This window comes from Schistocerca cancellata, chromosome 1, assembly GCF_023864275.1.
Source record: "Schistocerca cancellata isolate TAMUIC-IGC-003103 chromosome 1, iqSchCanc2.1, whole genome shotgun sequence".
NCBI lineage: Eukaryota > Metazoa > Arthropoda > Insecta > Orthoptera > Acrididae > Schistocerca > Schistocerca cancellata.
In genome coordinates this window covers 409933927-410006015 of record NC_064626.1, presented here as the reverse complement: position 1 = coordinate 410006015, position 72089 = coordinate 409933927, and the positions used below count along the sequence as shown (strand labels likewise).

The 72089-nt window shown below is 40.8% G+C and overlaps 1 protein-coding gene across 1 annotated transcript; it reads right to left on the bottom strand.

The window, feature by feature from the left end:
- Positions 1-12059: 12059 nt before the first annotated feature.
- Positions 12060-66992, bottom strand: LOC126161560 (scaffold protein salvador). The gene is made up of 11 exons (XM_049917501.1): positions 66884-66992; positions 65503-65689; positions 65350-65423; positions 49307-49425; positions 31622-31781; positions 30765-30920; positions 29174-29309; positions 17616-17802; positions 14832-15004; positions 12470-12635; positions 12060-12376 (listed from the first exon to the last, which is right to left on the bottom strand). The coding sequence occupies exons 2-11, from the start codon at positions 65591-65593 to the stop codon at positions 12259-12261; spliced, it is 1380 nt and encodes a 459-aa protein (XP_049773458.1). The 5' UTR covers positions 65594-65689; positions 66884-66992; the 3' UTR covers positions 12060-12258.
- Between the last annotated feature and the right edge of the window lie 5097 nt (positions 66993-72089).

Below are 72089 nucleotides of genomic sequence, written 5' to 3'. Positions count from 1 at the left end.
ATCTAATACCCTCAGCATCACCTGATTTAATTTGACTACATTCCATTATCCTTGTTTTTCTTTTGTTTATGTTCATCTTATATCCTCCTTTCAGGACACTGTCCATTCCATTCAGCTGCTCTTCCAGGTCCTTTGCTGTCTGATAGAATTACAATGTCATCAGCAAAAGTTTTTATTTCTTCACCATGGATTTTAATCCCTACTGCAATTTTTTCTTGCTCAATATACAGATTGAATGACATTAGGGACAGGCTACAACCGTGTCTCACTCCCTTATCAACCACTGCTTCCTTTTCGTGCCCCTCAAGTCTTACAAGTGCCATCAGGTTTCTGTACAAATTGTAAATAGCCTTTCGCTCCCTGTATTTTACCCCTGCCACCTTCAGAACGTGAAAGATTATTCCAGTCAACATTGTCAAAAGCTTTCTCTACAAACACTAGAAACGTAGGTTTGCCTTTCCTTAATCTATCTTCTAATGTAAGTCATACAGTCAGTACTGCCTTGGGTGTTCCAACATTTCTACGGAATCCAAACTGATCTTCCCAAGGTCAGCATCTACCAGTTTTTCCATTCGTCTGTAAAGAATTCGTGTTAGAATTTTGCAAACACGACTTATTACACTGATAATTCAGTAATTTTCACACCTGTCAGTACCTGCTTTCTTTGGGATTGGAATTATTATATTCTTTTTGTACAAGGGTATTTCACCTGTCTCGTACATCTTGCTCACCAAATGGAAGAGTTTTGTCATAATTGGCTCTCCCAAGGCTATCAGTGGTTCTGACAATGTTTTCTGTTCCCTGGGTCTTGTTTTGATTTAGGTCTTTCAGTGCTCTGTCAAATTCTTCATGCAGTATCATATCTCCCATTTCTTCTTCATCTACGTCCTCTTCCATTTCCACAATATTGCCCTCTAGTACATTGCCCTTGCAGAGACCCTTTACACACTCCTTCCACCTTTTTGCTTTCCCTTCTTTGCTTAGGATGGGGTTTCCATACATACAGATGTTTCTCTTTTCCCCAAAGGTTTCTCTTAATTTTCCTGTAGGCAGTATCTATCTTACCCTAGTGGTACATGCTTTTACATCCTTACATTTGTCCTTTAGCCATCCCTGCTTAGCCATTTTGCACTTCCTTTTGATCTCATTTTTAAGACGTTTGTATTCCTTTTCGCCTTCTTCATTTACTCATTGTTATATTTTCTCCTTTCATCAATTAAATTAAATATCTCTTCTGTTACCCCAGGATTTCTACTAGCCCTCTTTTTTTTTTACCTACTTGATCCTCTGCTGCCTACTATATATCTTATTCCAGTCAGGGTCAAGTAAATGGTTCCCGTTGGAAAATTAATTCAAAACAGTACATTCAGGTACAAGCAGTGTATTTACTACAAAGAGAGCATGTATACAAGCACCACAGCTACAAAAATAATACATCACTTTAATATATGAAATCTTTACACAACTTGTGTGACTAAGGAACTCTCAGTAGGAAAAGATTTTCACAGCCATTAAATAAGCACTAATATGCCAGTTCTTGTCTGGAGATACTGTACAAATCAAATTATTTTATATTGTTTGTAAAAAATTACTGCTAAACAAAAAGTAAAATAAATCCTTACTGTTTGAGGTACCAAATATACATAATTTCAACTTCTTCATATTAAGGCACTCAATCTTGCACCGATTCACGCAAAAACACATCACATCAATGATATTTCTCACACTCAAATTTTCACATTTTAGATGGCTTAATTTTTTCTCTTTACAATCTAGGTTCAAAAATTTCACAAATTTTTCTCTGATCTGAAAAATGCCATAGAAACACTTTAATGTGGCTTACAAATCTCCAGAGAGGGCATGAGATTGAAATACATCTCAGAACATCTACTAAGTTTAATGTCAAGTGTATAAATTTCTTTTGACCTCAGAAATTTACCAGTAAATGGAATAAAAAACGTATATGCACATTACAGTTTTTCTTTGAGAATGTCTCAGGAAACAGATGAAATAACTGCATACAGTAACATAAGACAAAGAAACAGAGACAGTTACATTGAAAAGGCTATTGGTCTTTGAAGGACCATTCCAACAGTAACAAGTCAACTAGAATAAAATGGAGTTTCTGATGATGAAATAAGTTTGGGATTGCTGAATTCTTTCATTTCACATTTGACTATCAGTGACTTAACACAGGGCACTACTGAGTATGCTTTTTGTATCTACTCTGTCTCTGTGCAAAATATCTGAGAGTTTGAATGTTTAATGTGTCCATAACATAATCCAACTTTCAAATTTTCCACTAAAGCTAACAATTTTATGTTTGTGCCTTTTTTTTTTAACAAAGCAGGAGCTACTAATGACACAAAGGCAGCAGTAAAATTGGATCCTCATGTAAGTATTACAAATATTACATTTTAAGTCACTTCTGTTTTAAGGAAAATTGAAGAATTAAATTAATGGAATGATGATGACAAAAACAAGCAATCTGTTTTCACATATCAAAATAAATTGAAGATGCCAACATTTCTCAACCTAATATGACACAGAGTATAATCCTTGCATATAATCTTTCTTTCTCCATTGAATCATCATACAGTAAAAACTCGATCAACCGTCACTCTTTAAACTTCAGTTTCTGTTAACCGTCACTGCTGTAACAGCATAATAATACTGTGATAACAGAATGCTCTAAGGTGCAGTGACGCGTTTGCTTTGTTTATTTACTCTATTTTAGTGGGAAGTGAATGTACCCGCCCACCGTAGAATGGTACATAAAATATGACCTTCAGTTGACGTGCTAACACATCTCCCTCTTTTCTTGTTTTTGCCTCACTTGTGAGTCAACAATCACCACTGGATCGGTTTCCAGTTGTGGCGAGAAGACTGTAATTGTCACAGTGCATCTAGTGGGCTGTGCCGTGTTACGTGTTTTCCACTTGAATAAGCTTTATTGACTAATATTTTACACTACCGTATTTAGTGCAGGTGTGTGAGATACAGTGACTTGATAAAATGTCTGAAAAACGTAAACGTGTTGTTTTAGGACTTAATCAAAAACTTGAAGTTATAAAACGCTTAAGAAAGGGCGAAACTGCGACAAGTGTAGCGCTGATTTACGGTATTGGAAGAACAACAGTTAACAATATAAAATGTGATGCTGGTAAAATAGAACAACATGTGTCAACAATGCAGAGCATGGATGGAGATGTGCGAACAAGAAAGACAATGAAACCTGCAAAATATGATGAATTGGACACTGCAATGTACCGATGGTTTATACAAGCAAGAAGTGAGGGGATTCCACTTTCAGGGCCTATAATAATGGCCATGGCTGTTGAAATGAATAACAAACTGATGGTGACTCTTCTTTTAAAGCAAGTATCGGATGGCTCGACAAGTTTAAATTTCGTCATGGCATTCGCCAACTTGATATCAGTGAAGAAAAACTCAGTGCAGATAGCTCTGTAATTGCTGAGTTCCGGGAACAATTTAAAGAAAAAATGGCTGAATTGAATCTTGTTAGGGAGCAAGTTTACAACTGTGATGAAACTGGGCTTCATTGGAAGGCTTTACCACAAAAGACATTAGCATCACTCTCTGAAAAAGCTGCTCCAGGTTTCAAAGTACAAAAAGATCGCACCACTGCTATGGTTTGCGCAAATGCGACCGGCAATCATAGCCTACCCCTACTTGCGATTTGGTAATCAAGAAAACCTTGTGCATTCAAGAATTTGAATTTGAATGCTCTCCCTGCACAATACTACGCCCAGAAGAGTGCTTGGATGGATCAATCAATTTTTTCCGACTGATTTCACAAACAATTTGTACTTCGAGTTAGAGCACATTTGGCTGCAAAAAAGTTGCCACAGAAAGCGCTATTGCTATTAGACAATGCCCCAACGCACCCAACTTGTGAAATGAAAAGTGATGACAGCAATATAACATGTCTCTTCCTTCCAGCAAACACAACTTCACTTATACAGCCCATGGATCAGGAAATCATTGAAAACATGAAACGTCGTTATAGAAAAATATTTATTAAAAGTTTGCTGTCATCTGATGAATCAACATCTGTAAAACAGTTTTGGAGGTCTTACAGTATTAAAGATGCCTTTTCAATGCTGCCAGTGCATGGAGTGATTTGTCAGTGTCAAATCTCAAGAACGGCTGGAATAAACTTTGGCCTCAACCTAGAGGTGAAGAATCGGAGGAACCTGAGTGTGTGACAGTTGACGAGATGGTCAATTTGTGCAATAATTTACAAATCAGCACAAAGTGGACGGGGGTTTTCAAATTTTGAGGGATGACGAAATTGTTGCCAGCGTAAGTGCCACCAAAGAAGAAGAAGAAGAAGAAGAAGAAGAAGAAGGGGCTGATGAAGACGAGTGTTCAAACCATGAAGAAAAGCAAACTATTAGCCATTCAGACGCTGAAACAATGCTGTCCAAGTGTATAGAATGGTTTGAAAGTCAAGAAGAGGCTAATGCAATGCAGGCACTAATGCTCCGAAAAATACGAAATATTGCCGCGGTGAAAGCTCGAACATCAAAAAGGCAGAAGAAATTGACTGACTATTTCCAAGCTAGATAAACTATTTCACCTGAAAGTTTATAGTACAGTACAGTACTGTACATTACGTATTTTGCAACTTCTGTAGCTACTGTATGGATGTTATTATCATGTAATAAATAGTTTTATTTGCTATTACGATCGTGTTTAATTTGTTTTCGCTCCAAAATATTATTATATTACTGTGAGAGTGATATGTGTCTATACATAAAATAATTGATTGAGGTTATGTTTTGGGGAATAAAGAGTTTCTGTTATCCGTCTATTCACTCAACCATCACGACCACGGTCCCGAAGATGACGGTTAATCGAGTTTCCACTGTACTAGAAATTTACTTTGTGCAGACATACAAAACTTCATTGTATAATACAATGTTTTACTTTCTGACATAAGTTCTGAAGTAAATTCTAAACTTATAACATATTAACCACACATCATTCATTCTCCCACTCAGTATGAAGTAGTCTTTAGTTCTCAGAAATTGATGGCCACTTTGACAATAAAATACTGCAATTAGCAAGATACATACCAGTCTCAAAAAATTATTTATGTTACAATGTCTGTGTATTGGTACATGGTATGTCCAACCCTCCCCCCTGCTCCCCCCCCCCCCCCCCTCATCCTTTGAATATTTCACCATACATTAATAACGCAAAAATAAATAGTTACAGAAATGCCTAACACAGTACTGATCTTAGTGAAGTATTCTATGAACTGATTTGATATTGGAGTTAGTATAAATATCGCAGGATACATTATTATTTGTTACAGTGATACATTAATTTTTCCAAATTTCTCAGTGTGGCATACACAATTTAGACTAACTGAAAACTATCAGCCGAGAGTGGTCCTCATGACAACATTAACAAAAATCTCTGCTCACTTTAACTTTTCTGGAACAGAGGGCAGTGGTGGTGGGGGTTGAAGGACTAAAGAAAAAGTATTTGTACTTCCTGTCCAGAGTGTTTGGTGTTGTTAATAAAGTAAATAGTTCTTTCATCCTTGTAGCAAGTATTACATATTTATCTGTTCTTGTTCAACGTGTAAAATTCTCCAAATGGGAAACATTTTCATTCCTATTCTGAGGGTGTCTATGTACAAAGTGGGGACAGAACTTTACACCCTTCACAAGAAGGCTGTGGAGAGGACAATAAATAAGATGCAACTTCTTCAGACAGATCTACTAATGAAAGGGGGCCTACTTATGATGTTGCAAATCAAGCACCCAGTTAAAACCGACATGAAGAGGAGTAAAACCTGCAAATGTCTTAGGCTGGATCTGGTCTCAAGTTCTGGCATGGCACACCTTTGCTAAAAAGTGCCAACATTTCATCTCATTTAAATGTTTCATGCCATCAAAGTCAAAACTTTTTTCCTAGGACTATAACGGATGATGCCTGTCGCACAAAAGCATTCATCAATGGCATTTTGCCTGCTATTAAACTACATTGTTATTTGGTAGCCCATGTACACAAATGAGCTGCCAAAAAGCTTCTGAGTTTTATTGATCAGGAGTAGAAAGAAAAAGTTACAACAAATGCACACAAACTTTAAATTTTATTGCCCCAATATAACCATCTAAGTTGAATGGCAGCTTTGTTTGTTATGACCTTTACTTACTTACAAACATTACAACAAACAAACAAACAAACAAAAATTACTCAACGAGTTGGCAGGTACTACAAGAGGGGTAGCAAGAGACCTTACAAATTGTCTGAATTTTCGGAACTTCTAGTATGTTGTGTGTACATTTGAAGTGTAAAGTCCAAGTTTTTTACCAAAAGAACCCTGTCTTATAGCAGTGTCCATGTAAGAAAGCAGTTGGTGTTGGGTAATGCACAGCAGGAAGGAGCAGAGCACCACACGGTGCACTAGCCAATGGCGTGATTCACCCAGATGGGTAATTTGGACACAGACATAATCTTAATTAACATAAAATACAACCAAAAGCAGGAGGATCTTATGAACCCCCTTCAAATGGCAATAAGAGGACACCAAACAGCTACAGTATTGTTGAAGCAAAGGACATCACATTCACCCTTCTTGTAGACAATAGTGATGATGCCAGTTTTCCCTAGGGTATTTACTTGATCAGGTAGATGAAGACAATCGTCTACATGTGAGAACTCCAAAAAGTCTTCTCAATGGGAGAGAATATAATTATCTCAGATTCACCCAAAGGGTGTACCATCTGTTTCAAGAACACACTCCCAAAATTCTGTATGACTGGTGCCTGAATGAAAACTCAAGAGATCCCTTAGAAGAAATGCTTTCATTTGGTAAAACTGCTGGCAAGATAACTCTGGAGTATATTCACTCACAAATTTTCACCACAAATGGTTACACATCCACTGATAAGTTTTTGGATGGTTCAGTGTGTTTTGCCTCAAATACTGCTGTTCCTATTTTACGCTATGATTTTGACGAACAAACTGGCTACACTTCTGTGAAAGAATAGCTGCCTTGGTCTAGTGACTCCAGCTGAATCTTCTAGCACCTTTAGGATTTGCTGCTACTTACGTGGAAGCTGCAAGGTTTGAAGGAGTCTATGTTCTGCAGACTGAGAAGACCAAATTCAAAGAGTCAACCAGTCCATTCGTCCAGTTTACCTTTGACAATGCTGACTTTACATATGCCATGGAAGGAGTAATGACAGTGATCCCTGAACAAGCAGGAATTTGCAAAAAAGAAAGGGGTCATTTTAAAGTGAGCTTAGAATTGGACTTAATCAATAAAGCTGGCAGTGTGCAAGTAAACCAATATCAATGCTGTACCAAAGCAGAATTAAAATGAATGGTTTTCTTGAGCAAGGAACACCTTATGAGCATCATGATGATCCAAAATAGTACACCTTCCTTTCAAGAACACACCTCGTAGTAAATACAACACAGTATTTATATCATCCACACCTGCCGCAAATTACTGAATCAGAAAACAAGTATTGTCACTTTCAACGAGCTATTGTACTGGAAGGCTTGTGGTATGATAGCAAATTATTCACTTCTGGAACTATTCAATGTTATCGTTAGGCTAGGTGGTTTCCACCTGTTTAGGTCTTAAGGATGAGGTGTGAACAATTACAGTGGGATTGTGTTGAATGAACTGTTCCCCATGAAAAATGCTGGAAACAGTGTTTATGAGATATTATGGTTGTGCATATGCCTCGTCCTCATTTGTGAGGCTTTGGCTGGTTTAATTATTGAATGACACGATTTTTCTTCATGGAAAAGATTTACTCATTCTCGTGGCAAATCCACATCCAAATAAAAATTAAATGGAAATAATGAACATCCAACACAGAAAAATTATTTATTTCAAGAAATTTTGGGGGCAAATGCAGCATTCAATGTTATGAAAACCAAATTCTCAGAAATGCTAAAAAAAAATTTTAAGTTGTGGTCCTATTGCTACATTAGTGATACAGTGCTGCCACATGTGCACTATGATGAAAAACTACTTCTAAATTGAGTGGATGGAGGATGGGAACCAGCACATCAAATGTGTCAAAGAAATGATTACCTATTTCCTGCAACAGGTCATTTGATATATGCAAGTGTGCACATCTGTACTATCTGAACATGATCAACAAAAAGACATAATAAATACGCAGGAATTTTAAAAGTTCACAGCTCTTTGGTACTTCACTATTTATCTTCCTCAAATATACTCATCAGGCATCTGGTCAGACAATCATAATTAATCATAAACACATCCTGATGAAGGCAGTGAAGAGTATGGCTGTGGCATAACTAGTAGTAAGCCCAAAACACATCTGAAGAAATTGATAGGTTCACTGAGCTATGTTCAGAAACATCTGAACAACATGCAGCTATGAAGTCTTCCTGTGTAACCAAAGACAATCTTGATACTGCGGAGGAGATATGAGGTCTTCCTGTGTTGCCAGGAATCATCTTGATATTGAGAAGCTGGGCTCGGGATGTTATGCTTTGACAATTAGAGGCATTATTTGACACTTTTACTCAGCCTCAGCAGGAATCAGGATCCCAGAGCTTCTCGAACAATTAAGTTCAGCTACTTTTGCTCTTTGTATAATTGATAAATATGGTTACATCCATACCTACAACACAAGAGGTAAAAAGTAGGTAATAACCCCCTTTTCGTGACATCTAGGCATTTGCAGCCCCTGCAGGAAGTTGAAGGGAATGTGTTGTCAACACTGGAGGTCACGAGAGCCCAGAGGGCCAATGTAAATATGTTTCAGCGAGTTGTTGAGTGGCTGGTGTAGTGGCTGCGGCCTAGCTGTTTCAAGGTAAGGTAAAATGTTGTTTTTCCTATAATGCTATGGGCCATTTCAGCCCAACTGTCACATGGAAGGGTTAAAGGCATCAGTGCCTCAGAAAATAGTTCAATTTTTTTACCATTTGCCTAATAACATAACATGTCTGAGAGGTAACAAAGTAAGTTTTCAATTTAACCTAAAATCATTTCTCCTGGACAACTCGTATCCTGTACACTGGCTCATTCTATGCCATCCTTTTGAAAGGATCATTCAAACGATCTATGGAAAATGTAACTCACTAACTAAGAGGATAAAATTCAATAATGGATTATATCCAGGAGAAGATTGGGCTTATTCATTTCAGATATGACAAGCAGATGCTCAGCCCTAGACTCGTCAAAAATATAACAATGGAACGAAAGCCTGTGGGGCCAAAGGATATTAGATGTTATTCTGGTAACCTGAAGGAAGCAACTGCAGATGTCCATCCTTCAAACTTGTGGAATTATGAGAAAACAAACCTTGTGGATGATTCTGGTGTCAAAGCTGTTTTAATAAAATACGGTATCAAATATCCAGAATGAATATGAAGTGCATGTGAGGCATGCACAACTATTATGCACTGCAGGAAAACTAATGGCTCCACTGTTCATTAACTAGAAAGAAATTATTTACAAATAATGGCAAAGAGGTGGATCGCCTAAGGCTTGTTATAACTGAACCAAATCTGGCTGGGTAGATTTAAGAACATTTGAAGAATTGTTTGTGGAAACAGCATTACTACTGCTCCAGAAACTCCCTGGGAAAAAGGTGTTCATTGGGCACAATTTAAGTTGCCATGTGAGTTATTAAGTTATTATTAAATGCAGAGACAATATCATCATTTTCGTGTGCCTACCTCCTAATTCTACCCATCTGATGCAATTCTTAGACATGGCTGTGTTTTGGTCAATGAAGGGCTCATGATACTAACAAACTGAAAAAGACAGAAATGGAAGAACAATGTGCAACGGCTATTAAAGTGGCCTTCCCCAAGTTAGTGAACCAGTTATTTGAGAGGGTGAGCACCACAATTGAAGCAGATATAAAATTTGGGTTCAGATCTTGCAAAATATATACCTTCAATCTGAACAATAAGTTAAGCAGTAGCTTCTTGGAAGCTGAAACAGAGAGAACTTGAAAAACCATATGTTCATTTCTGCAGCATTTATAAGAAACCCAAGAAGACACTCTGGGCATAACTGAAAAGAGGGGTGAGAAAATAAATGTTCCTCCAGGTCAAGGCTTTACAACCGATAACTTTCCTCAGGAAGACCCAACTCCCCCAGTTATCAGTACTGGTAGCTCTTCAGGGAAAAGGCAGAACATTTCTCACAGGAAGAAGAAAATCATCAGTGATGACAACAGCTCCTTTGGAGATGGAGATCCCTGTATCAGCTACACAGAAAGTGAAGATGAAATGCCAACAACTGAACAGCATTGCATAGGAAGTGCTAGAGGGGATGACAAAAATTAACTCGGTGAAAACATTTATACTGCCAGCCTGTCTTCTCACAACAGTCCAAATCTTCACACAGAAGTTGCTGATCACACTGTTGTAAGCTACAAGGGACCATACTACCCAGACCATGTTGTTTTAAGTGAAGGACTTTAACATGTCATGTACAGAAAAATGTAGCAAATACTGGAAGCGGCCAACTGCAGTTGAAATTTGCTACTCTCAAGAGCAAATAGTACACAAGCTTCCAATTTCCAGACAAATATGTAGAAGGGAGATATTTCTTGTTGACATGAAACTTTGAAAGTGTATTCCTCAGATGCTGTGACTTTAGATTTATTTTCTAACACTATTAGTGAGTTAAGTACATTAGTAGTAGCTGATTTAGTGTTATTTCAGCATAATTTTCAGTAATTTTATCTAAAGCAAAAGCAACTAACGGACTCAAGAAAAAATATTTTTCTGTTGACACGATTTAGCCAGCTGTCTTAGATCTTAACACACACATCTTGATGGGATGGGAACGGTACACTGGATCTCTGCTATGATTTTCAGAGGTTTCGCAACTAACACTAAAATGACCCCACTTTAGGGGTAGCATTAGTACAAAAAGAAAACTATTTCAAAACATACGTAATACACATAATGGTAATAACAACAGCTGAATAACTTGAGGAAGTGGGATACTTAATCTGAGAGAGAGAGCAGGTGTTTCTAAGAAAAACAGCGTCACATGCTCAAAAATATGTCAAAACTGTACTAAACTAACCCCATCTTATAGTATGTAATTGAGAAATGTGTTTGACAAATGAAAATTGTAGGAAGTGTTAACACTTACAAGAAATGTCTAAGTGCTTTTTGCTGTAGGATGTAAACGGAAAAGTTAGAGCAATTGTAAAAATTGCCAAAATTTCATTGGTTTTTGAATCCCGAAAATTTAGCACAGGGTTCTTGAGGTGGAAAACTTTGATTCTACACTAGAAACAACCTACATACGACATACCAGAACCTCAGCCCTTCGGAACAATTCAGTGAATCTGCCAACTGAACTATATAATCAGATCAGACTATTGCAAGACACAGTCATGATCATGTATGAAATTTCATGGTGCTGAACAAACCAATATTTATCAACACCAAAATATTTAACTTCTACTGGTTCTGCATTTCAAAGCCAAAACTGCAGAACCAATAGCTCCAGATATGAAACACTGCAGAAGTGAATCTGTTTATCACAACAGGAAGTACATTACACTCATTGAAGTGACGTGTTCTGATGACTTAGTAAACAACATATGTATCTAAGGAATTACTTTCACATCAATTTGGTAAAATACTTTCATTCTTTTCCACTATTGTACAGGATATCTGATCTCTGCAATTGAGTTTGTAGCAAATAAAATTTTCATTATCCAGCAGCTTATCTTGGTGAGTATGACAAATTTCATTTATTTATAAGCTATTGGACAGCCCCTGCTTAAAATTTACTAAAATATGTATCAGCTGCCTGAACCAACAGCATTAAGTAACAAACCTTTTTAATGTACAAAGGTTTATATATGTTCACCCCTTCTCCTCCTCTTCAATTCTCCGTTCACACTTGCATAATTTCTTCCCATCATAAAAAGTTTTATCTTCAATTAAACCATTTCAACTGTTTCATCAAAGTTTTAAACAATGCTATTTATAAAAATAGTGGTTACATCAAAGAGTTCCCATTTTATACCAGAGTAATGCTTTTTCCTCTCTACTTTATATCAACCCTTCAAGTCCACATACTTAATATAATATACTCATATATACATACCACATACACAAATAATCACTAATAGAAACCTAACAAGTGGTCCTGCATTTTAAAATATACAAAATGTTTCAATACTTTCTTCAAAATATAAAGGTGACTAGTTCTCTCACTGAAAAATGTCACAAAATAACTTTTTAATGTTATACTTTGGTCTCTACATGCTGAGACAAAGCTGCTTCTTTCAATAGCTCTGTGGTAGCTCCCGACTGTTCAGCAGCAGCCGTCAAACGTCGCTCAATTTCAAGCACCAAGGAAGCCCTGCAAGCAGATATACATTATCCTTCCTATTACAATATATGGCTCAATTTAACCCACAACAGTTATACCAAGAATAAAATTTACTATACAAACCTGTATGCTTCATACCGCATTACTATTTCCTCCAGTTCTTGTTTATATAAACGTGTTAACATGGCACTAAAACAATCCAATTCAGGTAATCTGAACATTTCCCATCTCAACTTGTGATCCAATTCTTTTGATGCTCTGGAGTACACAACTAACCACTGCGGTATTTCTGCCAATGAGAATTAGAATAAATTTATTAAGTAATTTTATGCAAACATGTATAACACAAAACACACCCATTTAATTATGAGGGTTATTTCTACATGACAAACATCAAATGCAAAACACTATGGATAATTTCGCATACCAAAAATTAATACAACAGCAAGCAAATGTTTACTGAAATTGAGTAAATTTTAGTTCCAGTCCTCTAAATATAGGAACTTGTCATAAAGAAGGAAAAGTGCTGTTTGTTGGGATGGCCACACACAGGGTTGACTTCCTTCCTGGTCGTAATGGAAGATGGTTTTTCTCCTGGAGTTTGTTGTTCTGGTGACATACCATCACCACCTAAGGTATGTTCCTCTTAATTTATTAGTGATTATACATTCCCTTGCATGTTCATTTTTCACACTCACAAAGCACCACATTTTCATTTCCACCCCATGCAGTGCTTGTTCATATCCTGTTTTGGTTGCTAAGTATTATGAGCTGCATACATCCACCAGGCAAATGACTGATCTATGAACACCCATAAGTGGTTTGGCATTTTCCTCTTACACAGCACTCCAGTGACTTGGCACTATTCTAGCCACAAGTAACTAGTGCTCAAGGCTCTGTTCAAAGTTGTAAGATAGCTGAAGTATTGAAACTGTGTACTTTTGCTGAGTGGTTAGTTCTATACAACAATGGTGCCAGTAGTTAAATGCCTACATCCCAGGGAAAAAAAAAAAAAAAAAGGTTCAAATGGCTCTGGGCACTATGGAACTTAACTTCTGAGGTCATCAGTTGCCTAGAACTTCGAACTACTTAAACCTAACTAACCTAAGGACATCACACACATCCATGCCTGAGGCAGGATTCGAACCTGCGATCGTAGCGGTAGCGCATTTCCAGACTGTAGTGCCTAGAACCGCTCAGCCACTCTGGCCGGCCATCCCAGACAGTCAAGTTTTTTTTACTCAAGCAATTCAGCTCAGGGTCTGATTTTTTTCCCCAACTGTCAAAAAATCCCATCATCAGTATATACCATCCAAGAATGGTATGTCTTAATATCTACTGTCATTGTGTCCAGACACATAATTAACAGGAGGTGTGAATATGCAGACCCTTGGTGCACACCAACACTGAATAGTACATAAGGTGAAATTCCAGCTGAGCAGTGAACAATACTATTAACCTTGTGGTACAGAGACTGGACAATGCTCATAGGCTTCTGGAGGGCTTTATACGGGTTGGAGGGAAACCTTGCAAAACCTTTCTTGAGGTCCAGAAATTTCAGATGTAATAGTTATTTTGTTTATCAGCATTTTTTCTGCTAGCAGAAGGGCTGCATGCATTGTATCTGTTTTTCTGAGGCTTCTGAAATTTGGATAATATCTCATAGATAACTGCTATAAAATGCACAGAAAGTTTCATTTAACAGAGTGTGTGGGCTGCGCAGTGACTGGTGTAGTCACCCTGATATATTTTAATAGTGATACTAGTTTGTCAGTCTCAGATAAACTGCCATCAATGATGCTATTGAGTAGCACAGTAGAAGTTTCAGCTGTTCTTCATCCTAGCATCTTCAGTACTTCAAATGATATGTCATCTGGTTCAGACATCTTGCCTCTAACGATATTTAGTCGAAGTGGCTGGAAAAGTAAATGATCCTGCCACATGAGCAGGGTTTCTTCATTGAGAAAGGAGAAACTCAGCTGAAATTCACCATGAAGTATTTGGCATTTATGAGTATTCAGTGACAAGCAAAATAAGAATGAGCTCGGATTATGGAACCTCCACTATTGTTGCTGTTGGTGACATTTGAGCAAACTGTAACAGGTGAAGTGAAGTATCAAAAGCTGCATGCAAATGGACACCAAAATTGTTGATAGATTATTGGAACATTGCACTTTCATTTTTCAAAGATGCCCATGCAATGAGGTGCCTATCCATTTTCATACACCTAAGGTGGTGGTATGCTTCTTAAGGTTTAGAAGTTACTAAACCACTGGAAGTTCTAAATGGTCTGAAACATCAGACAACACAATTCTAGAAAAAACCACCTTAAGCAATTTCTAGAGAACAGAAAAAGTAGACACAGCAAAATTAAATGTCTGATACAATGAAAAGTAACTCTGCTTCTTTTACTCACTAGTATCCTCACAATTAACAAATCTACACAGTGTGTTCATCCCACATAAAATATTCAAATTTGACTCACCTTCATTCAGATAAGGATTTGCAGGAACAAGTACACTGTGAGGATGAAAATGAGTATGTCTTGGTGGTGGTGCAAGCATTCGTGGTTGTACTTCCATCTGAACTCTTGCCTCTGGCTGGTAAATGTAATGTGGTGCACAAGGATGTTCATACTGTGCTTGTCGGGTTATATGACTGAAACAAATGAGTTACGTAAGAAATTCAGCAAAACAAATACAGTCAAATCACATTCTAATACAATATTTACATTTCAAATGCCAAATGTTCTCAATGTTTTCTGTTGTCTCAATAGTGTATCATTTTTCATATCTACACAGGATCTCTCTATTCACAGAATGCAATTCTAACATTTTAAAATGTTGTAACTCATCTGACCATCAGTGGACACACATTTATTCCCTGATACTGTCATTTGAATATTGAGCTTGGCACTACTTTGTAAATGATACAATTAGGTAGTATCTCACTGGCATGGAGAAAGAGCTATATTATTCACAACACAAACTATTTTTCAGTGACATTTTAATCCCATTTAAAGAATTTTCTCCTCCATCTTAAGTTTAACTACTAGCTTTCTTTTTTTATAACATTATAAAACCAGTGTATTTATTTCAGCAATAGTTTCACTTTATCAACATTAGATTAATTAAATTATACTGCAATTAAATTTCAGAAGCTATTACTTATCCAGGGAGGAGTGGGTGTAAACTACAAATAATCTCCAATACTATTTTTTATAATATTGTAGGTCCAGCTAATCTCTGAGAAAACATGGAAGCATTTCTTAATTTCAATATACAGCAGTTAACATGTCATTTAAAATGCAACGAAGTATTTATTCACAGCCATTTTTCAAAAGTTCTGCAAAAAATGTGAAAACTATTAACAGCATTTCTTTATTTCTACATAGCCCACCCCTGGTAGCTGAGTGGTCAGCACGATGGAATGTCACACCTAACAGCCCGGGTTCGATTCCTGGCTGGGTCGGATATTTTCTCCACTCAGGGACTGGGTGTTGTGTTGTCCTTATCATCATCATTTCATCCCCATCGACACACAAGTTGCCGAAGTGGCATCAACTTGAAAGACTTGCACTAGGCGAACGGTCTACCCGACAGGAGGCCCTAGCCACATGGCATTTCCATTTCTACATATATAAATGAGTGCATCCCAAAGTGGAAAACACACTTGCATGATGTAAACAAATCATGTTAAGACATCATGGCATGGAAAGAAGCCCTTGGTGTAATGTGTAGAAGTACTGCTGGTAATTACTGGGTGAGAAAAATGGCCACTAATATGACTACTTTTCCTCAACTAGTAACTGTTTCTGCCACTACATGTTGCCTACTTATTCCTGTATTTCCGAAGTATGTTTCTACTTTCAGTTGTTTCTTGCTGTCCTACACAATTAGTTACCAACTGATGTCTTTTGATAACTACTAGGATAATTGATCAACTCCTACTTGCATACAGAAGGCCAGAAATTTATCCAGTTTCATTTCTTACTCTATCCCTTTCCCAGACAGATTTTTTGAAACACTAATTTGTATCAGCGTTGTAACTTTTCGCATGTCACAATGTGATATACATAAAAACCTTCTAACGCAATACAAGTGAGACTCCATAACTAAATGATGGCTATAATACCAATAATGATAAATCAACATAACTGATTATGTAAATTGAAGGGGAAGGGGGAAGAAAGGAGAGAGAAAGGTAATGAACTAATGATATCAGCTGCATTAGAACTGTGTGTGGAATGAGCAGCGATGAGTGAAAATGTGCACTGCACCGAGACTCAAACCCGGGATCTCCTGCTTACTAAGCAGTTGCATTAAACATTGCACAACCCAGACACAATGCTTATTGCAAATGCACAGGCTATCTTGGTATGCTCACCACCCGACCCACATTCCCACCTAACACTGCCTATCAACAGTTCCCATCCATGTCCATGTCCTCCATGCTCACTAATTTTAGATTACCATTGGAGGTCGAATGTAAATGTGCATCTACACTGAAGGTTGTGGATTTATTGTCCAGCAAAGTGAATTAATTACATCACTGCATGGTGTGTGATCTTTCAGACATGTCCAAAAGAACAGACGTCACTCAGAATCCACAGCTATGATACGTATTATGTAAATGGAAAGGGGGCAGGGAGGAAAGGAAAGAAAAAGTAAAAGGAAGAAACTATCTACAGCTGCAAGAGCTCACATATTAACCACATGTTTTTATAAGTGGCCAACCAACCAAATGTACCAAGGGAAACATTATTTGCTAAATCAGTCAGCTACTACTACTATTTTTAGCCTTTACTTTTGTAATGGGAAATATATATAAACTTGAGTCTAGACACTACACACTTGTTAGTGTTACCTATTTTAATATACTAATACACATCTGTTTGTTTTAGGCGGACCAAATATGGTAATGTCACTGGCTATTCAGTTATACTTCATTCCCATCACCGCTCACAAAAGATATTGCCAACATACAATTTGAGGTTGGGGCATAGAGAACCATTTGTAAATTTTCACCATTTTCACTACACCACAGGATTAAGCAGAAGTCTTAACCTATCTCCAGAACCAACTATCAAGATTAAAAATTAAACTTTTTCATACAGCTATACAGCACATATTAGCAAACAAAAACACAAAATTCTGCACAAATGTTTCAAATATCAATTTGATATGTGCTGATTATATTAGCAGGAAGGCTAAGAAATTTAAGTATTAAAAATTGAAATTAGCAGTCAGTGCATGTAAAATAAACTTACTTTACATAGTAAACACCATATTCAGGGGATTCTATCCTCTCCCAACCTGTTGGGAGCCCTTCCTTCTCCAAAGGATGACTCCAATGAGTTGTTTTTGTATTGTGGTCTATGTAATACTTTCGACCTCTCATTGTATAATCAACAGACCATCCAGGTGGCAGTGGCAACTCTTCTGTCTGATCAATTGCTGTAACAAAGCAACAAATTAACTCATTATAAATAATGAAAGTTATATGAATTATTCAATATGATACTTAAAAGCTACACTGATTTTAAAATCTTGTACCCTGTGTTTTGTTAAACTGAAAATTCAAACTGATAATGATAAAATAAAATCATCAATTTAAACTAATGAGACTCGGAGTATCACAACAATATAACTATCTGTTGTCTGATACTCAATAGTACAGGGTTATTAAAAATGACTGAAGCGATTTCACAGCTCTACAATAACTTTATTATTTGAGATATTTTCACAATGCTTTGCACACACACATACAAAAACTCAAAAAGTTTTTTTAGCCATTCACAAATGTTCGATATGTGCCCCTTTAGTGATTCGGCAGCCATCAAGCCGATAATCAAGTTCCTCCCACACTCGGCGCAGCATGTCCCCAACAATGAGTTCGAAAGCATCGTTGATGCGAGCTCGCAGTTCTGGCACGTTTCTTGGTAGAGGAGGTATAAACACTAAATCTTTCACATAACCCCACAGAAAGAAATCGCATGGGGTGAAGTCGGGAGAGCGTGGAGGCCATGACATGAATTGCTGATCATGATCTCCACCACGACCGATCCATCGGTTTTCCAATCTCCTGTTTAAGAAATGCGGAACATCATGATGGAAGTGTGGTGGGGCACCATCCTGTTGAAAAATGAAGTCGGCACTGTCGGTCTCCAGTTGTGGCATGAGCCAATTTTCCAGCATGTCCAGATACACATGTCCTGTAACGTTTTTTTCGCATAAAAAAAAAGGGGGTCAACTGTTTCTTCGCTCACTGCAGGCTGACCCGTTGATTTCCCCTTACAGAGGCATCCAGAAGCTTTAAACTGCGCATACCATTGCCGAATGGAGTTAGCAGTTGGTGGATATTTGTTGAACTTCGTCCTGAAGTGTTGTTGCACTGTTATGACTGACTGATGTGAGTGCATTTCAAGCACGACATACGCTTTCTCGGCTCCTGTCGCCATTTTGTCTCACTGCGCTCTTGAGCGCTCTGGCGGCAGAAACCTGAAGTGCGGCTTCAGCCGAACAAAACTTTATGAGTTTTTCTATGTATCTGTAGTGTGTCGTGACCATATGTCAATGAATGGAGCTACAGTGAATTTATGAAATCGCTTCAATCATTTGTAATAGCCCTGTATATAAACTTTATAGCTAAATGAATTAAGCTTAAAGGAAAACATTTATTATCTGACATAAAATACATGAACCTGTGGAAGCAAAAAACCACATTTAGAATTCGTTAGGATGTATTTCTTGATATTTTACCAACAAAAAAACAATGTAGTGGCTCCAGTATCTTAGTTATGGTTCTAAAGGGTACTGCTTGATGTTATATTTATATGTGGAGTTGAGGATTTCTGGGGAGGGAGGGAGGGAGGGAGTGGGGGGGAGGGAGGGAGGGGGGGGGGGGGGGAGAGAGAGAGAGAGAGAGAGAGAGAGAGAGATTATCACCAACAGGACCAAGGTTTTCATCACATGTAAAAAACACACACAGAGTCGCTGCCATTTCTGGGTGCTAATAAATATTTGCAAAAAATATTTTTTAATGTGTCTGCCATACTTGAAATGATTTTTACTGTTTTACAGCTTTGTGTACAACTATTGAAGGTGAAACAATAAAACTTAAATGCTTCACCATATCTTCACAGCATGGGATGAGTGGCAGGTACACTGGATTTTATTGCTTATTGCTTATTGTTTTAAACTTCCTGGCAGATTAAAACAGTGTCCTAGACCAGAAGGATACATGTTACAGTCCCAACCTGGCACATAGTTTTAATGTCAAGAAGTTTCAATAAGGTGCACTCGCCGCTGTAGTGTGAAAGATTCATTCTGGAAACAATCTTATATTGTGTAACTAAGTCAGTTCTTTGCAGCATCCTTCCTTCCAGAAGTGCTAATCCATCAAGGTATGCAGGAGAGCATCTGTGAAGTTTGGGAAGTATGAGATAAGTAGTGAAGAAAGTAACGCTGCAAGGGCTGTTCACGAGACATGCCTGGATAGCTCAATTACTGAAAACACTGATATGCAACTTTCCAGGTTCAAATCCTTATGCAGCAGGTATAACCCACTAGGAAGTTTTAAATTCTCTCATATCCATCGAAAGAGGTGACAGAAACAAATCAATTACCACGGAAATCCATGAATTACTCTTGTGATCAGACTGTACCTGAAGTTTTATTCCCAAATGTGAAACTCCCACATTAGTTAATAAGCACGGCGAAGATGCATCTAGAGACATTTAGCAGAAGTGGCATACTTCAACAAAAATCAGGGATCATACTATGTTTCAATTACAATGAAAACTTGGCAGAATATTTCAGAGCTGTTTTCCACTCCACACTGTTTATGGATCTATAACCTTATGTGACTGCTCTTGCAAAAATAGGTAATCTTCTTGTTGACACTGATTACTATTGACAGTTATTCTCTAATTTCTCCCAGTGTATTAATTGATCAAACTGTCCACTGATGTGCTAACAGTTCACGGTCTCAAGCGAGCACACTATTTCAGTGATACCACACATCCCCATCATCAAGTGTGCTGACAAAATTACCTCTTTGATGAGTGTATAAGCAACTGAAAGCCCCACCCCCTGCCCCACCATCTCCTGCAGGATGTGCTCTGTACACAGTCTGCGTCAGAGGGTGCACATCAGGCGGCCAGAGAGGTGGTTGTATTGGCAAGTGTGATCAGCATCTCACTACTGATTTCCAAGCACTGCTGAGGTAATAGACAAGAAGACACTTGTTAAAGAAAATGAACTGGCAGCCAGGATGGACAGAGTGCCAACATCCATATTACAAACCCATGGCATTCTCTTCACCAATGTAGCCACCTTCAGTGTAGACAGTGTACAGTGACCCACACGAGATTTGGGGTAAGGGGATATAAGTCAGCCTTTGCACCCTGGTCAGTTCATATGCATACCTGACAGTAGTGTCATACCTGAGGGCCAAAATACTGTCCCTCTGTGGTTACTGCCGATTACACACGCGGTAAACATCAGGAAATAGTTTTGCGTTCTGCAACTATGCACTGCCATCAGCTGCTTGTGACACATTAAAATTTCTGTTGGACCGGAACTCAAACCAATGAGTGGTCACGTATCATGAGTGGTCACCTAACAACTTTGGCTATAGAAGCAAGCCTCCTGGACTGATCCAAACTTCCATATGTCACTGAGCCACAACCCTTACACTTTCAGTCTTTGCGATTCCCCAACAGATTAAAATGGCAATATGATATTTGCCTCCTTGTGTGGGAATCACAAACTGTGTGAGCATAAGAACTGTGACTACATGGCAAATGGAAGATTGACCAGCCCAGCTGGCATGCTTGGACAGCCAAAATGGTCGTAACTCTCAGTATACAGGAAACCCAGGTTTAAGTTTGAGTCTGGCACAAATTTTGACATGTTACAAACAGCTGACATCAATGCACAGTCACAGAATGCATTTCATAAGTTACTGGTGACCTGAAAAATTATCGGACTGGTGTATCTAAAATGAGCAGTTGTTTATCAGTATATTAAAATAGTTAAGAATAACGAAAGTAAGTGTGTGTGTGTGTGTGTGTGTGTGTGTGTCTACACTCATAAACTCTTCCTATTATGAAAGTAAAAGCTAAATAAAAGAAGTAGTAGCTGACTGAGTGTGCAAAAAATGCTTCTCTTGACACATTTGGCTGCTGACCACTAACAAAAAAACATGGAAGGAGCAAGCCACCCTGAGAACAAGGAAAAAGTAGTTAACATATGAACTTTTGCAGTTAAACATGACTGTCTTTATCATAGGCTAAGAACAGTAAGAAACAGCCAGTAACAGGCATTAAAATTTGGGCAGAAGTCCAGATAACACACAAGAACTTGAAACCTATCCCACACTCATCTCACAGTTATTTAAAACAAAGAAATAATCAGTACCAACAAAAACGCTGCTCTCTTGTCAGAATATAAAATGTGATGATACTGCTGGGTTCCGCAGCAGGGGAGGTGTCTGTGGGTCACAAGATTCTCCTACAAAAAAAAGGTAATAGCACCTGGGATAGCACATGGTATTATTTATTTATTGGTCCAATAATCAGTTGCGTACATTGTTTGCACATGTGATATAGGATAGTGGTAAACCTAGTTAGTTTGCAATACAATAGTCATTTTCACTACATTGTTGACATAATAAAAGTGCATAATAATGTAGGTTGGTGTACTACATTGCTTCTACATGTGATAATAGCAGTTATTAAGTGAGATGACATGATAAGCACAATGTAAACTATATTATGAATTGGCAATTAGTGAAATTTGGTAAATGAGGTTTACTTATTATGATGTTCCATAAACTCAAGACACAGAATAGAAGCAGTGGTCAAGCAAAAACTGTTTTAACTTTATTTTAAATGCATTTAATGTTGGTATGCATTTTAGGTAAGAAGGCATATGGTTATATAACATAGCTCTAGAATGATACACTCCTCTTTTGCATAAGTTTGTATTTACTGTGTTCCTTTGTAGGTTCATCTTCTGTCTAGTTTCATATGTGAGTATATCATAGTTGTATTTGAAGAGATTTTCCTTTTTTAAGATGCTCCCTTTTGTGAAAATTGGTATTTCGTATATATACAAGCAAGGCAGTGGCAATATTTTCAGAGTTTTAAAAAGGGGTCTACAGGAATCATTACATTTAGCTTTTTTTTTATCACCCTGATAATCTTTTTCTGTATTTTAAAAGTTTTTGTAGTATCACTATTTTCGTTTTAAGTGTCCACTGCTGCCTTCTCAGACTGGTATTTCCCAGTATTCCAACATGGCTTGGTATCCAATAGAACGATATTTCCTTCCCTCTCACTACAGTAAGTAAGGAATACCTTCAAGCTGTCCCACCATTGTGTCTGCTGGGTATATTTACTTCAGTAGGGCACTTCTGGAGTCACAGTAGATAATTATTAGATCATTTTATCCCATATGCTCCAGTACATTTGGATTGTATACAGTTCCACATCAAGAACTATAAACCTGTCTGAAAATCTAATCTTAATGACACGGTCAGTGGAGATTATCGAGCAGTCAACAGTAGGGCTCTTATTAAAAGTGATATTGTAAATAATTGTAAAATGTTGCAGCTAATCCAAAAGGAGTAAAGGTTTGCTTTTAGAAATAAAATCTAGTGTACAGGATTTATTGTCCTTTGTCAACTTTAAAACTGGCCTATGCTTCACTACTAACCAGGGAGGATACTTGGTCCAAACATTCAGCTCCACCGAACCAAGCCTGTTAAATTATTCCTTTGCTCTAGTGCCACATTGTCTTGTTGCTCCTTTGGAATTTATGCATATGTTCTACTGGCACCAAATGAAAATTAAAGGCTGGATAATGGAACTGAGCAGACCTTATGTGCATGTCACACCATGAGGAACTTCCGCCTGTTGGTTAATGGTGATTCCCAGGCTCAGCCCTTAATTCCTGCTTTTTTAATTACTGTTACTAAGCTATAGCCTCCAGATTAGACAACAACAAAAAAGATGTCCACAAAGAGAATCAGATAGAGCTCCTTCCCCAGATTCAGGAAGGAGATGTAATTGCTTCCCTCTAAGTATGAAAGTGTGAATCATTGTACTAATTTCTGTCATGAATGCTATTTGTTCTCTCTGGCAATGTGCATTTTTGCCTGAGCAATGTAAAATGCTTCAGAGTTTTAAGCAGGTGGACTGCGAAGGAACTTGCACAATGCCGCCCACTTTTTCTGATGGACAAATGACATTCGTTGCTCATCTTCCAGGTTTAAGAGAGCTCCAAGGATATTAGCAGCATTGTGGATGACAGTAATGATATGTTCTACCGTGTTGTCGATGTTGGCTTCGTGTCTGAATATAGACAGTTTGCCCACATAATGCACTGTGCACTGAAGTCTCTGGGGAGGAGAAAGGGACAACTTAGTTTGTTGTGTTATTCATAGATTCATAACCAGTGAGGTAAAGGAAACATAGGACTATTCTTAATGATGTGCCTACCTCAATAGCTACTGCCTGAAGTTGAGTGGTGAGGATAATGGCTACAGAATGGCATGTATCATGGGTGAATACTGCCAGTCCACACATAGTCCTCCTTCCTGTGGATGTTGAAATATTAGAAACAGGTTTTTCTGAAGGTCTGACATGCACCTTTCCTGTTTTAAAAGTGGAGCCATTAATTGGAAGAAATTTTCTTTTACCCTGATTATTTTTTTGGTTAGGCGTGTTGGAAAATGACATGTATTTCCAATTTAATTTCAGAGTAATCCACATCAGTTACTGCTGATTTTCTAACTGATGATTTTGTCCCTCATTGTGAATAACTACTATTTTTGTTGTTACATTGGCTATTCCAGAACTGTTGAACTCATCCATGCCCCAAGTTTAGTGACCCAGGCTTGTGCCATTAATTTTAGTGACCTCTGCTGGAACAAAAATAGATGTAGCTACAGTCTTATTAACATGGGCATTGTTTTTTTTTTTTTGTGTGTGTGTGTGTGTGTGTGTGTGTCCTACCAGACGACGCGTTTTGGCTCGCCGATCGTTCCTGAGTCGGCTGTGTGTGTGTGTGTGTGTGTGTGTGTGTGTGTGTGTGTGTATTTGCTGCCGGTATTTGCCGGCAGTACTGACTCATTACAGATTTTCTCAGAGTGGTAGTCACAGGAATACAGTACACAGTGAGCTACAAAGTCTGTTATTCATTTTTTTGTGTCTCAGTCCACAAAATTCTATTGGTCACCAATCTTCTTCTTCTTCTAAATATACCTGGAAATTCCTATGCCAGAGTGTTCACTTAAGCAGTCTACACTGAAGTCTGGCACTGACCCTGATTATTCTACTAAGTGATCATCTAAAAATGGTTCTGAGCACTATGCGACTTAACTTCTGAGGTCATCAGTCGTCTAGAACTTAGAACTAATGAAACCTAACTAACCTAAGGACATCATACACATCCATGCCCAAGGCAGGATTCGAACCTGCGACCGTAGCAGTCGCTCGGCTCCAGACTGTAGTGCCTAGAACCGCACGGCCACTCCGGCCGGCTAATTAATCATCTCTCCCACATTTTAACCAAGTTGCCTTACCATTAAAACCTACTGTTGGGTGACTATATATTTGGTATTTGCAGTACTGCTATAGATTGATTCTTAAGGTCTTACCTTCTGTCACATAAATCTGAGCTTAATGTGCTTCTGTTATACTTTCCACTTCCCATGCCATGTGAAGTTCAACATAATCCATATCCATAACTTCTCTATAACTTATGATATCCTTATTGAAGTTCAAAGCTTTTTTTATGCTTACTGAATACTGATCCAAATCCTTAGTGTTCAGAAGTGAGGTAGCTTTCCAAAACATAGCAATCTGAATCACAAGTGTTCCCCATGTGAAGCAGCAATATTTTACAAAGTTTTATTCACAAGTAAGAGGGACATTTTCTCGAAGTATACTTCTTTTCCATCACAAAAATATCTTGACACTGTTGTGGCCTATTATAACAATCTACATTTGATTTTTTCCAATTCATTTTCAGGGGGACTATTCTGTCAACCCATTTTAGTTGGGTACTGAAGATCTCTAACAGCCAAACTACCACTGAAAGATTTGTTTCTATGTTATGAGGACCCACGTATGTTGCCACGAATACTTAGGAACCTATACGGCCCACAGGGCGGGGCAGGAGCTCAGACCTCTCACTGACCTATCACTGAAAGATTTGTTTCTGCATTTATGAGGATCCACGTATGTCACCACAAACAGTTACAGAGCTGTACAGTCCCCTGGGGGTCTCAGCCAGTGATGGCAGAGTGTGCTATAGCAAAAGGTTATATTTGCAGTATGGAAAGGGAAGTAACACAGCAAAAACTTTGGGCCAAGATCCTTTTACCACGTCCTTTAACAAGTCGCTCAATAATTCCTCTTACAGGTATCATATCTGGAACCATGGTGATAGCACATCACACATCTAGCTTCTTATATACAGGGTATATATGTGGAGGGACTGATGACTGTCACAGTCTGGTCCCTTTAATCCCACAAACCAACCAACCAACCTATATATGTGGACTCGGAAAAAAATTTCTGCATTTTCCCAGATTTCCCGATTAAAAATACAGTGGAAAAACACTTTTTCCTGGGTGAAAATACACTTCTCCCCCGGGTGAAAATGAACTATATCCCAGGTGGTAGAGCAGTTTTGTTTTGTTTTGAGTGACAACATACTTTCCCTCGGAGCTTTAAAACTTATCAATCCTTTTTTTGAATGGTACAGATTTTATATACTGGCATAGAAATTCCCGGAACTCTAGGAAATGAAATCTAGCAAAAAACATTGTGTTTCGGACTGATCTTTGATGTGCAGAAACATGTACAGTACATTGTGTATTTTCATACTACAAAAGTACAAATATGAATTCCACTAAATACAGCACACTAGCTTCCGACACCTTGAAATCGACATTGCGATGCACTTTTGTCAGCCAATCATAGCTCCTGTCACCATTCATTTTTGATTATCCAATGAAATGTCATCTTAAATTATAGCTCAATTTTGTTTATGTTAAGAAACATGAAGTATTTGATATTTCAGTTGTTGTTGTTGTTGTTGTGGTCTTCAGTCCTGAGACTGGTTTGATGCAGCTCTCCATGCTTATCTATCCTGTGCAAGCTCCTTCATCTCCCAGTACCTACTGCAACCTACATCCTTCTGAATCTGCTTAGTGTATTCCATCTCTGTCTCACTCTACGATTTTTACCCTCCACACTGCCCTCCAATGCTAAATTTGTGATCCCTTGATGCCTCAGGACATGTCCTACCAGCCAATCCCTTCTTCTAGTCAAGTTGTGCCACAAACTTCACTTCTCCCCAATCCTATTCAATACTTCCTCATTAGTTACGTGATCTACCCATCTAATCTTCAGCATTCTTCTGTAGCACCACATTTCGAAAGCTTCTATTCTCTTCTTTTCTAAACTATTTATCGTCCATGTTTCACTTCCATACATGGCTACACTCCATACAAATACTTTCAGAAACGACTTCCTGACACTTAAATCTATACTCAATGTTAACAAATTTCTCTTCTTCAGAAACGCTTTTCCTTGCCATTGCCAGTGTACATTTTATATCCTCTCTACTTCGACCATCAGTTATTTTGCTCCCCAAATAGCAAAACTCCTTTACTACTTTAAGTGTCTCATTTCCTAATCTCTCCCTTTTTCCTACTGTCGAATTCCAGTCACCCATGACTATTAAATTTTCGTCTCCCTTCACTACCTGAATAATTTCTTTTATTTCATCATACATTTCTTCAATTTCTTCGTCATCTGCAGAGCTAGTTGCCATATAAACTTGTACTACTGTAGTAGGCATGGGCTTCGTGTCTATCTTGGCCACTATAATATGTTCGTTATGCTGTTTGTAGTAGCTTACCCGCACTCCTACTTTCCTATTCATTATTAAACCTACTCCCGCATTACCCCTATTTGATTTTGTATTTATAACCCTGTATTCACCTGACCAGAAGTCTTGTTCCTCCTGCCACCGAACGTCACTAATTCCCTCTATATCTAACTTTAACCTATCCATTTCCCTTTTTAAATTTTCTAACCTACCTGCCTGATTAAGCGATCTGACATTCCACACTCTGATTCGTAGAATGCCAGTTTTCTTTCTCCTGATAACGACGTCCTCTTGAGTAGTCCCCGCCCGGAGATCCGAATGGGGGACTATTTTACCTCCGGAATATTTTACCCAAGAGGATGCCATCATCATTTAACCATACAGTAAAGCTGCATGCCCTCGGGAAAAATTACGGCTGTAGTTTCCCCTTGCTTTCAGCCGTTCGCAGTACCACAACAGCAAGGCCGTTTTGGTTAATGTTACAAGGCCAGATCAGTCAGTCATCCAGACTCTTGCCCCTGCAACTACTGAAAAGGCTGCTGCCCCTCTTCAGGAACCAGTGACAGCAGATATTCATAGCACAGGGCATGTAATGTAATCAGCCCATAGCAACATCACCATTAAACAGCACAAACACACAAAGGAGAAGTTAATGGTTTAAATTAATATATATGCAGTGTAGCTACACGAAAAGCTAAGCATTCACATATAAAATTGGTTGTGAAAAATATTTGCTGTTTTTTCCAAGGGCACGGTTAGACAGGATCCTAGCAGCACAGCTTAAATTCCAGCAGCTGAATATTTCTGACAAACGTGATTATAAACTTCACTGCTGTGCACTGAACATTTCTGGGTCATCTGGTTAAATAAATGTTCAGTCGAGCACTTCAGCCTTTCCAAAGAACAGCTGATAACATGTAAAATTGCTCTTGAGCTCACCTTGCACTTTTTAAAATGATAATTATACTTTTTGCCATTGTTCCTACAGAATTTGCAACTAACAAGAACTAACCTTCACCCTTTAAAATATATCAAACACAATTGTGCCAGTAAAATTTTAAATAATGACGTAAATGGCTGGTCTTCTGGGCCCAAAATTTTTCTAAGTGGCTGTTCCTCAAAGTTTTAAGTTTTGAATCAAATTCAAACGCTCTGTAATTTAAGAAATTCATTGCACATTCTGACATGTAACCCAATTCATCTAGCATTAAATGAAACTTACTTTGAAAGTAACACTTCTCAAACCACCATTCACAATATTTACCTGCGGGTTATTAGAAATATAAACCGTTGTGCTGTCACGCTAATCGAAAGCAATCTGTTGTTACGAAGTATTGCACAGTCTTCACCATAAAGCCTTTGACACATTTTGCTGTCAGCAGATGCTTGTGTGTGCAATGTATTTTGTTGTAAATGGCACATTTTCTTTCCAACCAAAGTTGTAGTGTGGTGTTTGTATCTCAGTTACATTTTATTGCTGCAGTATTATTCTGCAGTACCAGGCTAAAGTAAAATTCTTTCTTAGAGTATCAGTTATTACCAGTTAAAATTACAAAAATTTAAATGAAAATTAAACCAATGAAAAATTCCCAGAACTCTAAAAATTCTGAGTTTTTTCCTCCAGATGAAAAAATTCTCGGGGTTTTCCCAGCTTACCTGTTTGTCCCAGGGCATATACATCTGGTAAAACAAAAATTATGTATATTTATTTTCCAATTTTGATTATCCAATGAAGTGTCATCTTAAATTACGGCTCAATTTTGTTTATATTAAGAAACATAAAGTATTTGATATTTCAACAGATTCATTTGGCTGGCAACCTTAAACTACATTATGAATGTGAAATAAATGGAAATATACTCTGCAAGTCTACAGGCTTTCCCATATTTTGAAATTAAGCTTTACATGTAATTAGTACCTTGTGAGGAATTCTGGTCTCCCTGAGCTTGCTGGTGTGGTGATGAATGGGCTGGTGCATTGTGGAAGCTCTGGTGTGAATGTCTAGGTGTGTGCAGAGGATGGATGCTCACATGCTGATTATATGGCACAGGGACCTATGACATTTAACTATCTTTTAACACTTTTAAAATAACAACCTACCATTTAACTATCTTTTAACACTTTTAAAATAACAACCAAGTTAGGAATGTTTAAAAGAGAACAAATTAATGACGCTGAATCTATTCACTGAAACAAAAACAATAGAACAATGTTGAATTTTATTAATTGTAAGTAAGTCAAAAACTTTGTGGATAACAGAAATATACAGTTACATAGCAAAAAGTTATGGATATACAGAGCATTTCCAAATTCAGCCACTAATATGTAGTGTCTGGAACAAAAAAACATTTACGGTAAACATTAAAGCACCGTGGTACATTTCACCGATGCAGAATACTGTTATTTACATTGCAGAATTTTGTAGTGAAGTCTGATACAAATATGATTCCATTTAAACAAAAACTCCATTCTCTCACTCACTATTCACATCTCAATGACACAATATCATGAAAAGGAAAGTTGCCACTCACCATATAGCAGAGATGCTGAGTCACAGATTGGCGCAACAAAAAGACTGTCGCAAATGAAGTTTTTGGCCAGTAAGGCCTTTGTCAAAAATAGACAGACAGTGAAGTGCTGCAGGTTAGATGAAGAGTATGCAAGAAGTGGGGAGGGGGAGGGGGTGTAGTGGAAAAGGAGAAAAGCAAAAAGACTGGGTGTGATGGTGGAATGAGGGCTGTGTAGTGCTGGAATGGGAACAGGGATGGGGCTGCATGGGTGAGGGCAATGACTAACAAAGGTTGAGGCCACCTGTGCAATATATTGCAGTGAAAGTTCTCACCTGTGCAATTCAGAGAAGTTGGTGTTGGTGGCAAGGATCCATATGGCACAGGCTGTGAAGCAGTCATTGAAATGGAGGAAGTCGTGTTGGGTAGCGTGCTCAGCAACAGGGTGGTCCACTTGTTTCTTGGCCACAGTTTGTCAGTGGCCACTCGTGGAAATTTAGCTTGTTGGTTGTCATACCCACATAGAATGCAGCACAATGGTTGCAGCTTAGCTTGTAGTTCACATGTAGCTCTGCCTTTGATGAAATAGGTGATGTTAATGACCGGACTGAAGTAGGTAGTGGTGGGAGGATGTATGGGACAGGTCTTGCATCTAGGTCTATTACACGGGTATGAACCATGAGTTAAGGGGTTGGGAGCAGGAGTTGCGTAGTGATGGACGAGTATATTGTGTAGGTTTGGTGGATGGTGGAATACAACTGTGGAGGGTTGGGAAGGATAGTGGGTATTTAAGGGCATGACAACATTCTCCTTATCATGCTCTACTTTATTTCGTTTTACCTCTATCAACCACCACACACACACACACACACACACACACACACACACACACACACAAATTGTACTCTCATTTCTGTACTTTTTTGTTCATAAATCACTACTATATTTTTCGGATACATCGGATACATGTAACCAGTGCTTTCTGTCTACAGTCACTGATACCTGTTGATATGGTGATACTCTATATTCTTCCACACGAGAATGGTAGACTGAAGAATTTCCATAGTTTACTTCATGGTGGATTGGAATACGTTCATGCAAGTCAGTAGCTTCTGTTGATCCACGTACAGAAATATAGCTGGGACTCAGCTGAGGTGACTGCAACCAATAAGCATATGCACTTTTATGAGGAAACTTAACAATTTCAAGCATGCAAATTACGTACAATATAACTGTGAACCCTTTAATTCACTAATTACATTGAAACCTTCAATCATAGTTCCAAAGACTCCAAATGTACAATGTACAAGCCAAGAAAATTATTATACAGATCAGTGTGGAAGAATCTGTTGTTCTAATTTTGACAGAAATCTTATCTTATTCAGAGATTTTTTTAACAATGTAGGAAAAGATAGACTTATGTTTACTGTAGAAAAGACACGTTAAGTTGCAGAGAGACACACTCAAAAGACAGTTACATAAAGACTTCGGCCACAGCCTTCATCAGCAAAAGAGAAGCACATACCATTCATACACATAAGCACACACAATGCCCACATGACTGCCAACTGCTGGAGTTGGCAGTCATGACTGCATGAGGTTTGCTTGCTTGTTTGTATGACTTGTGTGTGTTTCCCTTTGCTGATAAAGGCGGTGGCTGAAAGCTTTATGTAAGAGTCTTTCAACTGTGACTGTCTGCAACTTAATGTGTCTTCTTTATGGTAAGCAGCAACTATCTATTCCAACACTGTCCACATTCCTTCCTGAAGTTTTCATTATCAGAGATTTTTTTCTTTTCCAAGTAACCTCTCTTCACAATGAAGTGCACACAACTATGCTCCTACTGTTGAATCGCTTACCTGCATTTTATTCAGGCTGTACTCAGATCCAGTGTACTGGTTGAAATATGTATGACTTACTGAAGGAACCAAAGCTGTTCCATATGTCGTGGGAGGCAAACGTGAATTACTTCCACTTCCATCACTGCCACTTCCACTACCCACAGACATGCTTGCAAACCTGTTCAAGAAAATTAAACATTCCTAAAATACCATACATAAAGAAAAATTATGGTTTCCATATGCTATTTATTTAGTTATTTTCATCCTACATCTGTATATGAGTGAGCAACTTACCCCATTTAGTTTAACAGTGGAAAACGCTCTTAATATGTCACATTAATTGAAATTGAATTTTGAAAATACATTACTCAAATATAACTAAAAAGAAAGATGATGAGACTTACCAAACAAAAGCGCTGGCAGGTCGATAGACACACAAACAAACACAAACATACACACAAAATTCTAGCTTTCGCAACCAACGGTTGCCTCGTCAGGAAAGAGGGAAGGAGAGGGAAAGACGAAAGGATTTGGGTATTAAGGGAGAGGGTAAGGAGTCATTCCAATCCCGGGAGCGGAAAGACTTACCTTAGGGGGAAAAAAGGACAGGTATACACTCGCGCGCGCCACACACACACACACACACACACACACCATTTGTAAAGGCAAAGAGTTCGGGCAGGGATCCCTGCCCAAACTCTTTGCCTTTACAAATGTCTGCTTGTGCCTGGATGTGTGTGTGTGTGTGTGTGTGTGTGTGTGTGTGTGTGTGTGTGTGTGTGTGTGTGCGCGCGAGTGTATACCTGTCCTTTTCTCCCCCCTAAGGTAAGTCTTTCCACTCCCGGGATTGGAATGACTCCTTACCCTCTCCCTTAATACCCAAATCCTTTCGTCTTTCCCTCTCCTTCCCTCTTTCCTGACGAGGGAACCGTTGGTTGCGAAAGCTAGAATTTTGTGTGTATGTTTGTGTGTCTATCGACCTGCCAGCACTTTTGTTTGGTAAGTCTCATCATCTTTCTTTTTAGATATATTTTTCCCACGTGGAATGTTTCCCTCTATTATATTACTCAAATATAAGTTATTCAATTCTAGTAAATAGAACATCTGCACATCACAAAATTTAGCAGGTGATATAGAAACTGTATGAGTATTCACATTCATCAGTAGCAGTCTTGTGAAACTGGTCAGTAACCTAAAAGTGGTACGGGAAACACATTATATACCGTGAAACTCATTACCTAACATGAAACACAGTCAATTCCTTCCACAGAGACACATTCCTGAAGATTTTTAAGAAGTAATGAATCATTACGGCTACCCTTTCTTTCGCAACAGCCTCGATAAATTCAGTGACTTACAAAAGAATTTCCACTTGGGCTGTTCAATTTGAATAGCTACTTTAGCTTGCACAAATAATTAGTTTTCATGTATGGTCACAACAAAGTACATACCAGACATGGACATTTGTTCATAAAAAGTCTGCATAAAAAAATTCACTTTTAAGCTCAAATGTTGTATTATCCTCCACAGGGAGACACAATCACAAAATACAAAGCTTTATCAAAACTTCGGAGAACCTGCATAAATTCATATAAGCAACAAAATATTAAACATACAAGATACAAATGCGTACTAGCTTTAATGTGAAAATTTTGCTACACTATAAACATAGATGATATTTTTATCCTTGTTGTTGTTGTTGTGGTCTTCAGTCCTGAGACTGGTTTGATGCAGCTCTCCATGCTACTCTATCCTGTGCAAGCTTCTTCATCTCCCAGTATCTACTGCAACCTACATCCTTCTGAATCTGCTTAGTGTATTCATCTCTTGGTCTCCCTCTACGATTTTTACCCTCCACACTGCCCTCCAATGCTAAATTTGTGATCCCTTGATGCCTCAAAACATGTCCTACCAACCGATCCCTTCTTCTAGTCAAGTTGTGCCACAAACTTCTCTTCTCCCCAATCCTATTCAATACCTCCTCATTAGTTACGTGATCTACCCACCTTATCTTCAGCATTCTTCTGTAGCACCACATTTCGAAAGCTTCTATTCTCTTCTTGTCCAAACTAGTTATTGTCCATGTTTCACTTCCATACATGGCTACACTCCATACAAATACTTTCAGAAACGACTTCCTGACACTTAAATCTATACTCGATGTTAACAAATTCCTCTTCTTGAGAAACGCTTTCCTTGCCATTGCCAGTCTACATTTTATATCCTCTCTACTTCGACCATCATCGGTTATTTTACTCCCTAAATAGCAAAACTCCTTTACTACTTTAAGTGTCTCATTTCCTAATCTAATTCCCTCAGCATCACCCGACTTAATTTGACTACATTCCATTATCCTCGTTTTGCTTTTGTTGATGTTCATCTTATATCCTCCTTTCAAGACACTGTCCATTCCGTTCAACTGCTCTTCCAAGTCCTTTGCTGTCTCTGACAGAATTACAATGTCATCGGCGAACCTCAAAGTTTTTACTTCATTTTTTTATCCTTATGACTATTATAAAGAAATTGTAAGTTATAAGAAGTTCATGTGTAATATTTACATTTATCATATTGCTACTGGTTCCTGATAATTGACTAGACAGATATCGATAAACATATAATGCAATTGTGAAAATTATCTGAAAATAAAGAGTGATACGGTAATAGCTTCAGTGTGGGGAATTAGAAAGATGTGACAGAATAGCAGAATGCAAAACAGATGCAATGGTCCTGAACAAGTCATTATGCTGTGCAGTTGCAAAAGGCATGGCCTCAGATACAGGAGGGTTATGAACATAAATGGGAGCTTCCTGCTTTTTCTGCACTTCTCCAGTGTTATGAAGAGGTTGACCTACCAGAACCAGCAACATCATTCTGCCACCAAGAATTACGAGCAAAACTTGAACTTTGAGCAGTTTGTGTAATGGAACAAACAGACTACAACAGTAGTGCTAGCTCATAAATCTCTTGGATGACAACGATTAATCTCTCTCTGCTCACAAGTAATTGTTTCATGAATTTCAAAATTCATGGCAAGTTCTGCTCCTTTCATGTATATTGTAAAACACTAAGTGAGAAATTACAGCAACTTGATCATGTCTCATCATGGGTTTTGACACAATCCTTAGGATAGAGAAAAATAAGCTAAAGGCTTGTAAGTGGTTTGAAACAGTGTGGCTCTGTAGAGCTGCAGCAACATGGAGTGATCTGCACCCTAAATGGTGTTGCTCAGGCAGTGGAGGGCATTAAGGTGCTGCCAACACGTATGTTTATGCTGACAAAGATGAGGAAGCCAAGTCAAACGAGTGTCAAAAACCAGACCTAAGAATAGATATATCTCCACTACAGATAGTGGATCGTCATTTAGGTAAAGTGCTGGTTCCGGATGAACGGTACGAAGCCGACATTTGTTCTTCAGGGTGGAAAACTGGAAGCCATGGGCTAGAGCCCATGACTGCACCTTGTGGTCGTGGATGGCTTCCTGTAGGCGATGCTCAGCAGCACCAGTCTGGAGCAGCAGTATAAAATGCTGAAGTCGTCTGCATACAGAGAAGGTGAGACGGAGGGCCCGACAGCTGCTGGTAGACCATTAATGGCCACAAAAAATAGAGAGAGACAATACGGAGCCCTGTGGGACTCCATTCTCCTGGATATGGAGGGAACTATAGGAGGCATCAACTTGGACACGGAAAGTACGAAGCAACAGGAAATTCTGGATAAAAATTGGGACGAGGCCTCAGAGACCCCACTCGTGTAATGTAGCAAGGATATTATGTCACCAGGTGGTTTCATACACTTTTCGTAAATCAAAAAGATGACAAGGTGTTGGTGTCTCGAAAAGGCTGTTCGGATGTCAGACTCAAGAGACACAAGATTATCAGTGGTAGAACGAAAATGGCGGAAACTGCCCTGGCACGGAGCCAATAGGCCACATGACTCCAGTACCCAATCCAACCGCTGACACCATATATTTCAGCAGCTTACAAAGAACATTGCTGAGGCTGATAGCTATCCACATCAAGCGAGTTTTTACCGGGTTTGAGAACTGGAATGATGGTGCTCTCCTGCCATTGTGATGGAAAGATGCCATCGCACTAGATCTGATTGAAGATGATGAGGATATGTTGCTTGTAGTCAGATGAGAAATGTTTAATCATCTGGCTGTGGATCTGATCAGGCCCAGGAGCCGTGTCGGGGAAATGTGTAATGGCACTGAGGAGCTCCCACTCTGTAAAAGGTACGTTACAGAATTCACTGTGGCATGTAGTGAATGAGAGGACTTTCCCTTCCAGCTGCCGTTTCAGAGTGCGAAAGGCCGGGGGGAAATTCTCCGACACAGTGACACAGAGGCTCGAGCAATGTGCTCAGCAATCACGTTTGCGTCGGTAGATAACACACCATTTATGGTATCACCGGGAATGACTGTTGGGGTCTGGTACCCAAAAACACGTTTGATCTTTGCCCAGACTTGGGAAGGTGACATATGGCACCCAATGGTCGAGACGTATCTCTACCAACACTCCTGCTTCCGTCGTTTGATAAGCTGGTGAACGCGGGCACGGAGTCGGTTAAAGGGTTAAAGGCTGTAAGGCGCTGCAGGGAAGGGTGCCACTTATGCCGGCGACCACCAAGGGACTGCCTTACGCCGGGGGCACCCTAAAGAGTGAGGGAACGCATTTTTTGCCACAGAAACAATGGATGTAGTCACGTGCTCAACCATCACATTGATGTTACTATGTGGGGAGATTCAATGGTGACAGCAGAGGTGATAGTTTCCCAGTTCGCCTTATTTAAAGCCCGTCTGGGCAGGCGTCCGTGGGCCTGACACCGTGGCAGTGACAGGAAGATGGGGAAGTGGTCAGTACCACACAGGTCGTCATGTTCTCTCCAGTGGATAGATGGGAGAAGTGCTGGGTTGCAAATTGATAAATCAATGGCCAAGTAACTACCAGAGCCACACTGAAATGTGTGGCAGCACCAGTATTTAAGAGGCAAACAGTAAAGTTTCGACATCTCTGCCTCGGCCAGTAAGCACGGTGCCACCCCACAAGGGGTTACAGGCGTTAAAATCTCCCAAAAGTAGGAAAGGTTTAGGGAGTTGATCAATCAGTGCATTTAATACATTCACGGTTACTGCACCATCTGGAGAAAGATATACATTGCAGACAGTTATTTCCTATGTCATCCTTATTCTGACAGCCACAGCTTCAAGAGGGGTTTGAAGGGGCACATTGTCGCTACAGAATGAGTTTACGACATAAACGCAAACTCCACCTGACACTCGATTATAGTCACTACAGTTCCTGTAATATCCCTTACAACCGCAGAGGGCAGGGGTCGGCATTGCTGGGAACCAGGTTTCTTGGATGGCAATGCAGATAGCAGGTGTAAAGCTTAACAGTTGCTGTTGCTCAGCCAGGTGGTGGAAAAAACCATTGCAATTCCACTGGAGGATGACGTCATCTTGGGACTGGGAAGGCATGGAACATTCAATGAGGCAGTTTACACCTCAGAGTCACCAGCTGCCGCCGACTTACTGTCTGAGCAGTCTATATCCATTGCGTCTGAGGGTCTGGCGAGATCAAGGTCCTCAGTGGACGCCAGAATCTCCACCTCATCCTCAAGATGCAGAGCTTGTAGCGGTGGTGTGGGTGCCACTGCAATTTCCTTGGTCTTAGGGTGTCTTCTTTTAGGATTTCTCTCACTGCTCCTTGGGTTTCCCTGGCTGGGAGGACTTCACTGGCTCAGTCTCCGGGACTGAGGATGAGCGTGAAGCCTACGACCAGATACTTTTGAGCTCTTCAGCCACTGGCGGGTGTAATCTTTCCCACTAGCAGAAAACTGGGAAGTGAGTGACCCAAGGGACCCCTTCCTAGCGAGAGAGAAGCCAAAGAAGACTTACGCTTCTCCAGCTTAGAAGTGGGGACAGAACTCCCTGATGGTTGGGGGAGTGTTGCTCCCGAAGCAGGTGGTGCGGGAACAACAGGGAGGGAAATGCCCACCACCATCAACGGAGCAGGTGTAGTCTTCCGGCTTTGAGAGGTGACTGGGGTTGGCAGAGCTGATGGTGCCAGAACTGTTGTAGCGGCGGTGTAAGACAAGTACAGAATGTAGTCATTCAAATTTTCTCTTTGCCTCAGTGTAGGTAAGTTGGTCCAGGGTCTTTTACTCCATGATTTTCCTTTCTTTCTGGAGAATACTGCAGTCTGGCAAGCAATGCAAATTGTGCTCTCTACAGTCGACACAGATGGGAGGCGGGGCACATGGAGTATTGGGATGTGATGGGTGTCCGCAATCTCGACATGTGACGCTGGAAGTGCAGCGGGAAGACATAAGGCCGAACTTCCAGCACTTTAAGCACCACCTTGGGCTTTACATCACAGCAGTAGACCATCACCTTGACCTTCTCGGGCAATATATCACCCTCGAAGGCCAAGATGAAGGCACCAATGGCAATCTGATTATCCCTCGGACGCCGGCGGACAAGCCGGGTGAAATGTACACCTCGTCGCTCTAAATCGGTGCACAGCTCATCGTCAGACTGCAAAAGAAGATCCCTGTGAAATATGATACCCCGGACCATATTTAAGCTCTTATGAGGCATGATGGTTGCAGAAACATCCCCCAGCTTGTCACAAGTGAGTAACACCCTTGACTGGGCAGAGGATGCTTTTTTGATCAAGACTGACCCAGATCTCATTTTGGACAATCCCTCCACCTACCCAAACTTGTCTTCTAAATGCTCAACAAGAAACTGAGGCTTCATCGTCATGAAAGACTCCCCATCAGCTCTCTAACATTCAAGGTACCAGGGCGAATAAGATCCGCTACCATCCTTAGCCTGACATTCCTCCGATGGTGGGGCCAGGGAGGGGAATGGTTTGCGGTAGTACTTCTGCGCGTTGAATGGACTGCGCTTCATCACATGCCATCCCCCCTGACGCCACCCACTTCAACCAGGGGCCCTCCACATGGGCGCCACCCAGCTGTAGCAAAGGCCACCTGGCAGGACGACCATTGCTGGGAGTCTCGATACCCCAGGGGGATGGGCATCTACCCCCTGGCATACATGTGGAGTTAACGATGCAGGCATCAGCAGAGCGATCCCTGTGTGGTCAGGGGGCTACAACCAACAACATAGATTGCGGCCCCACCACAACTGACTGGCTGCCGTGCTGGATATCAGGTGCAAAGAAGTCCATGGTCATCGTCAACACAGAAAGCGACACTGCATAGTGCATGGTGGAAAATGCACCCAGGAAGGTGTCCTCGCCCAAGAGATGGAGAATGAGCGGGACTGAAATGCGACGATGAGAAAGTGGGCTAAAGATCTCAATGCACTATGTACACAATGCACCATTTAAGGCGCCCTTCCCCAAATGGCTCCCTTTTTGGGAAAATTTTGACGAATGGAGGTCAAACCCTACAGGGGACCATCACATAAAGGCCAAAAGTGTGAAACTCGTTTTAGTCCCCTCTTACGATGCAGGAATACCTCAGACCTATTCTTACCCCCAGACCCGCAGGGAGGGGGGGGGGGGGTCAGGCAGAAGGCAATGAATTATTCTAGATCGAGAATTATCAGCACCATCACTGTCAAAATCCCTGCTGAGTAAATGCCTGTTCCAGAGTTCTCATACACTATGGTCTTTAGCTATAAGCAACCACGTTGCTCTTTGATGTTTTGTAATATCATCAACCTACTTTCCATTACACTGTTGTCATTGCTTTTTCTTCGACCTTGGAATCCAGCAAATAACTTCCTTGTTCCATCTACCATGCATTTGGCAGACTATGTGTTTCATCCTCAGCCATTTCATTTTCAATTTGGTAATAATTATTTCTTCCACCTCAGTCTGTTTTGTGGTCTTTTTTTCTTTTCCTTTTTCTTAAGTATGTATGTCACCCTTGTTTTCTAAGCAACTCAGGTCTGAATGGATTTTCAATTCAAAACCCACTAACTACTGCTGTAATTTAAAACTTGTAATACAAAATGAACTATGCTTTTAAGACACATCAGAAGCTTAGTTTTGAAAACCAATTTAAGTTTATAAAAACCACTCCACTCCAGACCACTTTTACTTTTCTATTTCTTTCTTTTGTGGTCCATGCACTCATTTTCAGTCATTATCAAGTCTCTCATAAATCAAAATGCCAGCATCTGGATCTATGATTTCACTGTCAATTTCTGCTGTTTTCTCTTTGATGTACTCACTGGATATTATTTCTACCTTAATATAGTGGATTCACAGTTCTGCTTTCAAGCTTGCTCTGTTACGTTGTTCTATTTGTTGCTGAATTTTGTCTTCATTATAAAGTAACAGCACAATGTTGTCATCAGCAAACCAAATGCAACTCAGGTATGTTCCACGAACATAAATTCCTTCATTTTATCAGTTTAAATAAACAAAAACTTTCTTTAGTTCTACTGAGAGTAGTTTTGGGGATAAGGAATCTCACGGCCTGCTTATCCTCAGTTCTAAAATGTCTCAATATGGAAAACGAGTGTAATGGAAGGTGCAGTATTGATATACAGGGTGATCACAATTAAACTTTCAAAACACTGTAGAAATAACACCACTGGTCACGATGACATCAAATAGCAATGGAATATTACCGGAGAATGGGGAAAACATCTGGCACAAGAAACAAAATAGTGTGAAAATTGATCAATAGATGCTGCTATATGTGTCAGAATATGTAAATGAAAACACCTGTCATGCGCACGATCCTGTTGAAGTTGGTATAAACAAACCAGGTACACGGCTTTTGCTCCTTTCATGTTTGCGAAACTTGCCATGACTGTCTCAACGCAGGATCACGCTTGCCTGTAAAGCTGTATTACAAGAATAATGACTGTGCACACTTCGCTCAGCCGATGTTCCGGACACTGAAGGGTTTGAAAAAAAAAGCACTGGTCCAATGACAGCTGTGGGTCTCAAGAAAATTATTCGGAAATTCAAAAAGGCGGGTTCTTTTGATGTGCAACCTGGTAGAGGGAGGAAACGAACTGATTCGATGTCAGTGGAAGCAGTGAATGCAGGAGGAGACAAGTGGTGGAGTGCAAATATGTAGTGCATGGAGAATTGCCAAAACACTGGACATGCCTGTGAGCAAGGCGGGTAAAATCCAACAAAAAACACCCTTCTTTGCTATTCATTCAAAATTACCCATGCGCACGAGTTGCTTCCTGTTGACCTGCCAGCAAGAGAGACCTTTGCTTTAGAACTTCTTGCTCGCATCGAAGTGAACAATGACTGGCCATGGAAGATTTTGTGGACACACGAATCCTACTTCCATCTGACAGGATATGTCAATACACAGAATTGTCGAATATGGGCAATGGAAAATCCATACGCCAGTCAACCAGTACCACTTCATCCTGAAAAGGTCAGTGTAGTGCGGGTTTACAGCATCATTTATCATAGGGCTATATTTTTTCTAAGAGTTAGGTGACTCCGGTCCTGTTACCTATACCGTCACTGGTAAATGCTGTGAGTGTCTTTTGCACACCACGTCATTCCAGCTCTCCAACAGCATGGATGGGATCATTTTTATGCAAGGTGGCGCACCTTCACACATTGCAAATCCAGTTAAGCAGCTGGTGAAGTGCCATTTCGGAAATACTAGAATTATCAGCAGACATTTCCCTACAGCCTGGCCGTCCCTATCACCTGACCATAATATGTGTGACTTTTGGCTGTGGGGCTATCTGAAAGATGATATGTTCAGTGTTCTGGTTGCAAACTTAGTTGCATTGAAGGCACACATTGCACAACATATTCTGCACGTGACCCCAGAAAACACTATGATCCACGAACATGCTGTTTCTCGATTTCACTTGTTGCAGGGAATGGTGGACAGCATATTGAACACGTTTTGAGCCAGTCACACGGAAATTAATAATCCAATCTGATTTTGATTGCTACTTTTTATGCTGTTTTTGGCCTCAGGACAACTAAAAGCCAATTTTTCCCATCCGATGTGATATGACCTTGCCGTGGTGGATGGGATTACATAATTAACAATATCACACCTGTGCACCCATGCACACTGAGTAGCACAGTTTGTTTAATGTCAAACGTACACCTTAGCCATTGCTGTATGATTTATTTGTCATTTGAAGTCTACCATTGTTAAATTATGATACTACTGGTACATTTTGTGACATAAGGTCTTAGAGTTGGAAAAAAAAAAAAAAAATAGAAGAAGGGGAAGAAGAAGAAAAATTTTGAGTAAGTCAAACATGAAATCTGCAGTGTGTATATGTCAACCTCAGATTATCTCACTATGAACTAGGACCAACTTTCACTAGCAAAATTTTGTGGATCAAGTCAGGTTCAACTGCACTCATTATTTCACAATGTAATGACACTACAAAACAAATGGATTTCATTCTGCCGAAACATAAGTTAAAAGAAGTAAAAAATAAGTAGTAATTGATAATACTCCCACACTGCTGAATTTTGAAAGAATTTGAACTGTAAGAGTAGGTGAAGGAAAATATTGGCGATGTAAGTAATGAGTGCACACAATAATTGCTTTAATTAGGGTTCTCTGAGACAAGTATTAATGTGAAAAAGTTGAGACAGTTTTCATAAGTAGTTAGTGGCAGAATGAAAAAGGGAAAATTGAACTATTTGCAGTGAAAGGAAGTGTACAGAGTTTGACAGCAGCCAGTAATAACTTACCACCTCTTACAAAAATGCTCTCTAGGCTTCACAACCATTAACAACGCAATTCACATTGAATTCTAGGTATGTCAGTGATCGAAGGAGAGCAAAAGTTTAACTGCTGAATACCAACATGTACTTAAACTGCTATGGCAACTTCACACCGGTTGAAGAGAAAGAGTAAGGACATGAAGGTCAACCAGCAACATCATCTTTATCCACAAATAATACGATAAAGTTATGTCTTGGCTTAGTGATTATGTGGTTGACTGCTGAACATAAGTTCTGGGAACTGACCCCTTATGATAACACAACTTTTGATACCACACAAGCTGAGTAGGTCACTTGCTGTTTTCCTAGCATTCTGGGCCACTGTGGTCGGCATTGTCCATGAATGCCCTCTGACAGGAAACTGCATTTCCTTTATTCATTTTCACTGTGGCAGCTGGTTGAGTGCAGGTGTGTTAGGGCTTGTTGCCAGATTCTGCCCGAGTGAAAATGGACGTAAAAACGGAGCAATGAGTCTGTGTGAAATTTTGTTTTAAAACCGGGAAATCAGCTTCTGAGACTTATGAACTATAAAAACAGCTTTTGGAGATAACTGCACGAACCAGTCAAATGCTTTTGTCTGGTTCAACACATTTAAAAATGGCCGTGAATCATTTGAAGTTGAACCACGGTCCGGTCGTCCTTTCACCTTAAAAATGAATGAAAATGTTGTGAAACATCGTGACTTAGTGCGCTCTGATCATAGACTTACAATTAGGAAGATGACTGATGAACTTAAGTTTCCATGCAGTTCAGTCAATTTTAACTGAAGATCTGAACATGCGTCCAGTGTCCACAAAATTAATTCCAAAAGTGTTGTCAAGTGACCAGAGGCCACGAAGAATTGATTAATTGGACTAAAAATGACCCAGATTTGTTAAATAAGGTAATTACAGGTGATGAATCATGGGTATATGGATATGATCCTGAAACCAAAGTGCACTCTTTGCAGTGGAAGACTCCAGGTCCACCACGACCAAAAAAAGCACGGCAAAGTCGGCCGAAGGTGAAGACAATGTTGGTGATTTTTTTCGATTTTACCAGTACTGTGTATCACGAATTTACTCCTGGTGGACAGACAATTAACCAGGAATACAACAAATGTGTCCTCTAGCATTTGCGTGAAAAGATATGGAAGAAAAGGCCTGCATTGTGGAAAGACAGGAGTTGGGTGCTACACCATGACAATGCTACGGCTCATCATGCTTTCTCCATCATTGAATTTTTGACCAAATTCAGAATTCCTGTGCTTCCACAACCACCATCTTCCCCTGATTTGGCCCCTGCAGACATCCACCTGTTTCCTAAACTGAAATTTTCACTGAAAGGGAAGCGATTTGACTCAATTGAAGACATCCAGGCAAATAGGAGAGCGTCCTTAACACACTTCAGGAAAAAAAAAAATTTCAGTAATGTTTTCATAAGTGGAAACACCGTTGGAGTAGGTGTGTTATGTCAGAAGGGGACTATTTTGATGGAGATGCATCACAGTAAAATGTACGTACCACAATTGTACAATTACAAGCCCATTCTTAAAACTTTCCAATCACACCTCATACAAACTAATAAAGAAGCTTGGATTGGCATGTTTGGCCCTTAGAAGCATCTCTCACTGCATTTATCTTACCATTAGAGCGTTAGTGTATTTTTCTGCTGTCTTAAACCTCATTTACACTTAACTAAAAATGAATGTTTGCAACATTGTTCCACCAAAGTCAGCAACATCTTCGCAAGAGTGTTGACCGTTCACGCCCCCATCCACACCACTGACATACATTTCTACATATGTATTCACATTATCTGCTTTGCTTAGCTGGCAGCAAACATTTCACATTGTGTATTCACACCAAGATATCCTAAGGCAATTGAAGAGGAAGAAACAACGAAGTGTGGTGCTGCATGACTTGACACTGAACGATGTAAGTAGATGCTGAAAAAGACAGTCATTGTTAGTGGAATGAGAACACTTAGTAACTTCCAACCATCTTTCCACATAATTTCAAAAACTTTCTAAACTTTTTCTCACTTACGTGCTTATCATAATATATTTGACACATGACTATATTATGAAAATGACAGATTATATAATGTAAATGGATAGATAAGGAATCTACTCACCAAGTGGTGGCAGGGGAGCACACACACCAAAGGATTTAACATTTACAAGCTTTCAGAGCCAGTGGTTCCTTATTCTTGCAGAAGAGTTGAAGGGGAAGCAGTCTTTCCTTCTCATCCCATCCGGTTAAGTCTCCCCTGACATGGGGTTGTGGGTGACTTTTCTGAGCTGTACCCATTCCTCTAAAACTCTCCACTCCTTTTCCTTCCCCTTCAACTCTTCTGCCAGAAGGAGGAGCCACTGGCTCCGAAAGCTTGTAAATGTTAAATCCTTTTGTGTGTGTGTGTGTGTGTGTGCGCTCCCCTGCTGTCAGTTGGTGAGTAGATTTTATATCTATCCATTTGCATAATATTGCCTAATTGAATATTCCCATTGAAAAGGGTGGATTGCTACTCACTATATAAACAAGACGTTGAGTCTCCTCTATATGGGGTCCTTCCGTGTCAATTCAACCAATTTGAGAAATGTTTCAGCTGATAGTCTCAGATTTGGCTGAAATTTAGTACACCAATGCTACCAAGTGTGGAACACTCATGTACAAAATTTGAAGTTCCCCTGCCAATTAGTTCCAGAATTATGGCTTGTGAAAGAAGGTGACATGACCTGGAAATTGCAACCCGCATCTGGCAATCTATCTTCAGACCCAACTTCAGGTCTTAATAACTTAGGAACTATTCTGCACAGTCCAGTGAAATTTTTACAACCCAGTAACATCCACTTAGAGAACATACTCTACGAATCAAAACACCAACATATTTCTGAGGGAAAATAAAAAATTCCAAAATGTGATTTAAAAAATGTAATACGTTAAAAGGGACATATTATAGGTGCCCTCTATGCCAAATATAATTCACTCAAAAAGGGTATAAATTTTTTGTGGTAAGCTTAATGTGGCCTAAACACACACAGAACTCATCTTGCCCATATCAATCACACAAACAGAGTTACATGCACACAAAAATACAAAAATTTGAAAAATTACCTGAAAAACGTGGATTTTCTACGTGTGGTAGCACAAAAGGGACAAGTGATATCCAAGCCAAATTTCAAACACTGCATAAGTAGACCATAATATAATATGTGGCAAAATTTCAACTTGTTATTGCAAGGCATCTTTGTACAATAAAAGTTGACAGACATGCATTTGGTTACGTTTCTTTTAACACGATTTAGCAAGTAATAATGATGATGCAGACATCTTGTTTCAGATAAAGCTGCAGCAATTGTTGGGAACCATTAGGCAACAGAAAGTTAACCAACAGTAGTTTTCAGGGACAGAATGAGTCATTGTTAGGCAGGAACAACAAAGGAAACAAGCAACTATTACAGGTTACTCATGTTTTTAAGATACTAGTTCAGACTGGTCAGTACTGTTGTGGAAAGTCAGTATGGAGGCAGTAGAGTGTACTAGTGGTGCTTTTGTTCAAATAAGTTGCAGTATTGGTAGAGCACAAGCATCTGAATGTCATAAAACAACATATGGAACAAAATTAGGCATTCGCTTCGTACTGTATGATCTGGATGAATCGGACCAAGATTTGTTGCTTTGGAGGTACTGTATGATCTGGATGAATCGGACCAAGATTTGTTGCTTTGGAGATCTGGGATAGACCCTGTGGGCACAGTTCCAGGAAACTTTAGTGTTTGTTATCATCATATGAAAGTGTTTCTGGATAAGTATTCTTTCCTATAAAGAAGTTGTTTTGATCCATTTCGGATTCATAAGAAGACAGTGAAGTGTAGCCTCAGAAAAATTGATATAAAATCAGTATTGAAAGTTAATCAGTTCATGGGACTTAACATGAAACCAGGACAAAAGTTATGTTCCAGGTGTGTTACACTGCTAAAAAATGAAGAATATTCTGATAATTTACATGACAGTGACGAAGAGTATCAGCCTCCTACAACCACAGTGGATGAGCAATTAAATACTTCAGTGACTGCTCTTGGTTTGTCTCCCATGAAGACACACAAAGTTGGGAAAAGAGACAGGCCCAGCTATGGTAGAAGAAAACTACAAGAAGCTCAAATGGAATTAAAACACAAAATAGCTGACACACTAATGGTGGAAGAGGAAGAACTATCTGCTCCAAAGGAACAGAAATCATGCCAGAAATGCTCTGATCTGGACAAAATTGTGCATGACTTGAAAGAAAAATGTGCCATATTCACATGCCAGAAAAAAGTAGCTATTTTTACCCTTGCACCTTCAAGCTGGTCTATTGACTACACTGCAAAGGAATTCAATGTTTCTACGTACATGATAAAGCAAGCTAGGAAAATAAAAGCAACCCAAGGAGTGCTTCCACAACTTCAGCAGGCTCACGGTAAGCAATAGAGTTCAGCACCTTTAAGGTGCTAGTGTCAGAGTTTAATGAAAATAATGACTACAGCCGAATAATGCCTGGAAAAAAAAAAAAAAAAAAAAAGACTACGTAATGGTGAAAATGGGAAATGTACATGTACAGATGCCAAAAAGACTGTTGCTATGCAACATATCAGAACCATATGTAGAATTCAGGAAAAGTATCCCAATACCAAAGTAGATTTATCATCTTTTTTCAATCTTTCGCCAAAATATGTTGTGCCTGTAAGAGCAAGGGGCACACACAATGTTTGTGTATGTGAGACCCATCAAAATGCTAAGCTGATGTTTGCTGCTATAAAGGATTCTGGTCTGGATTACAAAGGTGCATTGAAGCTGCTAGTGTGTGACATCAGTTCCCACCAGTGCGTGATACACAGGTGTTGCCTTCACCAGAGAGTACTACACAATAGTACAACAAAATAAAAGATGTCAGATTTAATTTGAGTGCCAGCGGAATGTGGGGCCATTATCAAAGCATCTCCACTTCGTTGTCACTTTTAGGGCCTTATACACTCACACTGCAAAACCAAACATAGTTTCTTAGGTGGTTTAGAACATGATATTCCTAATGAAAGAGTTTGCAAAAGGCATTTTCTTGTAAAAGTGTGCCAAAAATAGCCATTTTTGTTGATTTTTAAAAAAATCGTCAACTTTTCTGTCAATTTGTAAACTATCGGAAAGCAGTTGAAGAATGAAATCTTATATTCTAACTTGGTATTGGTAAGTTATTACGTGCAAAGTTTCAGGTTTATCCCGTAATTACTTCTAGAGATACAAAGAGTTAAACTTCACGTTTCTGGCTATATTTTTTCTGGCCAACTTCACTTTAAATTACCCATACTCAAATCACCCAGGAAAGCTTTTTTATTTATTTATTTTGCTTAAGAGAGTGCAAAATGTCCAAGATGACATAGCTTTGTTTCTTTCCTGGAAATATTACCAAAGATATTACGTCCCAAAGTTGCCAAAAACCCACGGGTGCACTGTTGATAGCTGTGCTATGTGGTCAAACAAAGGGCTATATCTCTTGAAGTATTGATTTAATGAACAGGAAACTTTACCAGGGTTCATTGGGAATGTGTGATTTTTCATACAAAATTTCATCAAAATCCGTTATGTTCATGCAGGACTTCTAGACTACTTGGCACGGAATGACCCATAAGCATAACAACATTAGGCAGTATAGTGACAGTTTATTGTTAGTGTACAGGGTGGTAAGAAACACACTGAAAAGCTTGTAAGGATGTTGCACGGGAAGTTGTGGTGAGGTGTAAAGGTTAAGAAAAAAATTCTATATGTTGTACCATTTCCAAGTTAGCCAATCGGATTGTTGAGTGTGTAAATTGAAGCACTTGCGCACACACACAATAAAATGCAGTACTGAGCAGACATTTGTGCATCTGTTACTTACCACTTGTTCAAATGCTCATTACCAGTTTGTGCCTTTTTTGGAAATGATAAATTTAAACCAGGTGAGCAAAAGCTACATTTGTTTGGTTTGAGGAAATTGGATAAGAAAAAGTTTGGCAATGCTGTCTCTAGCAGGCTGCTTAAATTGTGCACATGATGACTTGACTATCTTCAGTGTTAAATAACTCTGAAATGACAAAATGTATTGAATTTTTTTTTTGTTTTTTAACAATTATTCTCTGCAGAACCTCCGCTTCAACACCCTTATAAACTTTTCAGACTGTTTCTTATTGCCCTGTATAATTTGGCCCTGTCAATGTCCCTGAAGGTTTTCCATCTTGACAAAATCTACTGAACATCATGAGAAAATGAATGACCCAATTTTCCATATTTTATCAATTTCTGATAAGTAAGACAAACTAAATTAATATTTCACTGGTGTATGAAGTTGAAAACAGTATTTATACAAAGATTATGATGCAATGAGCTACTTTTAACTTTTCTTTACATTCCAAAATATATGGGTGTTTCGAAAATTGTCAGCAGCACGCGTGCGCCCTGCCCCCCCCCCCCCCCCCCCAAAACACACACACACACACACACACACACACACACACACACACACACACACTTTTCACATTTTTCAGTAGCCTAAATTGACATGCCTTCCCTACAATTCTATGTTCTCTTTAAAATTAAATGACTATTTTGAAACACCTATGAAGCCAATTTAGGTTCATGGTGCCATGAACACTGCCATGTACTACATTACTTAGTAAATAATACAAAATTTATTTGTTAAATATGTTACAGTGCATTAATTTACCTGAACAGGAAATATAAATTTAGGCAACACTAACTACATTTCAAATCAAAAGCTGAAAACAGAATGATGTTAATATGAAGTGAAAACTATCCTCTCTAATTTGTGGCAATTTTTGCACACACAAGAAGGATAGGAGAATAAAGTTTTCATTGAACAGACTGAAAACTTGCATGCTACTTCATTAAAATTGTATCATGCTCAAAGTGACCTGAAGTCCAATGTACATAAGTCCCTAAGAAACATTTGTAGAATGGAAAGAATTTACCTCTGAGCAATATCTGGGACGGAACTGCTTGGAGTGTATTTTCCTTCATGACCTCCTAGGTTGGGAGCAATTCGATTATTACCAAATTTTTGAGTTATGCTGGTTTCCTGCACAGTGCTCTATAAGACAAGAGAAAAACAAAGAAAATACCACTGGTATGAACATAAAAACTATAAATTTGTACTTTAGTTGGAACTTTAATGTCTTAAAAGCTGATATAGTTTCAAATAACCAGAATGAACTTCCACTCCGCAGCGGAGTGTGTGCTGACGTGGGAGACTAAAACTGTATTCTGGACTGAGACTCAAACCTGGTCCCAGGTTCAAGTCCAGGTCTGGTACACTGTTTTAATCTGCCAAGAAGTTTTATTTTCAAATATTTTACTACACAATAAAATCTACAGCAGGAGAATTTCTTCGCATATTCTGTCATCTACAAAAGTAAATGCATACTTGAAACTTATCTCATTGATGATTAAACACATTAAATGTTTTTACTTGTGGGGAAGAAAGAAACAAAGTAATCTGTAACAAATATGTGACCGTCTCCACGAAACCATACTGTGTGTTAGAAAATCACATTTTTATTTTATTGTGTGTCCTCATACTCAGGCCTACTTAAATTGAGAATCTGTCTAATCTAATTGGAAGTGTAAGTTCAAAAGGAAATTTTCTGTTCATTTTTAAATTTTTAACACAACTTCTAGTGACGTATAGAAAATCAATTTCCTTACGCCATAAAGCCTTGCTACATGACTTAAGCAATGGTTTCCTAAAAACAATGTTGTATACAAAACTGGATCAACATATTAGGTTTGCAAATAAGTGCATAGTGTTTTTCTGTGTTGTTGTTGTTTTCAGTCCAGAGCCTGATTTGATGCAGCTATCCATGCTACTCTATCCTGTGCAAGCTTCTTCATCTCCAAGTACTTACTGCAACCTACATCCTTCTGAATCTGCTTAGTACATTCATCTCTTGTTCCCCCTCCGTAATTTTTACCCACCACGCTGTCCTCCAATACTAAATTGGTGATCCCTTGATACCTCAGAACATGTCCTATCCACCAATCCCTTCTTCTACTCACATTGTGCCACAAATTTCTCTTCTTCCCAATTCTATTCAATACCTCCTCATCAGTTACGTGATCTACCCATCTAATCTTCAGCATTCCTCTGTAGCACCAACTTCGTTGTCTCCACGAATGGGAGAACAATGGGACCGAGATGTAAGGATGGTGAAAGGAATGCTTTATACCGCCAAAAGTTGATGCAAACCGTCTTCTCTTCAGAGAACCGGAAGCCACTAGCCACACTCCATGAGTATAGGCTTTCAAGATAACACTGAAGGCAGCGCTCCAGTAGGCACGTTCTCTGGGCGCTGCAGTAGATCATGAAGTCATCGACAAAAAGAGAGCCTGAGACGTTAGGTGGAATGCAATCCATAATTGGATTGATCGCTATGGCAAAAAGGGCTACGCTCAAAACGGAGCCCTGAGGCAGTCCATTCTCCTGGAGGAAGACGTCGGACAATACGAAACCCACACGTACCCTAAACACTCGATCTGTTAAAAATGAATCAATAAAAAGGGGCAGGCAACCATGTAGACCCCACCTGTGCATAGTGCGGAGGATACCTCCTCTCCAACAGGTATCGTAAGCCTTCTCCAAATTGAAGGACACAGCTACCGTTTGGCACTTACGCAAAAAGTTATTCATGATAAACGTCGACAAGGTCACAAGGTGGTCAACAGCGGAGCGGCGTCGACGAAAGCCACATTGAACACTGGTAAGTAGCCGTCGAGATTCAAGAATCCAAACCAACCGAGCGTTAACCATGCGCTCCATCACCTTACAGACACAGCTTGTAAGAGAAATGGGGCAGTAACTAGAAGGAAGGTGTCTATCCTTCCCGGGTTTGGGTATGGGAACGGCGACGGCCTCACGCCAACGCATGGGGACCTGACCTTCGGTCCAGACATGATTATAAGTACGAAGAAGAAAGCATTTGCCAGCGGGAGAAAGGTGGGTCAGCATCTGAACATGAATGGCATCAGGCCCTGGAGCAGAGGACCGGGACAGTGCACGTGCACGTTCGAGTTCCCGCATGGTAAAGGGGGCATTATAATCTTCCAGATTCAGTGAGCGGAAGGAAGGTTGCCGAGCCTCTTCTGCCTCTTTTCTGGAAAGGAAGGCAGGGTGGTAATGGGCGGAGCTAGAAACCTCCGCGAAAAAGCGGCCGAAGGCGTTGGAGACATCCACAGGGTCCACAAGTACCTCATTACCTGAAGTCAGGCCAGGTATCGAGGAGTGGGCCTTAATGCCCGACAGCTGGCGCAGGCCACCCTAGACGACAGAAGAAGGAGTAAAACTGTTAAAGGAGCTTGTGAAAGAGGCCCAACAAGCTTTTTTGCTCTCTTTGATGACTTGACAACATTGCGCTCGGAGTCGTTTGTAATCAATACAATTCACCAGTGTAGGATGGCGGCGAAAGGTGCGTAAAGCATGTCAGCGAGCACGGATAGCGTCTCTGCAAGCCTCATTCCACCAGGGAACTGAAACGTGACGTGAAGAAGAGGTAGTACGAGGAATGGAACGTTCGGCAGCTTTGATGATAACAGCCATGAGGTATTCGACCTGACTGTCACAGCTGAGAAAATCTTGGTCCAGAAAGGTCGCCAGGGAGGAGTAAAGTCCCCAGTCAGGTTTCGGTATGTTCCAGCTCAAGGGACGTGGGGATGGGGTGTGGTGCATGAGACGAACAACACAGGGGAAATGGTCGCTCGAATAGGTGTCAGAAAGGACATACCACTCGAACCGACGGGCAAGAGTGGTAGAACGGATCGAGAGGTCCAAGTGGGAGTAGGTATGAGTAGAGTCCGAGAGGAAAGTTGGGGCACCAGTATTGAGGCAGACAAGATTGAGATGGTTAAAAACATACACCAAGAGGGAGCCTCTCTGACAGGATGCAGGAGAACCCCAAAGGGGATGATGGGCATTGAAGTCACCAAACAATAAAAACGGCGGAGGAAGCTCAACAATGAGGTGCATCATGTCAGCCTGACTAACTGTGGACGACGATGGAGTGTAGACAGTACAAACAGAAAAAGTAAAGGCAGAAGGAGTAACACAGACAGCTATTGCTTGGAATGGGGTGATCAATGGGATGGAATGGTAATAGACATCATCCCAAATGAGCAACATGACCCCACCTCGAGCTGGAATACCGTCCACAGGGGTTAGGTCAGATCGCTCGGAGGTATAGTGGGTAAAAGCAATACGGTCAGTTGGGCGTAACTTCGTTTCCTGGAGACCAATGACGAGTGGACAGTGCAGGCAGAGGAGCAGTTGTAATTCCTCCCGATTAGATCAAATACCTCTTATGTTCCAATATAACAGAGCCATCACGAATCAGAAAGGAGGAATGAAACGGGTGAAGAGCTGGTCACCTCGACGGCCGCAGAGGGACAGGTTTCGAGGGAACATCGCTACAACCGTCGGGAGGCGAATCCTATTCCATCGAGTCGTCGCCAGCTGCGGCAAAATTCCTGGGTTGCGCAGGAGGGGCAGCATCGTCCGCCGACGACAGGCCAGCTGAGCGCCTGGCAGCAGAGCGTCCCGGCGAAACTGAGGATGGCCGGGAGCAGCGACTGTCAGATGGAGCATCAGACGAAACGCGCCAGGGTGGAGAGGGGGATAGAGACTTCTTCTTTGAGGCCTTCTTGGAAGACCGATGAGTCACAGGGATGGTCGGCTGTGGGGGCTGGACCCAAAGAAAGTCCTCGTGCTCGGGGTCCTTTTTGGAACGCCGGACATCGGAAGCCAGGGTCCGTAACATTTCCCTGATGGACGCCTGAGAAGAGGATCACTTCTCAGGTGGCGGAGGAGGAGGAGGAGGAGGAGGAGGAGGAGGAGGAGGAGGAGGAGTATGGCCCCCGGGCAGAGGGGGCAGGGGCCGCGAGGGAGGAGGATTTGGGAGGCGAGGCATAGACCCCGGATGGGGTGAGGAGGTGGAGGGGGGACAGGATAGGGTTGAGGATACTGCGGAAGGAGTGAACACGACCGAAGCAAACGACGTTGTCAACATCACGGGATGGAGGCGGTCATATTTCTTCCTGGCCTCAGAATAAGACAGACGGTCCAAGGTTTTCAATTCTTGTATCTTCTTCTCCTTCTGATATGCGGGGCAGTCTAAAGATCTAGGCGAGTGGAGGCCAGGACAATTAACGCACCGAGGTGGTGGGATGCATGTATGTCACTGACGAAGAGGATGTCCACAATCACCACAAAGGGGCTCAGCTTCACACCGTGACGACATGTGCCCAAAGCGCAAACATCGAAAGCATCGCATAGGAGGCGGGACGTAAGGTTGCACAACGCACCGGTAGCGCATCACCTTTACCTTCTCCGGGAGAACATCCCCCTCGAAGGCGAGGATAAAGGCCCTAGTGTCGACGCGACGATCTTTGGGGCCGCGCTGGACTGGCCGGACGAAATGCACGCCACGGCCCTGAGCTCCTCATCAGCAGGAGGTCCCGATGGAAAATAATCCCCTGCGACCTATTGAGTGCCAGGTATGGGACAATGGACACTGGGATGTCCCCTAGTCGGTCGCATGCCTGGATCGCCGCCGACTGTGTAGCGGAGGTGGTCTTTATGAGAATGGACCCCGAACGCATTTTACTAAGGGCCTCGATTTCTCCAAAGATATCCTCAATATGCTGTACAAAGAACATGGGCTCGGAGGTGGCGAGCGTCCCCCCATCAGTCCGAGAACAGACTAAATAGCAGGGGAAGTATTTCGCCCCAAGCCGGCGGGCCTGTCCTTCCTCCCAGGGAGTGGCCAAGGGGGGAAAGGCAGAAGTACCAGAACCAGAGACAGAGACAGAACTCTTCCTCTTAGAAGACGCGGCTGCAGAGCGACCTGATGCATGTTGACGTTTCATCTGTGAAACGTCCGCCCAGATACCACCCACTCCGACCAGGGGCTCTCCCCACGGGCGCCACCCAGCCTCAGCAAGGGCCACCTGGCAGGATGACCGTTGCTGGGAGTCCTGATGCCCCAGGTAGACGGGCATCTACTCCTTGGCTTACATGGGGAGGGTGCAGCTCAGGTATCAGCAGTACGATCCTTGTGTTGTCAGGGGGCTACAACCTAGAGGGTACATGACGACCCCACCACAGCGGGCTGGCTACCGTGCTGGATTTTGGGTGCCATGGAAAGTCCATCATGATCGTAGGTGCGGATGGGGATGCACTATGGGCATAACTTGTGCAACCCATCAGGTGTTTAGGCCCAAATTGATGAACAGTGGGTGCAGTTACGACGCCGTTACGATGACGAGTGCTAAGGTCTTAGTGCACTGAGGGCCGGTGATACACCACATAAGGTGTCCTTCCCCAAAAGGCTCGTACTTCGGTAGAATTTTGAAAAATGGAGGTCAAACCCCAATGGGGACCATCACATTGAAGGCCGAAATGGTTGAAACTCCTTTTAGTCACCTCTTATGAAAGGCAGGAATACCTCGGGCCTATTCTTACCCTGGACCCGCTAGGGGCACCTTCAGAATTTTAAAGAGAGTATTCCAGTCAACATTGTCAAAAGCTTTCTCTATGTCTACAAATGCTAGAAACATAGGTTTTCCTTTCCTTAATCTTTCTTCTAAGATACGTCGTAGGATCAGTATTGCATCATGTGTTCCAACATTTCTACGGAATCCAAACCGATCTTCCTTAAGTTCGGCTTCTACCAGTTTTACCATTTGTCTGTAAAGAATTCGTGTTATTATTTTGCAGCTGTGACTTATTAAACTGATAGTTTGGTAATTTGCACACCTGTCAACACCTGCTTTCTTTGGGATTGGCATTATTATATTCTTCTTGAAGTCTGAAGGTATTTCGCCTGTCTCATACTTCTTGCTCATCAGATGGTACGGTTTTGTGTCAACCTCTTCATGCAACATCGTATCTCCCATTTCATCTTCATGTACATCCTCTTCCATTTCCATAATATTGCCCTCGAGTACATCACCCTTGTATAATCCCTCTAGATATTCCTTCCACCTTTCTGGTTTTCCTTCTTTGCTTGGAACGGGTTTTCCATCTGAGCTCTTGATACTCATACAGGTAGTTCTCTTTTCTCCAAAGGTCTCTCTAATTTTCCTGTAGGCAGTATATGCCTTACCCCTAGTGATATATGCCTCTATATCCTTATTTTGTCCTCTAGATAGCCCCGCTTAGCCATTTTGCACTTCCTGTCAATCTCATTTTGAGACTTCGTACTCGTTTTTGCCTGTTTCATTTACTACATTTTTATATTTTCTCCTTTCATCAATTAAATTCAACACCTCTTCTATTTCACAAGGATTTCTACTAGCCCTTGTCTTTTTACCTATATGAGCCTCTGCTGCCTTCACTATTTCATCTCTCAAAGCTTACCCATTCTTCTTCTACTGTATTTCTTTCCCCCATATTTGTCAAGTCTTCCCTAATTCTCTCTCTGAAACACTCTACAACCTCTGGTTCTTTCAGTTTATCCAGGTCCTATCTCCTAAAATTCCCACCATTTTTCAGTTTCTTCAGTTTTAATCTACAGTTCATAACCAACAGATTGTGATCAGAGCCCACATCTGGCCCTGGAAATGTCTTACTGTTTATAATCTGGTTCCTAAATCTCCGTCTTGCCATTATGTAATCTATCTGAAACCTTCCAGTGTCTCCATGCCTCTTTCACGTTTATAACCCTCTTTCATGATTATTAAACCATATTCACCCACTACTTTTCCTTCTCTCCCTTTTCCTACTATCGAATTCCAGTCCCCTATTACTATTAAATTTTTGTCTCCCTTCAGTATCTGAATAATTTCTTTTATCTCATCGTACATTTCTTCAATATATTCATCATCTGTGGAGCTAGTTGCAATATAAACTTTTACTACTGTGGTAGGCGTGGGCTTCAAATCTATCTTGGCTACAATAATGCGTTCACTATGCTGTTCATTTTAGCTTACCCGCGTTTCAATTTTTTTATTCATTATTAAACCTACTCCTGCATTACCCATATTTGATTTTGTATTTATAACCCTGTATTCACCTGACCACAAGTCTTGTTCCTCCAGCCATCAAACTTCACTAATTCCCACTGTATCTAACTTTAACCCGTATATTTCCCTTTTTAAATTTTCGAACCTACCTACCCAATTAAGGGTTCTGACATTCCACGCTGTGATCTGCAGAACACCACTTTTCTCTCTCCTGATAACAACATCGTCCTGAGTAGGCCCTGCCCGGAGATCCAAATGAGGGACTATTTTACCTCTGGAATATTTTACCCAAGAGGACGCCATAATCATTTAACCATACAGTAAAGCTACATGCCCTCGGGAAAAATTATCGCTATAGTTTCCCCTTGCTTTCAGCCATTTGCAGTACCATTACAGCAAGGCTGTTTTGGTGAATGTTACAAGGCCAGAACAGTCAATCATCCAGACTGTTGCCCCTGTAACTACTGAAAAGGCTGCTGCTGCCCCTCTCAGGAACCACATGCTTGTCTAGCCTCTCAGCAAATACCCCTCCGTTGTGGTTGCACCTGCGGTATGGCTATCTGTATCACTGAGGCACGCAAGCCTCCTCACGGAGGCAAGGTTCATGTTTATGGGGAGGGGGGGGGGGGGGGGGTCCCATTAAGTTTAATAAAAGCAAAAGACACACACAACAGATTTTACTCATCAATAATATATTCCCCTTCACTATTTACAACAGTCTGCCAACACAGGGGTTACTTTCTGATTCTACAACTACTCACATAGTTTTGAGGCAAAGAATTCACTGAGTGATGTTTGGAGCACCCTGTCATCCAGAAAGGAAGTTCCTTGAAGGTTGTTCGATAGAGTGGTAAAGGTGAAAATCAGAGTGCAAGATCAGGTGAATAACGTGGGTGCAGAAAAAATTCCCAACCCAACTCCTGTATAGTGTTTTTTGTCAGTCTAGCAGAATGTGGGCAGGCATTATTGTGGAGTACCATCACTTCACGCAGTCTTCTTCATCACTGTGCTTGGATTGTGCCTGCAAGACACCCCAGCTGTTGACAATAAACGTCAGCAGTGATGATTACACCTCAGGGAAGCAATCATAGTACAGCATACCGTTGCTGTTCCACCAGATGCATACCATTATCTTTTGTGGATGAGAACAGGCCTTTGTACAGCGAGTTACTGCTTTATTTGAGCTCAACCATTCCTTTCTTTTCCTTATGTTAGCATAAAGGCACCATTTCTCATCACCAGTACCGAAAATGATACATGACTGGAATGGTTGGTGTTGTTCACGAGTCAACTGATGACGAGCAAGCAGAGATACACATATGCCCACCTGCTGATTTATGTGATTTTGACTTAGAGCATGCAGTACCCACACACCCAATTTTTGAGCCTTCCCCACTGCGTGCAAGTATCACAAATGATGGAATGATCATAGTTCATCACATTTGACAATTCTCTAGCACACTGACATGGATCATTCTGAATTAGCGCAGTTAAACGATATTCATCAAACCCCGAAGGTCTTCCTGAGTGTGGAGAGTCACTAATGTCAAAAAGATCCTCCTCAAACAGAGAAAACCATTTCCTTGCCATGCTCTGTCCAATGGCATTATCCTCATACACGGTGCTGCCTTCGCCGCTGTCATCCTCTGTTGAACTCAAAACAGAAGAATGTGTCAGAAATGTTCAGATTTCTCCATTTTCTAGTGACTACAACTCCACTCACTATCGTCACATGATAATATGTAAACTCAAACATTAACAGAGAACTACAAATAAAAAATGACAACTGATAAGCAAACCCATAGCGACTGGAATACAAAAAAAAACCTACACACCTGTGCATCAACCTAATAATATGCTTTCATCTGAGTGAACATGAGAATATTTTCTTAGACTGACTGTATTTCCTATGCTTATACACAGAAACTTATGGTTTGCAAGTCCTATCGCCATGGTCTTGCAGTTAGCATTTTTAGTACTAACCTAATTCTCCTACAATCTAACTTATTCAATTTTGATTAACGATATTGACAACTTAAAGACTTTCAGGAGATGGAATCTTACTCATTTGGTAAACAGGCTTCAAAAAAGTGGTTGGTGAAGGAATGTTTGAACACTCTTGCTCCCTGGGTATGAGGTGTCCCTAAAGCCAAAGAATCAACAATGATAAAAGCATGGGAATGTAGATGGCAAGACAAACAATTCTACCAGGGGCACAAAATGAATCATCACTGAACACTGTTTACGAAGTCTGCAAGCTACAGTACAGTGTGTGGCAAAGAGTTCTTCATATCAATTTTAACTTTTCTGCCACATTATTTTATACTATGAAGCAAGAGGAAAGATGACAGTCTCTATTCTTTAGTATGCACCTTAATCTGCCACATGTTTTCCTCACAAGTGCAACATATCTACAAATGCAGAACTGTTTCACAGTCTTTCTCAAAAGCAGATTCATTCTACCACAATTGGTATGTAAGTTCCCAAAGCCCTTCCATATTTTTTCAGAATCCCCGTAACCCATTACAATCCTAGCAGAATGTCTGAATTTTTTCGAAGTCAGCTGTCACAGCTATTAACTAAGAGCTCTAAATCTTTCTATGGTACCCTAGAATAAGTCTTTCTAGCATCCTGTTTATGATTTTCTTCACAGACTCATCACAATCTCCAAAAAATTCCAATAAAAGTGTTTCATGAGATTTCAGAACACCTTGTATTATCCAAAAGTATTTGAATGATAAGACCAGCTCCGGAATTTAACAACTGATTATTTATTTGGATAATATGGATTCTCTCTGTCATGGTCATTGGTCCACGTTTAAAGAACCGCCATTCAGTACAAGTGGAAACATGTTCCACGTCATCATGCATTCTCTTTGGGTCATACAATGATGACACTGTCTTGTAGACAGCAGAATAATAAATGAACATATTGTCAGAGCTGCTGACCCTATCTAATAAATAATTTAGGTATACTGAGAACAATCTATGTTTCCATTGGAGTAAATATTATTTGTCTCAACTGAAAATCTGTCATGTTGTATAGCACTCTCATACATTCATAAAAAAACTTGGTATGATCAGACTGACAAACTCCCCATTCACTTGCATTAAATACTTGGAAAATTTCGTCTGTAGACAAGTCATATGAATTTCAAACTATCTGCACTCATACTCATAAATTAATGACAATGCTGAAACATGGTGAAACAATGCTCTGGTGGGTGGTTTGTGGGTTTAAATCTCCTCGGGGTATGACCATATGGTGCATTTGACTTGTGGTCATCTCATGGGGGCGCTGGCATCAGTCCATATATGCAGAGGTGTGTTGGTGCATGTCAGAGTTCAGTGCAGATAGTAAGCATTTTCAGACGTACCAATGGTGAATATGTGTTGAAAATGTCTCAAAGAACACATATGGATGATGTTATGAGGGGTAGAATACTAGGGCAGCTGGAGCCTAGTCAAACACAGGAGGTCGTAGCTCAGGCTCTCCCTGTGCCACAAAGCATGATCTCAAGATTATGGCAACGATTCCAGCAGACAGGAAATGTGTGCAGGCGCTACAGTATGGGACGTCCACAGTGTACACCACCACAAGGAGACCGATATCTCACCATCAGTGGCAGCAGACAGTCACAGAGTACTGCAGGTAGCCTTGCTCGGGACCTTACCGCAGCCACTAGAACAGTTGTCTCCAGACACACAGTCTACAGACGACTAAACAGACATGGTTTATTCGCCTGGAGACCTGCCAGGTGCATTCCACTGACCCCTGGTCACAGGAGAGCCCATAAATCCTGGTGTCAAGAACACAGTACATGGTCACTGGAACAGTGGTCCTAGGTTATGTTCATGGATGAGTCCGGGTATAGTCTGAACAGTGATTCTCGCCGGGTTCTCATCCGGCGTGAACCAGGAACCAGATACCAACCCCTTAATGTCCTTGAAAGGGACCTGTATGGAGGTCATGATCTGATGGTGTGGGGTGGGATTATGATTGGTGCACATTCACTCCTACATGTCTTTGAAAGAGGAAATGTAACAGGTCAGGTGTATCAGTACGTCATTTTGCACCAGTATGTCTGCCTTTTCAGGGGTGCAGTGGGTCTCACATTCCACCTGATGGATGATAATGCACGGCCCCACCGAGCTGCCATCATGGAGGAGTACCTTGAAACAGAAGATATCAGGCAAATGGAGTGGCCTGCCTGTTCTCCAGACCTAAACCCCGTCGAGCATGCCTGGGATGCTCTCGGTCGACGTATCGCTGCACATCTTCAAATCCCTATGACACTTCAGGAGCTCTGACAGGCACTGGTGCAAGAATGGGAGGCTATACCCCAGCAGCTGCTCGACCACCTGATCCAGAGTATGCCAACCTGTTGCGCGGCCTGTGTACATGTGCATGGTGATCATATCCCATATTGTTGTCGTCAAGGTACATGCACAGGAAACAGTGGCGTTTTGTAGCACATGTGGTTTGGGACAGTTTTCTCACCTTATCACCAATACCATGGACTTACAGAACTGTGTCACGTGAGTTCCCTATGTGCCTATGCTATTAATGCCAGTTTTGTGTAGTGCCACGTTGTGTGGCACCACAATCTGCCATTATCCTCCATTCATGAGCATGAGTGTATTTTCGTAAAAAAGTACTGATGGAGTGAAGCTTTTCTTCCTCTACAAATATCAATATTCGAGCTTAAAGTATGATGGGTCATCCTTCAAAATGTAAATATTAGGTAAAATTGGCTAATTCTGTGGATGTATTTTTATCACTCATATTTGATGGGATCGTCCGACACCTGTTCTACCATCACCAAAAATTGCACTACGCAAGTTTCCAAATAAGTTTTTAGCAGGAAATGGGTAATTCAGTGGGACATTCACTGTACAATGTAATAGGGATTCCACAGGGAATTGACAACTCATTCTCTCTCTGAATAGTCTCAACTATTTTTCAAAACTGGGAGTGCACGCTTCAAAACCACTCATTTGGCAATGTGTGAATTACCAGTAAGAGTCTTAGAACTGCACGCATTTTAAATTTGGTATTTAATATTTCTGGTTTCTGTCTGTTGCCTTCAATTTCATTCATCACAATGACTAATGGCAAACTAGATGGAAAATTTGTATCAATCCATTCTCTTTATGTAGAATCAGAACTTCCTACAATTTACTTATGGATATAATACCACACACAGTCATTGTTATGTATGCACAAGTTGTCAGCTTTCCTTTATCAATTTCCTTACATTCTCTTTTGAAGCAAGAGTGTAACAAACTGTTTCCCCAAGCTTCTTTGAACAGGTACTATTAAACCAAATGGTTGGTTGGCTGGTTGGTGGAGGGAGGATAAGGAACCAAACAAGAAGGAATCTCTCAATCCAAGAGTGGTGCACCCAGAAGTAGACATGTCCACCAAGAATGTTTTCTGATCTAGTCGAGATATCTATAACAGTAAAAGCAAGAATGCTAAAAATGTAATGGACATAGTTTGTACTGTCAATAAGTCAAAGTAAGATGGAGGAGATAGGGAAGTCAGCATGTGGATGTCACCAGGGCTCTGCACGCTGCAGGAAATGTCTCACCCACAGCTGTCCCATTTCTGATCCATTACAGTCAAGAGTGTCCACTATTCAACAAAGTTTGACACCCAAAATAGAAAACTGGGTGTAGCAGAAAGGAGACAAACTGAATATAAAAGCAATTGAAGAGGGATCCAAGAGTACCCTCGTCAAGGAGGTAGGGTTGGGGAACCCCAAGACTTAGCATACAGCTGGAGATCCTCAATCCCCTGTAGAAAAGGGAATAGCAGTTCCAGTGGCATCCATAATCACATCTGAGATGCCTTGCACAAGCTTATCAATGCAATATGACAAGAGAGCAAATTTAACATCAGAGGCATACAAAGGCCAGTTGGCTCTGTAACGTGCCCAATGTGGTTGTCGGTCTTTCTTGTGATGGCAAGGAATAGACAGGATCAGCGGAAAATGGTCATTGTCTCAAAGGTTGTCGTGTAGTGACCAATATAGCAAACCCACAAGATTAGGGGAAGAGATCATCAGATTGATAGCTCAAAATGTGTCATGCACGGCACTGAAGTGGGTAGGAAAACCACCACTGAGGCGGCACAGACCACGGTCTATGAGAAGCTGGTCAATTAGACGGCCCCAAGCAAGCAAAGTGGTACTCCACCACAGGAAGTGGTTCGCATTAAAGTCCCCAAGCAGGAGAACAGGGGTGGGGGAGGAGGATGGTAAGATTTTGAATTAATGTGGTCAATTCAAAAACACAAGTATGTGGTCTGCCTGGAGATAGGTAAACACTGTAAATGGTAATTGATGAGGTGGTTTGCACCCCCACTACTACTGCCTCCAACAAGATGCAAAGGAGAATCCATTCACTGACAACATCTTTACGAACCAAAGTACAGAACACCTTGGGATCTGCAAGGTTCCGATAGTGTGCACAATAACCACGGAGTGTTGGATAATGGTCACCAGCAAAGTATGTTACATGGAGAGCAATACAAGCTACAGAAGACGAGGAAATAAAGGTAGTGTAGCTCCAGCAGGTGACAGCAGTACCCGCTACAATTCCACCAAATGATCATGTTACTGGTGGCCGGGTTAGGTGTGAAAGGGCCAGGAGGAATGATCGTGCTGTAGAATCACTGCCTGTCACCAGTGGAGATGAAAACACATCCACAAACACGGGCTAAGAATCTGACCATGTGGGAGGATGTGGAACCTCTGGGGGCACTGGAGGACCTTTGTATCATTTCTTATTCTCTTCCTTTGTAAACTTTGATGACCTTACCTTTGAAGGGTAAGGTTCATTCAAGGGACTATCTGCATTAAGCGGAGCGACAAGTTAAGAGTGGACAGAGCTGGGACTCACAGGTCATGGCTCCTTCAGCCATTGTTTTTTGTCAGGCCTCCAGTTCAGGTGTTGCTGGGGACAGGGATCCCAAGGAGCAACCCTGTCACTGATAGATGCCAAAGGAGGATGCTTCTTCAGCCAGGTGTGGAAAGCGATTCCCAAAGAAGGTACTGTGGGAACCATGAGAGGGGAGGGTGGTGGGAGATGTGGTTTGGGGATGGTTGAGATTGGGGCGATGTTATGATGTTAGCATAATTGATCGTCATATCCACAGGGTCTAGGCATTCATAGTTCTTCCATGCCTCAGATGATCAACAGATCTGTATTCCTGGAATTTCTGTTCTTTCTTGAAAAATGGGCAAACTTGCAAATGTGGAGGGTGATGTCCCACACAGTTGACACACAAAAGTCGATGTTCACAAGGACTATCTTTCTGGAGTGTTCACTCACAGCTGCAGCATTAAGGGTCTGCTGTGCAGCAGAATGACATATGCCCAACGTCTTAATGCCTGAAGTACCTCATAGGCTGTGAGAAAAACAGTTTCATGTCAATTTGTACACTATGATGTCAACTGTCTCCGGGAGGACATTCGCTTCAAAGGCTAAGGTATAGGCGCCTGTATCAATATGATTATCCTAGGGCCCTCTTCTCTGCATGGTCAGCATTTCTGTAAAATTCCGGAGAGGAGTAGCATGTCAGACTCAACAAGGGGACCACGTAGTTCAACAGATGTAGAATGAGAATGCCGGAGGGAAGAAAACAGTGCCTAAATCACAAACCAGATCCAAGCACAATTGGTACCTAGAAGACCATCCAATGGAAAGACAGAGAGGAAAAAAGAATAGTAGAAGGATAGACTCACAGCATGGGGAGGGGATTAGTGCTGTATGGGTTGGAGGCCCCATGGTGACCACATACCTACTCACAAAAGAAATGTGAAGGGAGAGGTTACAGGTGTCTCATTTCCTTCCATGATGCATATTACTAATGACCATAATTGACAGAGTGACCAGTGCTTGTAGCCACAACAAAATGTTCCATCACAGTGAGGGACTGTGCAGTCCTGTATACACAATTAGAATTTCACATGGTATGCTAGGAATCTGCACCACTGCAGTAATGACCTGTACAACTGAGCCTTTGTACATAAGTGTTTCTGCAAGGTGTCAAAAAAGCCTTCAGGAATAATACTTTTAGCTCCTTACAGATAAATTAATAAGAAAATGTTCTGTACAAAGGCACTGACACCAAAAATAAAAATAGAAGGAAACTGTGTGAATCACTGGCTGTACAGAAGAAGAAGAAGAAGAAGAAGATGAAAAGGGCAAAAGAATACCTCTCTCCATCTTCTCCTCACAGGAAAAAAAAAAAAAAACCACCAAAATGGAGATCATTTTTCCAAAAAGGAAAACTGAAATACCCATAGTACACAGACAACAATGATTTTTTTCCTTGATGAAACGTGTGTAACCACACAGACATTCCACCCTAGTATTTTGGAAGTGGACGGAAAAAATAGAATTTATAACTGTAAAAGCAGAAGCTGAAGCTTCTCTCTTTTACCTGCGGGCAAGACAATGTTTTCATCTTACTAAATGGATCTGAACCAGTTACAAATAACTTAACAGGAACATACAAAATATCACATGTTTAATGTCTTACCTTCAGGTATACAAATAGTACTTAACAATGAGCAGTTAATCCTTTAAATGTGTCATGTGACTATAATTTACAACTGGTTACAGATTTCAATTTTTTTTTATACTCTTCTGGTGATTATCACAGCTCCACCACATATCCAGATTGGTCTTGAAAAAGCAAGTATTCTATTGTTCCTGTTTTATGATCTCCAATTTACTTTTCTTAATATCTGCATGCCACACTCTCCTTATCCTTCACTCATAGACATTTATGAGCATAGTTTATTTTTTCTACAACTATCTTGAAAGTGCACTGTGCAAATCAACACAGTTTCACATAAAATAGAAGAAATGTAAAAAGTGCCACAAGCAGTATTTAAAAAAAAAAAAATCTTTTTTTAAGCAGCCTCATACAGAACAAACTTAGGCTTCTATTGCTCGCAAACAATTTGCTCATACAAAAGTGTCTGCTTACTGTGGTTGGTGAAGGACTCTGGTTAATCCGTCTATGTGACTTCTTGGTGGGCTCCGTCGTCCATACATTGATTACTGCAAACAAACCACGTATTTCACACTTATAACTCAACAAACAAACGTACAGAGAAAGTGCATATTGGTATTTACTCACTGGGCATTTCTGGAGGTGTTTCTTTCTTGACATATTTTCCAACTACACCTTCCTTGATAGTTCTCAAATCTCTGTTTTTCCTCGAGAGCATTTTAACATTTAATTATTTGTAAATATTTCTGTTAAAATCTTAGTGTGAAGCTGTGATTCACTACTATCACTTAACCATTCTTTAATTGTTGAATACCTGCAACAGACAGTTAAAAAGGTTATAGAGAGCAAATGACATTATGTAATAAATACAGTGAAGTGTGGGAGATGAAGGGGGATGAGAGTAGGAGAAAACAAGGATCATGATTACACTGCATACATGAATAATTTGGTGTTTATGCTGCACAAAAAGCTCTCTCACTACACATTATCACAACATTCCATTATGCAAGTTTAGAGCATATCATATAGGACCTACAACAAATGCCAAACATTACAGTACTTCCTCCTGTGGCATGCCATTGCATACTCAAGTGACCGCATGAAATATATCTACTGTTTCCCCTTGGACGTATCTGAGGAAATGTTTCACAATGTTAAGATCTTTGTAGTCATGTTATAACGTATACTCTCAAGCAGATGGCACCGTTCGTTTTAGTAACGCAACCTGCACTACGAAAATACATGGAGAGCGCTAGCGACACATCTCGACGTCTGGTACAAAACATGTTTAACTTAACCTTCCATGCATGATCTTAAAGGAACTTAGAAAGTCCGTATCTTCCTCTGACATGAAAGCATTGTTACTCTGCCAATTACATAGACATCTGCCGTTAATTTGAACCATGACACGCCCTGCAGTTTTCGCATACACTAAACTTACGTACTCGTAATTGCCTGACAGCAAGATAAATTTCATATTACTCTCACATGTACCATCTGGAGTTCGGGGAGGCGTACAGGCCACACTAGTCTCGTGATGCTTCCATGTCCTCAGCTAACGATATGTCAACCTTCGAACACAACACAAACCAATGTGTCTCAAGGTAGAAGATACCGCAAAATAAGTAATAATAATAAAAAGGGCTGCTGCTTACCATTTCGTTCAGGTTAAGCTACGTCAAACGAAGAACAAAATGCATTAAATCAACTAAACAGACCCAATGGAAGATATGCACACAAACATTCCATTGGTTAATGCATCACTGACACCCATATGACAATTCGTTTTTGCGCGGCTCTCGCTGTACTCTCATACGTGAGCAAGACGTTTCAACACCTTTAATGACACTTGTCAAATATCTGGTAAATTCACGGAATGCACAACAGCACTTTCCTTTCCGAATTAGGAACATACACATCGCACTGAAGAATAGAGGATTTTTCCAAAAGACAATTTCTGGTAGGCATGCGCGACTGAACACATAACAATTGTTAACAATTAACTCACTGTTAAGACAATGAATAACACTTCTCTCGTCTCCTCACGAATTCCAACCTCAAATTTGTATGGCCTATAAAACATCTGTCAATCAATACAACTACATCAAAGGTGAACTTCAGCAACCAAAGGTACAATATAAAAGGCCAAGCTGAAATTTGACTTTCAAACATGTACAATATGTAATTGAATTCCTAGATCGAGAACATTAATAACATATGTCAAATTTTCCCACTACTTTATCAAATTTCAGAATGGAAACCTGCTTATGTATGAAAAAGAGATAAAACTAGTGTACTGATAAAGTGATAAATTTATATTTGGTCACCTTCGACTACAATATGTACAGTGTGTGGACTAGCAGCATAGGAATAGTCATCTTAATCTAATGCCTTAAACCATCTAAAATACATATTACAGTTTAAAATATAAATCTGGCAAATATGGTAGAATTTATATATATATTTACTTTCTTATATTTGAATCCTGAGTTATTTATGTAACTACTATCACCAGGTGACTACAACAAAGATACACAAAAACATATGATAACTCATGTGAATTTCATATATGAAGTCTTCACGGGTTGTCAGCTGAGTAGCGCCGTCGTCTTGTAGCAACGTTTGAATGCGTCTCCATGATCTTCAGGCGAAGTGTCGGGATATCTCTCTCTCACCTTTTACTTTACCCTCCTTGGGGAAGTGTATGGAGGAGTTTATAGCCTGTAGGCTTTTACTCCACAGTGTGCGTTGTAAGTGTGTTATTTATTTTATTTATTTACTCGTTCGGCATCACAGAGGCATAATTTACAATATTCTTATCACTATATACTAAAAAGAAAACAATATAATTCTACACTATATTAGATATTTTTTTGAGCCACTCTATGGCTGAGTCACTGAGTCTATGTATGTCCATGAGTTCACCACCATAGCCATACACTTTGCACACGAGTAGATGGTCCATTGTCTGTATTTCACCGCACTCACATACAGCGCTGTCTGCCAGGCCCCACTTGTTCATCAGGTGTTTACATCTCCCAACATTCGTTCTGAACCGGTTTAGAGCTGTCCACACTCTTCTTGGTAGTTTGAAGCCATCAATCTTCTTGTTCGGATCGTGTACTAAGTTTTTGTTCTTAAATTCACTTGCCGACCATACTTCGTTCCAGGCCGTTCTCGGCTCAAAGGCTTGTAGTTCTTCACCGATTTTCCAAAAAGGTGATCTGGATTTAAGCCTGTGTGTCGGTGTCAGATCTTGGTGGATAGGGAGGTTCGGGTTGTCTATAATTTTCCTGTAGGTTTTTAGGGCTAGCTGTGATCGCCTGATTTCTGGAGGCTCTATGTTCGCTAGTACAGGAAGCCATGCACAGGGGGTGGCCCTGAGTGTTCCCGAGATTATTCGCATTGTCTCCCTCAGCTGGACATCCACTTTAGATACGTGTGCACTTCTCCTCCAGACTGGTGAACAGTATTCAGCTACACTGTAGACAAGGGCTAGTGCTGAAGTTCTCAAAGTGCTCGCTCCACATCCCCATGTTGTTCCAGCCAGTTTCGAAAGGATAGCATTGCGGGATTTTAGTTTTTGCTTTGTGTCTTCGAGGTGTGAGCTGTACGTTAGGGTCCGGTCTAGTTTCACTCCCAAATATTTAGGCTTATCCTCATGTATTATGCTTTGGCCATTCGAACAGATCTGTAACTTTCTGTGTGTCTCTCTGTTGTTGAGGTGCATTATAGTGCTGGTTGTTTTGTTGGGGTTGGGAAGTAGGTGCCACTTAGAGTAATAGGCGTTCAGGACTTCAAGGTCTGTATTCAGTGTCTCGTTGAGATCGTTGTAGTTTTTACTCTGATATGCGATGGCCAGGTCATCTGCATATGCAAATTTGCGTGATTTAGTTTCTGGCAAGTCAGCTATATATAGATTGAAGAGAGCGGGTGCTAGTGCCGAACCCTGTGGCAGACCATTATTCAGAACCATGCTCTTACTGTTCGTACCATGGAGTGAGACCTTAATTTTCCTGTTCGTTAGTATGTTCTTGAGTAGTTTGTAAGTCTGCTTGCAATTTATGATTCTAGTTAGCTTAAGCAGTAACCCTTCAATCCATACTGTGTCGTAAGCTGATGTGAGGTCTATGAGGACCAGGCCAGTTTTCATCTTGTTCTGGAAGCCTTTCTCAATATAGGTTGTGAGGGACAGCACTTGATCGCAGCAGTTTCTACCTGCTCGGAAACCCGCTTGGTATGTTGGGAGGTTGGCTTCGATGTATGGAGTTAATCTACTCAGCAATATTCTCTCGAATAATTTATAGGAGGTACATAGCAGGGATATTGGTCTGTAATTCCTAGGATTATCTCCAGTCTTTCCGGGTTTCAGCACTGCAATGACTTTTGCTTCTTTCCATTCCTTAGGCACAACCCCCGTGCTTATGCATTCCGTACAAAGTTTGGCCAGCCACCTTCTTCCTAAAGTTCCCAATTCCTTTAAGAATTCTGGTAGGATGTTGTCAGGTCCGGCTGCTTTTCCTGTCTTCATTAGCTTCAACGCCTGGGATATCTCTTCTGTCTCCACTTCTTTTACAATGCCCGTGTTGGTTGGGTTATTAAGCAATAAACTGCTTAGCTCTTGGGAAATTTCTCTCTTTTCGGCTGTTTTTAGCTGGATTTTGGAGGTCTGTTTCAGGACAGCTGCAATCTCAGATGCGCTGGTTCCAAGAGTCGGCCTGTTAGGCGCTGTGGCACCGCCTAATTTCCTTAGCAGGCCCCAGCTCTTCCTGCTGGAGTGGGTAAAATCTAGATTTTCCATCGCCTCCTTCCATCTACTAATACGTTCCTCATTCATGGCGTTGATCAGTTGGTCTGCAGTCTCCTCGGCCCCAGTCTTCTCATATTCCTCCAGTAGTGTTTCACACTCTTTCGTCCAGCAGGGGGTGTATTCCTTTCTCGATCCTCGTGGAATTGCATTTAGGGTTGCTTTTTGTACTAAGTTTACGAATCTTTTGTAGTTCTCAGGTTTTGGTGGTATCCGATTTATCGTTTTCTCAACATAGGATCGGTATTTATTCCAGTCAGCTTTCCTCAGGTTCCACCGGGGGATTGGGGGGCTTTTTATGACTGGGATTGATAGTCCGATCTCCACTATTACTGGATTGTGCTGGCTCTGGGGGAACGCCTCGAGGACCCTTCTTATAGCTCGCACGGGGGTACCTGTTGCTCCACGTGTGACGAAGGTCAGGTCAGGTGTTGACGTTGTGCCCCACGCCTTTGATTTGAAGGTCGCTGTGTCCTTGGGGTCGAAAAGGAGGTGTAGGTCCCAGTTGTCTGCCCAGTCACTTAGTCCAGTCCCTTCAGCTGTGGATCTCGGGTATCCCCACCTGGTGTGCTGAGAGTTAAAATCGCCAGCGTAAACTGCTGGGTGGTTAGCCTCGGGTAGGATACCTGTGGGCCATTTCTGTGATGGAGGTTTGTAGACATTATACAGTGTCATCTCTCCAAGTTTTATGCCTATCGCATGCTCTGCTGGTACCACTTTGGTGTCCAAATTCCTTAGGAGTTCGTTCTTCACTAGGGTGGCTATGCCATGTTTGTCGTGTCCAGTGTAGCTCACAGCTGTAAATCCTGGTATTTTGAGTCGGTTGATGGTTTCATCTGTGAGGTGGGTCTCTTGTAAGAGTACGACACTTACTCGTTCTCTCGTTAAGATCTTTTCGAGGATTTCTCCCTTGGTCCTCGTGTAGCCTTCTATGTTGAACTGGCATACGTTCAGCTTCTTCATGCTAAGACTCTGCACTATTTGCCTCTGTGTGGGCCGGGAGGCATTGTCGCGTCCGGCCGCCGTGGATGTGTAGACTTTTCGCCGCTGTACCATGTTACAGCGTTGCCCGGGGTACACCATCTAGGAGGTTGTCTACACTTCGTACCCCTGTAAGTGTGTGATTGTCTTTGACTGTTTTGGCTGTCTGTGTGTTGTGTTGTGTTGGTGTTCTGGTGGTGTCTAGTACTTGCCTGAGGTTGACGAGATGTTGGGTATTTTAAGGATTAAGAATTCGTGATGACTGGGTGTTGTGTGATGTCCTTCGGCTAGTTAGGTTTACGTAGTCCCATAGTGCTCAGAGCCATTTAAAACCATTTTTTTATTAAGAATTGGTATTAGGATTTGGAGATTTTTGGGATTTTTCTCTTCGACTTAGTCGTCGAAGATGGTGATGGGGCGTTTGTGCTTATCGCGGGACATGTCATACCGACCTAAGGAGTGGATGAGATTATTTCCAGATCTGGGAGAGGTCTCATAGAAAGCCCTTGCCAGATCTTGGAATCTTTCTTCAAGGAATGGGATTTCGGAAGCGGCGTGCAGATCATCGATGGGGAAGCCCATGGGTAGGGGCAGTGCCCTCCTGAGGGTGCAGTTCTGCAGCCTCTGTAGTTTGTCCAGGTGCTGCTTCACTGTGTATCCCCAGACAGGGCACATATACTCCATTACTGGCCATATGAGGGCCTGATAGACGTTTAGTCCAACAGAGCAGGGAAGGGAGCTGGTTGTATTGAGGACTGGGTATAGGATGGACATTCTGCCACAGACCTTCCTGTGGATCTCGTCTATATGGGGTTTCCACATTAGTCTCGAGTCCCAGGTTACACCAAGATACTTGGCGAATCTGCGCCAGGGCAGTCGGGATCCATGTAGGTGCAGGTGAAGGGGGGGGGGGCGTTTCAGGGGTCCACGTCTCCCGAGTCTCCGGGTGATCAGCGTAGTCTGTGGCTTTTCAGGATTGATGCTGATGCGCCAGCGATGGGCCCAGGTTTCTGTGTTAGGTAAAACCCTTTGTAGCCTATGAATGATCAGGTTATTATTCACAGTACGAGTGTAAAAGGCGGTGTCGTCAGCGTGCTGTGCGGTGTGCACCACGGGGGCCGTGGGAGTGCCCGCAGTGTGCAGACTATACAATATGGACCCCGGGATAGATCCCTGTGGCACCCCAGCACCAATACGCCTTTTGGTGGAGGTGGCTGTTTCTCCCTTGACAGAGAAGGTTCTATTCGTGAGATAGCTTTGGATTAACCTGACTATGCTCCTGGAGAGCCCTTGTGTGTATATCTTGTATAGTAGCCCTTTATGCCATACCGAGTTGAAGGCTTTGGCTACATCAAGTAGCACTATCCCACAGTAGTCTCTGTGGTTGAAGCCCTCTGTGGCTGCTTCCACTACTCTCATGATCTGT

What these genes read in the sequence shown, in the direction of transcription:
- LOC126161560 (XM_049917501.1), bottom strand. Translation starts at nt 65,593, where the DNA reads ATGCTCTCGAGGAAAAACAGAGATTTGAGAACTATCAAGGAAGGTGTA. An exon ending in ACAGCCTGAATAAAATGCAG is followed by an intron (nt 30,921 to 31,621) that starts GTAAGCGATTCA and finishes TATTGGTTGCAG; the next exon opens with TCACCTCAGCTGAGTCCCAG. An exon ending in GAGTATCACCATATCAACAG is followed by an intron (nt 29,310 to 30,764) that starts GTATCAGTGACT and finishes TAAATGTCATAG; the next exon opens with GTCCCTGTGCCATATAATCA.